Genomic DNA, 72,089 nt, shown 5'->3' with positions numbered 1-72,089 from the left:
ATAGCACAGCAGCTCACAAGCTTTGGTTTCCATTAAACAGCCATGTATTTCCCAGCTCCTGGCTTTATTGCACCGTTGCTTCGGGAGTGGGAGCCCAGAAGGCTCTTCAACATTATTAGCAGCTCACAGTACATAATCCCACAGCAGATTCTCGACTATCTTCAGACCAGACTGAGATATATGGAGAGAGATGAGGACCGAGAACAGGGGGGGGGGGGGGGGCATCGGTTGGAGAGCGGTAGAACAGGGAGGGGTGCAGGAGGATGCCAGTCTTTGTGAGTCTAAATCATTGACACAAGGAGACAGGCAAGCGAGGCGGGCATACATTGTAAAGCCTCTGTGTTTCTCATCGGGGTGTCAAGCTAATTCAGTGACAGACACCAGATGGTGGCCTGTCTCCAGAGGTCCCATGTGTTTCACTAAGCCACGAGACCAGACACGGTGCCAGTGCCCTCCTCTGCCATTCCTGTAGAAGGGGATGAAGCCCCCTTTGCTCAGCATCCCCCCCATGCCTCGGCCTGGTTCCACTCGCGCTGCAGCCGGACTCTTTCAGGTGCTGTGGGCCACTGCAGAAACTCTTATATCCAACTTTTAAAAACATCACTTCTTGTTCTTTAGAAGAACTACGACAAAACAAGAAAAAGGAGACGGCAGCTTCACCGCCCCAAGGATCCTCAATCATCATGTTCTGAGACAGAATAAGAAACATGACAGCTTTAATTCATCATGTTCGACGGTTGCACAATAAATCCAGCCTTGCCGACCAGACACTGAGTCATCATTATTTACACAATATGAGAGAAGCACACCAGCCCACCTACAAATGCACGGGGAAAAAAATCTCATACTGATACTTGTTGAGTGTGTCATCTGCAGGCATTCATATGCAAATAGCTTAGGTGTTCATTAAAGAACAAATGAATGAATATGCGAACAAGGTGCTCTGTGGATCCAGGAGGTGTAAAGATGCACCAGAGCAGCTCATCCCCCAAAAGAGACCTCGGAGATTTCATCAAAGCAGGGTTTTTTTTATCTTTCGGTGAGGTGTGATGTTGTCTTCATCACAGGAGGTGACAAACTGAAACAGCTAGGAGCCATTCAGTAAACAAACTGTCGTCCCAGCATAACGTAGTAAACATTAATCACACGCAAGTGAAGCCAGGTTTTTTGGGGCTTCTCCCTGGTACCATTTGTATTTGTACTATGATCAGACGGATCGCTGAGGAGAGTAGTTTCTGGGGTTTGTTGTTATTGAAACTTTTGAAGATTATTTGGGACCAGACCCCATATAGTGCAATATTAATTTTTGGCAAAATAGTATTAATATATTTAACAGAGAGAAGGCCTTTGATACAGAAGTAATGTTTCATCTGTGTGTAAACAAACAAGCTAAGGGGAAGAACAAACTGCTGTTTATCTGTTGATCAATCTGTCTATTTATTAATCATTTATACCATTATATACCCATATTCATTATGTATACCACACCTGTCAATATAAGGTACCTCTAGTCTGTATGCGCATGTGTATGTTAATTTCAATATCCCCTTATCTGTGATACTTGTGATGTCATTCTGTGCCACTGCAATTTACTCAAGTGTGTATCTCTACAAATCCATCAGTCAATTGTGAAAGATGTATATATTTTATATGTATACATTCTCTGTATCCTAACTTTTAATTTCTCATTTTACTTTTGTAGTTTCTCTTGGTTGACCTCATTTTGAACATGTGCCGCTGTGAGAAGTGAGTTTCCCCTGCGTGGGATCAATAGAGTTCATCTCCTCCTCTATGCTTCAGTCACATGAGCATGTGGTGTGCTTTTTAAATAGTTTAGCCATCAGGATGCCGACATCCCACAATTAGACACTGTACACAGCAGCTCATCACACGCTGCGTCGTTGACATCGGGTGTCAGAAGGTGAAGATACAATCTTAATATCCGTCAGCGAAATGTCTCATTAACATTGTTAACTTCTGTGGTATAGTCACGATGCGTGGCACCAGCCTGTTATTAGATAATCACTAGATTAGAGGCAGCGAGGGACAGGACGCGAGAGAACAAGCATGGCATTACAGCATCCCTCACAGCACAATCCTTTCTGATGCAACAAATGCTCAGACATTTGTTGCTGTGGCACGGAAAAAGAGGCCTCATCATCGTGATAGGACTTTGTGTTCACTCCAAGATAATAGAGTGAACAAATAAACAGTGTCAAACCATCAAACCCCCCCCCCCCCCACACACACACACACACTTGCCTGACTATTTGTTCTCCTCTTGTGGAACCTGTAATCTTGTCCACATGATTTTGTTCTTTTGTTCCCGTACTCAGCTGAAAATTGAGGGGTTTTGAATTGAAGATCCGACTAGACAAATGTTCTGTAAGATCAATGAAATAAATATGGTGTATGTAATTTAGTCACATTTATGATATAGTCTTTGAGTGAGATGGAGAAAGGCAAAGAAGACAACATTGATTAAGCAAAGCTCCACTCAATCAATCATAGGTATATTTTACTACAAAAGAAAACATATATCTTCACCATCACCTGTATATAAAGATGGAGGACGCGCCTCCACTTCCTCCCAGTAGCCATGTTTGCGAGAACCAACCTATACACAGGCTTATCAGCTGTCATGATCTTTAAAGCATTAAGTAACTTAAAAAAAAATCTGAACAACCTTTGACTTTTTGGTCCATGTCTCATCCACAAGCATGGAGGAGGTGGGATTTATGACCTATACTGCAACCGGCCACCGGGGGCGATCAAAACGCTTTGGCTTCACTTTTGAAGTCATGAACAAATGCAATATAAGAAAATAATTCTATATCTTACACTTTGAATTAAAAAATTTTTCAAATGACTGTAGAGCATAAAAGTGGTTAATGCAATTTGTACATATATGACAGAAGTGGTTCACCTCAGGGAGAGTGCATGGGGCCGGCTGTCTGTGCATGTCATTGCTTCACATGTATAATGCCTCCAAACTCCCCTATGGGAACCCCCCCCCCCCCCCCCTCGGATGGTCTGGCCTGGCTGCTCTGCGATTCTGTTTGGCAAGATTACTATCACCGCTCACCACTTAGCATCTGCCCAGTCGCATCTCAGAAGAGTCTCACATCTCCCCCACTTACCCGCCTCCCTCTCTCCTCCCCTCCCCGCCCTCTACTTGCTCTCCCCACGCTCACTCTACCCATCCCTCCACTCACCCTTTCTCCTGCACTCTTTAGCCGCCTCACGGCTCGCTGGTGTGACATTTGCCTTTCAGACGAGGAACGAGGAACTGACCCTCATCCAAACTCTGACCTTTCCCCCCCCACGTCTCCCTCTCTGACACATTCACAGCCAATTTCCCTGACAGTGAATTCCGCAGACTGAAATGATAATAATAATAATAATCCGAGATGACATTCGATAACACATTATATAATTGACTTGTGTTTTGAGTTAGTTTGAGCAGGGTTTCTCTATCCAGTGATTTTTACCTGATAACCTGTCTGAACGCCGACCTCACTACTTAATGCAGATAACTGCTGCGGCAGCGGTAAAGGTTAATGAATGCTCAGTGAATACCACATACCATGGGCCACTTTGGGGCATTATGTATTCAGCTTATTCAGTGGCTGGCCTACTGATGATCTAATGTAGATTTTCTGTCCACAGCAGAGGTAGAAATATCCTCCCGAGATGGTATAAATATCTCATTATGTCCGGACTGCGTGTGAAGGACAAGTGCTTAAAGTTTACATCCACCACATTATCTCGCTGCTATAGTCCAGCAACTGCTTTACACTCAGAAGTTAGACAAACCAGCAGATGCTCATTAAACAACAGTTTACTTAATTCTCACTTAAGTGGAAAGGAGGTTTAGGAGTTGCCAAGATACGGTTTACCTGACACGTCAAAGCAAGAGGCCCCCCCCCCCCCCCCCCCCCCCGACAATCACCTTGTCAAAGCTGTGATCTTCCATTCTCTCCCCTCCAGCAGAAGCAGCAGCGGCAGCAGCAGGGTACTGGTGACACATATGGCCAATTATAGGTGGAAGTGGAGAAGATGATGTGAGCTGAAAGCTTGTTCACACGTGGCGGGTGTCCAGACGGCCAGGGGGGCTGCGTGGCGGAGGGCCGTGGGAGAGGAAAAAGCTCATCAATAGCTGAGCTGAGCTGAGGTGAGCCGAGCTCCTCTCGCCTCTCCGTTCATCCGCAGGTCTGTGGCAAATCAAACACCACTTTTTAGCCAATCAATACTGCCCCTTAACTTCCCGTTATTACTCCGTAGCCAGAATAAGCGTGAGCGAGGGGGATTCAATATTTAGTTCATAAATCATGCAGTAAAAAATGTCAAGGGGGTAATTGTGGTTTTCTAACACCCTTTAAAGGAAGGCAGATTTTATTAGTGGGTTAACGTAGCCGGGCGACCCTCATTCCTTCTCATTATGGGCCCTCGGAGGCATCATCAAACCTTAAATGTTACAACACTTCACAGCGGACCCGTGCCTCATTTCTCAAGTACACACCTCAGCCGTACATGCACATGCACAAACAAAGTGAGTGGCGTGGAACATGATGTAGTCGTATGTGAAAGCCTTGTTCATTTGTAATAAATGACAAGATTGTTTTGGTCAAACTCATTGTGCGGGCTTCAATCGTTTCTTTTGTATATTACTTCCTGCACTGTTTACCGAGCAAATAAAAAGCCTCCTTCCTACACACAAATAGCAGAAAAAATACAAGAGGAATGGTTGCATCATTACGCTGCTACAGACTACAGGTTTCCAAAAGTCTCACTCTCCTCTCTCTCTCTCCTTCTGTGTGTTTCTCCTACCTCGCCCTCCAATGAATTTCAATTGGCCAATAATTTCCCACCATATCCCCAAGTTACAGCGTGCTCTCTTCTTTTTTTTTTGTCACATCTTTTAGTGATTAAATGGATCGATTTCTGCTCTCTGTGGGTGATTAATCCCACGGGGTTAGTGAGATTACAGAGACAGGGCCAAAGAGAAGCCTCCTTAATGGATTCACACGGAGAGCCTTCCATTCATAGGGCTAATGAGATTGGATTACAGGACCAGCGGCTTCAGAGAGGAGAGGGAAAAACTCACAAGAGGAGAATCACGTCCGATGGGATGAAAGAAAAGTGGGTTTCATGATGAAAAAAAAAAACTAAAACGAGGAATCAAACGCAATGAATGACGTCACGTGGCGTGCTGCTCGCCTGACCCCGCATTCTGTTCCCTGAATGAAAACTCAACCTTAACACCTGCTTGGCCGGTGGGGGTTTCGTACCTCGGTTTTTATCTCGTGTGGTACTCTCGCACGGAGGCCTCGCGTATGATTGATCGTGGTCATTATTAGTCAGGGGGACGGGCGAGCAGCGGGAGGGACCGTTGAGTTGAACCACTGAGGCCGCTACAGTCATTCAGGTGCAGCACATAGCCCAGCTGTTTTAGTCTGGAGGGAGCTGCAGGTGCCGTGACGGTGTTTGGATGGTGGCGACAGCAGGCTCTATATCTCTCCTGCACAGCTGGACATTCAACCAAGAGAGGAAGCCGTGACTCTTGGCGTTCCGGGGGGGAATTCACCATCAGTGTGGTGGTCTGTGTTGCGCTCCCATGGCTATATATCTCCACTAAAATCTTCTGTCGGATCCCAGCAGGAAACGGTGTAGTGAGGTCTTAAAACACATGCATGACCCACGGGGGGATCAGAGGCCCCAATAACAGCTGGAGGTCATCTGTGTTACCTCGAGGAAATAGGAGCCAGAGCTGGTGGAAGCCGGTTACTCCAGGTCACTGCACAGACGATAGCCCCTTCTCGTCGGGTGCGTATGGACTAAATGCCCACAGTGTGCAGCTGCATACAGAGTGGAAAGCCCCCTGTTCAATCTTCCCCTGGTCTTTGGTTGGATCTCTGGGTCCGGCATGTCTGGTGCTGGATTTGGTATTTGCACTTTGCTTTGGACCACATTTAGCTACAGCTGGAAAGAGATGTCTGAACGCCGACTATTAAATCTAAAGAAGCTGTTCAGCGCTTAGAAATGCAGTGCTAATTTTTGTTAGCAATATGCCATGAATAAATCAAATCCTAAAGTTTGTTTTCGTTTAATTTTTAATGCTGTTGGAAAAGTGAAATAAATAAACAACATGCACACACACACACACACACACACGCACACACACACACACACACACACACACAGTATTTCCACAAGGCAAGACAGTTTGTTCTTTGTGCTGTTTGTGTAAAAGGAATATTCACACAGATCATACGACAATTGTTTTTAGCTACACTGAGCATGTCAGTCATATCTCTCTGCTCTCTAATGAGTAGTGACAGTTCATGAGGGCGCGCGAAGAAGCAAAGAGCTGCCCTGAGGTGCTGCGTCCCCCATCATCACTGAGGGGCAACTCTGCCTCCACACACACATTCAACAGTCTTCAATGTCTGCTCTGAAAAACACTCCAAGGTTTGTATGTTTGTTTGTGGTGGCCTGGCTGTGTTAATGGGGTTGGCAGTATACGTCGGAACTGTACAGAGTCTGGCACTTTAAGGAGAACTCAAACACATCAAAGTCTGTTTACAGGCTTTAAGCACTAAAATAATATATACATATAAACTAGGGCTAAATCTGTATTATTAAGTCTCTGGCCACACTAGCATTTTGGCTCTGTATCAGTTTTAAAGCCTGTCACATGACCACTTCTGAGACTGGGCTGGTGTAAAAGGAAGGTATGCACAGGTACACAGGAGCAGTTGTACCATTGAAAAATGCAGAATTCAATTGCACAACAGCTGTAAGCGAAGACAACAGGGTCAGCAACTTTTAGAATTGATTATCCATGCTGCTCTCTACAGTGTTAGCCGAGATTAATGCCAGTAGTTTTTCTTGTAGAAGGGGGTCATGAGACAGGAGCCTGACGAATCAGCGAAGGCTACGTTCGGATCGTAAAGACCCAATCAGAGAGCAGTGGTGAGTCTCAGTTTCTGCCCGTCCAGAGAAAAACGCCGACCCAGAGTTTTCACACTAAAACGGAGGAGGCAGCGTTTGCAAACATCTCCATTTCATTTCAGTGTAGCCAAGAGAACAAGTGTGACAACCAAAGAACAAGAGGGAGATATTAACCAATGGCAGAATTTGAGGCGACTGCTGAGAAACTACAAGCCTCCATATGATGTTCCTACGCCTGGTCAGCTGGCTATAGTCACTTTGTCCTCTTATTCGATACGGTTATCACAACCTCCTTGATTGTTACCATTTTTAATGATGTCAGAAACGCTTGACTCTGCGCTGCCTCCTACTGGGTGTAGGATGCATTGACGTATGGGGGCAGTGACAGTTACATCGTTATACCTGTTTTTTTTTTACATAAATCACTGGCCCCCATTGTTCCTGAGTTACCGCGTTGAATAATGGACGCTATGTCACACTAAGGCTGACCTTTGACCTTTTGAATAAAAAATGCTAACGCTTCCTACCAACTCTTTATCCTATTAGAAATGTGTGTTAAATCGTGTTATAATTGGTGGAGGGAATCTTCACCCATGGAAGAAAAATGTCTTTCATGAGGTGTCTGTGACCTTGACCTTTGACCTCCGAACACCACATTCCAATCAGTTCACCTTTGAGTCCAACTGCACGTGTGCACCAGATGCAATGAAATTCTCTCCAGGCTGAGATATGGTGAGGTCACAGTGACCTTGACCTTTGACCCTCGAACTGCCAGCTGTGGTTTGGTAAAATCTGATAAATTACCTCAGGGGATGTCACTCAAACTTCTTTCTCCACAGTCCCTCTGATATTTTAGCGTTGAAAATGAATTAAATAAAAACTTGGATATTATTTATTTAGAATTTAACATTACAAAGAGAATGGAACTCTATCATTTTGTCAGTGCTGTGTTTTGAAAAGTATAGAGACAATCATTAGTCTCTCATTGTAAGAGAGACTTATTGTAAGAAAAATATTTGTATTCCCTTTTAGAAACACACCCTTTAGATAAATATTTTATCCATACTGTGTTTATAGTTGGTTTGCTATCATTAACAGGTAATGGCTGCCTTCAACGAAATGAGACATGATGGAAGTAAATGAGGGGAAATTGAGACATTAAATGCTAAATTATGTTGAAAATCAGACTGTAATGTTTTCTCCAATGAAATGCAAATAAATCAATCTGAATATTGAAAGCTATTGCCGTTCTTGAATTCCTCGCAATTTTTCTGTCATTGAAAAAAAAGAACATTTGAGTAATACTCACAAAAGGAAACATTTGCTTGGAACTTGTCAAATTCTAACTTTGCAAAGTCCCTGAGGTGCTACCACTTAGAGTATAGGAAAACAAATTCACAGAGGCTTGAATGACTCACACAACTCACAAATCTGGGTGAGCAGTGCCACTGTGCTAACCCCGGGTGAGTTTTTTGGGAATCCAGTCCAAGGTTAGTTTCGTGTCACACACTTCCTACGCCAGACACTGCAGTTATGGGGGCTAATTATGGATCGACACAGGGGGATTTCTGCCTCTTGTGAAAGCTGCTCACGTGGAGGGGTTAGTCGAGCTGCTGTCTCTTTAGTGGAGCTGCTCCCTCACACAACGGAAAAGTGGTATTATACATATATATATATAAATACACTCGCACATAGACACCAGGGCTTTAAAACCAAGTGTAGCCTATATTTTTTACAGTGTGTAATGTCTCCGGGTAGAGAGGCGAGAGTTTTCCCTGAGTGCAGAAGCCATTAGTCAGAATGGAGGTGATTTATGGGTTGTCTCCTTGCAGAATTTAAATTAACTGCCATGCTGTATGGAGAGAAGAGGGAGGGAACCACTGCTTTTTGGGTTGCTGCCCTTTGCACTCCCTCTCCAACTCTCTCTCCCTCTCTCTCTCTCTCTCCCCCCCCCCCGCCTTACTTTCACTCCTTCTCTCTCAATCTCACGGGAGAAATTTGGAACGATTTCGGATCCAGGTGTGTTGTCAGGTGGTCGGCTCACTCATGGGTTTCAGCAGGTTTCACTGGAAAGTATGCTCAGCCAAATGAAAAAACATTTTTTTTCCTCAGTGGAGAAAAACCTGAATCATTAAAAGAGACCATGCAAGGTCAAGATCAGCAGTTCCTGTACGGAAGGTGCAGCGTCTTATGGACCGGTACACAGTAAATACTTCCCAGTATCGTCCAGAGGCCGCAGCAAAAGTTCCCCAAAAATACAGCACAATGATTCACACACTTATTTTTTAATGATTAATAATAAATGTGTATCCAAATGGGGAGATACAGCATTAGTAATCACGGGTTTCTCATTATTTCAGGATGTACTCTCCCTGCTCCCAGATCCATATTAATGATTTTTATATTAATGATGTTTTGTACTGTACTCTCCCCTCCCTGATGGCTTTATGATCTACAGTATAACCAAGCTGGGGGACAGGGCTGCAGTGTGACACAGGAGCTTAAGGGACAGGAGCTTCAGCAGAGTTCAGCGGAAATTCCCTCCTCGTTGCAAATGATTCATCGGGGTGGACTTCATATACATAAATACATATTGCATAATACCTAATGCTGGGTGAACAGGGCCTTGCCGTGAGACAGAAGGATGGTGGGGATGTGCAGCTGGCTGGGGTGAGAGGTTGGAAGTCAAGGGCCCATGGGTGAGGGGAGAGGGTGAACAGTCAGGGAGGAGATCGGGGGGGTGAGGATGACTCCATATGACATTGTACAGGAAAGCCCATGAAGTGTTTTACATGACACGTAGGCAGGGTCCTATTTCTAGATGGATAGAAATGTGCTTTTTTTTCTGCATTAGTTCTTAATTGCTTTTCAGGAAGATTTATTACTTCTGCTCCCATAAAACACATATCGTACACATCCACTGATTTCCATCCCACAGGTTCAATGAACTCACAGAGAAAATCGTCATTATGCTTTGGTTTCCTGTACAGAGCCTTGACCTTTTGTGTACTTGTGCAATTATTGCCTTCTAACTCCATTTTTTGTATTATTAATGAGGCAACACAATCATCTAAAATATAATTTACAGTAATCCCGGGTTCACTGTTCACAACAAAGCCTCACAAAACCGAGGGAGAACCTGGTGTTAGTTGTTTCTTTTATCTGTGAAGGTTCAACAGCCTTAACCACATGAAGACCTAAATGAAGAACTTATTTATTCCACAATATTTTAAATTTAACCTAATTGTGAACAATCCATAACCTTGACCATGTGTTTCTTGTTGTTACAGCAACACTGCTTTTGTACCGATTAAAAAAATAACATGTCAGCAGCTGGTAGATGTTGTTTCCTTTGTTGCCTTGGGAACACACAGAGTTTACTGTTCCTGTTCGCGGGGGAAAGTTCCTGAAGTGAAAATGTGGCAACAAATGCACCAAAATGTCAAAATATTCTTTTAAGTATGAGAAATACATATTATTGAGATCATTTTTTCAAGCGCGGCAGCCGGTGCACCTCATTGATAAATCTGAGGGTATCTCAAGCACCTTTTTATCACTTGTGCTTTCCCTGCACACAGCTTTTTAAACATGAAACGATGAGCATGTTTTCACGTGATAAATGCCACGATCGCTGCAGATTAAACATTACTCTTACCACTCTTTGTCTCCTCCCTTTGTCTCACCTCTGGGGAAGCTGTCAGTTCTACAGCAGCTCGATTCTCTTCCCCAGGGGACAGAATATTCCTCTGTGGGTTCTCTCTGCTGCAGTCCTGCCATGTTGAGGGCAAAACCAGGCCACAGAGAGCCTGCGCTGGACTCCAGCTGAGGGTTTGACAGGTTCATGTCTTCAATGCCTGGATGAAGGAAACCACCCTGGGACTTCCCCTGGGTCAGACAAGAGGAAGGAGAGTAAAGACAGAAAGAAAGATAAAAAAAATCTTAAGTTATTGACACGCAGATTTAAAATAGTGGGTTTGTTCAGTTGTTGGTTCACAGCTCGCAATCTCAGGGTTAATTCACTTAAGTCCAAGCGGTTCTAACACTTGGCAGGTTTTTGCAAAGTAAAACGTGGAAACTTTGAATAGGACTAATGAGAGGTCAATAATATTTGATCATGTGTACCTACTCATTTTAGTTTAATGTTTCAAAAAGAAACAAAAGGAGGAAAAAAGAGATGACATTTACTTGTCAGAAAACATGTATTTATTTTCACACCTAGTCGCCTTCATTCGTTCAGTTAAATGCAGAATAGAATCCTGAGAAATGGCGCGTTTCATATTCGGCATATTAGGCATTTCCAGACTCGTAGCACAGACAGTAAGTGCTGCGAATGAAATGTATCCCTGGAATTTAGAATTCTGACCTTTCTTCTGAGGCAGGATTCAAATCAGATGCAAGTGGAGGGAGAGGAGGTGGAGAGGAGAGCGCTGTGAAGTGTTTAGCAAGGAGATGAGTTCTCACTTCACGCTGTGAGTGACGCTGCAGTCCTGGCCGAGGTGGAAAGGTCATCCCATCATTGGGGAGCCTGGGGGGAGAGAAGGCAAGAGCGAGTAAAGCCACGAAGAGCTCGCTGCAGGCAAGGCAGAGGGAGCACGAATCTCACACACACACACACACACACACACACACACGTACGTCCTCACATTCATTATGATACCTGGATATATTAGCCGACCCTGCAGCATGTCAGCCAAAGAGCAACTCCGCAGTTTCTCTCCTCTCGTCACTCTGCAGACGGAGGACAAGGAGTTAAACAACTATTTCCTCAGAGCTCTGCTGCTTAGTCAAGGCAAAGAAGACAAAGTGTAAACAAGGACTAAAGATCAAGCCACATTCATGGATGACAGAGTTCAATTTTCCTGAACGTCTTCACCCGACTGTCTCTACAGTAGCTGCTCTCTTGGCAGACAACTGTATGTGTGTAATTAGCCAGTAAATATTCCAAAAAGATATCCAGAGCATGCGACCGGGCTCATCCCATTGCACTGAAAAGCGATAAGGCTGATTTGACTGCATGTGACATAACATGCAAAGTGCTTGCGACATGTCATCATCACTCTGGTGTGACGTACCACTATGCAGAACCCCCCCCCCCCCCCCCCCGTAAACACGAAGGAACACCAGACAAACTGTGTACAAGCTCCGGTTTGCAAAGTCAGTTATTATGTCGCGTAAAAATGCAACGCTGTCACATGCTGTAGTGGACGGGGCAGACGTCAGGCTTGATAGACCCGCTGCTCCTGTAGTGAGGAAGAACACACGGCCTGAGGGGATTTCTGCAGGGCCCGTGTGTCTGTGTGTTTTCTGTGTGTGTTGCTCTTTTTTCTTCCAGAGTCATGTCCTTCACCGCTCCTGCATTCACCTGGATATCCTGTGCATTAAAGTGCACGTTCAGCAGGAAATCACTGAGCCAGAGAAGGCTTAAAGCAAATACATATTAATTTCCGCAGCACATACTGTATATAAAACAGTGCCTCCCCAGACTCACAAACAAATGCCCTCTTTCCCCCTTCTCCGGAGCAGAAGCAGACTTACTCCACAAACAAAGTGGACAATTCCCCCTCCGAAGTCAGCCTCTTTCCTTTTCCAATTTTCCTTTAAATGCACAAATGTGCCATCTCCCCTTCAGTTGCTGTCGTCAATTCGGACTTCCTCTGCCTCGCCGTCTTTGTTTCGAATGCCCCCCCGCCCCTCACCATCTCCGAGCCACCTCAGTGGGTGCCAAGCAGTCACAGCAGTGGCTTGATCCTGGCACTTATGAAAGGAGCCCTTTGATAAGCTTTGGCCAGGAGCAACACAAGGGAAGCAATCAGAGACACAAACTCAACCAGAGATGAGGCTTCTAGTGTGTCTGTTGGCATGTTTGTGATGTTGTTTTGTTTCTTTGACCCGTTAAACTTTCCTCATATAAAAAAAAAAAATGAAATCTATTTTTTCCTCTTTTTTTGCACTCCTCTATGTTATATGGTTTTCCCGTGTGTACTTCTGAGACCTTTGGAAACATTTGCTCTGACTCCCCATCTCTTTGTAAGCAGTGAGAACAAAGTGATTAAAAGCTTTTGAGGTGTGTTTGGATGTGGCTGATGCCTGGACACGGAGCTACTGCAGGTTGTTGTTTCCTGCTCCCTGTCCTCACCTCTACTCAGGGTTTCAGAAGCTGTCGGCCTTGTTGTAGTCTGTGTCTAATATAACTGACTGTTCGGAGATTGATCTTATTTTTGTAATCATGACCATTGTGCATCGACTAGAGACTGAACCCTACACTGTTAAACTTGTATCTGTATATTAACAGCACTTAACTGGCAGCAACTTCACACTTTATTATGGTATTTTAGAGTTACAATGTATCAAGTGAAATAATTATGCTTTTTTTGTATGTAATCTTGTAAATTTACAACACATCACAGTTTTGTAAGCAAATTACTATACAGTCTATTTACAGTGTTTACAATTAATTTGAATCTAAATTGTGTAACTTGTATTTAACTGTACTACTATTGTATTCAAATAGATTCTACTCAATTGTATTTGTATATTGCCTATCTATCTATTCATCAAAGTTTTTAATTCAAAAGTTTTTTTTTCATTTAGTATTTTCTAAAAGTCCCACTCCTCATAAAACTCGTATTTGTTCCTTAAAACGTCATATTCAAAAATTTTGCCATGAATCGTGATTTCACAACTGCATTCCTCATTTCATTTATATTTCATACTTTCATACATATATATATCAGCATATACTTATGAATATGCTAATAACCCCACCACTACTATCGTCTCCCCACCCTCACTGCAGCTGAGGATAAGTTTATTAGATTTGTAACATCACAAACGCTGAATCCGTTTTCTTCTGACTGGCATTTGTTGTTCAAAGGAAAATACTCGAAATATATATCTTTTACCATTTAAAAGGCACAAGGGGGACATGTTGACATATTTTAAAAACTTCATTTTCCGCAGAGGGGGACTTTAAAAAATGAAATCAGTTTTTTTCTACCACATTGCACTGAAAGTTACAGAATGACATTGTATGACATTGGAACAGGTTTACATCAAAGATTAACTCTTGGAGCTGGTCGGAACGTTGTCCTTCAGAAACCTGACATTTGTAAGGCGTAAAAAAAAACAGCATCTCAGCTCCTGAAAATCTGTTTCTCCCATATGCAGCTATTTTGCTTTCAAAACATGCCATCACTTCCATTAAACTATGTTTCACAACGACTGTCATTGGCACTCCTGGATCCTCTCCATATGCTCCGACAAATCACGCGAAACAAACCAGCTCCACTGATATAAAGCTCAGCTGTCACAGCAGTTAACTCCCTCTCCATGTCTTAACTTGCTCCCCTTCTGCCTCTCCGACGCTCGTCTACCCATCTCTCTTTTCTCTCTTTCATTGCTATCACTCTCTGTTTGTCCTCTCCGGTGTGCATTGATCTCAGTGGTTCAGAGATTTAGAGATTTGGGGCAAACTGATCTGACTGGCAGTTCCAGCTGGCAGGTGAGGAGAACAAACAATGCCCCCCCCCCCCCCCCCCCCCGCACACTCCCACCTAAACAAACTCAAAAACCAATTTAGGCCTTGTGTGCTTCTTCATATAGGCAAACTCCATGTCTGTAACTGCAGGAATAAAACAAAAACAGGCAAATATGCATTTGAGGAACACCTGTTGTGTCTGTTATTTGGGAATGTCTTACAGATTCAGTGATAAATTAGACATTCAACTGATGAGGCCGTGAGTTTGCTACTTAAACTGAATGATGACGAAGAGACAGAAAACTTAGTGACATGTCAAGAACGGTGGTAACAGAAATTCAGGCCTCCTGCTCACTGATCCATCTCAATCCATCACAAGAGCTCGGCCCAGCTCCGGCACAAAGCAGTCCCGGAGACATGGGGAAAGAGCCTGAAAGATCTTGCAGATTTAAAGTTTAAACTGAGGCTGATGGAATTTATCTGCAGAAACACCTGGTGGACCAATTACTTGCTGACGTATCCGAAAGAAAAGCGAAAGAAAATGAAGACAATGGTTTGATACCTGTCGTCTGTGTCCGTTATGTCTTCTCCCCTGCCAGTTGTTTGTTGGTTGGATGGTTTGTTTGTCAGCAGGATTACACACAAAAACGACAGAAAGGATTTCCACTAAACTTGTTGGAAAGATGGGACATGGTCCAACAAAGAACCCATTAAATCATGGAGAAAGGGGTAGATCTAGTCATTCCTAACCAAGACATTTCCAGCAGTTTTCCGGAGATAATTCATGGATCTGGATGAAAGAAATCCGCCATATTCCGGGGACTTATATCGACACACGTGTGCAGCTTGATTGAATCCAAGGGGACTGTAAGGCCTTGGCTCAGGTTAATGCTCAACCGAGTTCCAGTGAAGTTGATAATGAATTCACAATCTGCTAATGAATACAACACTGCACACTGTTTGGTGGTTTGTGGTTGTTGAGCTAACAGCTGTAGTGGCTTCACATTGGAATTCAGAGGGGAAAAAAAGCCTGCATTCTCCTGCTGTTTTCACCATTACCTCTCGTGAACCAGTAATGTCCGCCCCTTTCCCGACTGGCACTTCCTATTGACGTGAACGTGGCCTGTTCTCTCGCCCTGTCCTGATCGTGTTTGTCCGTTTGACTGCATTAGACCGACGTCTTCGCAAACACTCCACAGATTTCACATGATGACATATGTTTGTTTGCTCTCTGCAGACTTTATTATTTGCTTTCTTACTTCACCATTAATCACTCTAAGGGATGAAAATGTCAAACAAATGACATCATTGCTGCATATGGATTTCTTTTCTCCCAACCAGGACCCTTAATTTGATAAAAACCATGAAATCAATACCTAAAAAAAGACACCAATAAGAAATGGTGTCAGCGCATTCAGGTGGAGAAACACGGTTATTGACATAGGGGAAAGGCAAAGAGGGGGAATAAAATAACAGCGGATGTCGGTGGCCTCTAACGGAAAAATAGATTTGCTGCCTTTGCCCTTAGAAAGTGGCCCCTTGTGAGGTACCATGAAGATCATTTTAAAGTTTTAATACATCCTCTAAACATGTAGCTGCATTTTCTGTTTGTGTTGAACAGATGAAGTTGCTGGCTCCTGAGTTCGTTCTTGGCATCAACTTCTGTAATTAGCACCTTTTTTTTATTGAAGGAGCTGATTGAGCAGATTTAAGTGTGTTTTCTTGTGTCTGTGCACATGTACTCTGAATCTGTAGAGCCCACGTCCGAAAAAAAAAAAAAGACAGTCTTTCCACATCTCCGTCTTTATTTTTAGAGGCTGGATGCTGATGAGAGAGAGGAGAATGCAAGGGAGTGAGAAACAGCATCAAAAGTGGGGGAAAGGAGGGAGAGCAAGGAGAGAAAAAAGAGAGAGGGATGAAAGAAGAGGAGCAAGATGGTCAGTTTGGGGGGGGGGGGTGTTGGTTCCTCTGTGGTTCAGGAGAGTGGTAGAATGAAATGCAACGGGATGAGAGTCCTTCTTCCTCTCAGTGAGCTGGAGAGCGAGAGAGAGAGAGAGAGAGAAAGAGAGAGAGAGAGAGAGAGAGAGAGAGAGATAGAGAGAGAGAGAAGGGGACGTAACCACACCAACCTCTCACTCGATAGGGGAGCAGAGGAGAGGAGGGGGCTTCGCTGCTATTGCCGTATAAAAAGCCAAGCCTGAGAATCCGGCACCACAAACTCACCACACACACATACACACCCACATGCACAAACAGAGATCCAGTGACTGCTCTGTGTCTCTCACACTCTCATTCCTCTCCCTCCCTCTCTCTCTCTCTCTCTCTCTCTCTCTCTCTCTCTCTCTCTCTCTCTCCCTCTCTCTGTCTCTCACTCCATTCCTCTGGGCTCTGCATCCTTCTTGCTTCTTCTTCCCACTAGTCAGAATGTGTTTGTAAGTACATGCTGAATGTCTCCCTCTGTATGCCTGGGCTTCCTTAAGTCTTTTGTATGTGTGAGTGACTGGTTGCCTAGTTAAGTGTGACTGAGCAGAGCAGTGGGGTGTATCAAGTGTATGTGGGTCTCTGTCTCACCCTCACACACTCGCCGCTCCTCCTGCAACTCTTCTCGGGATCTCTGGGTCCCTCTCCTCGGTGACAGGCTCCTCACACTAAGCAGTCACCATTTCTGCTCCCGGGAGACCCACGCTGGCAGCGCAGCCCCTTCCCCGACTCAGCATCGGGAGGAAGACCCTGGTGGCGGCTGCCGTAGGGGTTATGCTGGTCCTGGTGCTGGTGGTTCTCATCCCTGTGCTCGTTAGCTCAGTGGGTACAGATGCCAGCCACTATGAGATGCTGGGCACCTGTCGCATGGTGTGCGACCCCTACCTGAACAAGGGCACTCCGGCCAGCAGTACCAGCTCCACCAGTCTCCAGGCTGAGGCTGAGGCGTTGAGCGACCAAGGCAACGTGCTTCCACCCTCCACCTTACTGCAAGGCCCACAGGGGAAGCCTGGCAGGCCAGGCAAGCCCGGACCACCTGGACCGCCGGGGGAACCGGGCCCACCAGGACCAGCTGGGCCTCCTGGTGACAGAGGGGATCAGGGAAGGACTGGGATTTTGGGTCTGGGGGGAAATGGAGCTATCAGCACAGCCACCTACAGCACGGTGCCGCGGGTGGCCTTCTACGCAGGGCTTAAGAACCCCCACGAAGGCTATGAGATCCTCAAGTTTGACGACGTGGTCACAAACCTGGGCAACAACTTCGATGGCATTTCGGGCAAGTTCATCTGCAGCATACCGGGCACATACTTCTTCATCTACCATGTGCTGATGAGAGGAGGGGATGGCACCAGCATGTGGGCAGACCTCTGCAAGAACGGCCAGGTTAGTGCTTTCAAAGTTTCCTCTCCCCAGCGTTAACATGTCAAACTCTGAGGGTCACTCTCCTCTTCCAGGTCCTCTGTGGCTCTGTCCTAAACACCCATGCATTGCAGGAAGCTTTTTTTATCTTCGTAAAGCCAGTGAATAAAAAGTGACTTTGCGAGTCAGGCGTGCGCATCTGCCGTGCGCCTCCAAAGCCCAGAGCGCACAGCTGTGACACCCGGCGCGCCCCGAGATAAAGAAGTGTTGACTGGTTGCGACCCGCGTCCCCTTCCTCGCATGATGCGTCCTGACATTGCTGCGTGCACAAATGTGATCCAGGGGACGGTCACGGTGTGGGTGTGAGCCGGTGTGAGCCGGTGTGAGCACGCCGGTCCGTGCGCCTTCACGGAGTTAAATGTGGAGACCGATCGCGCGTTCCGTGCTTTCTCTTTTTCCTCTGCTAATCCCACTTTGTGTCGGAGTGCTGGACTTGAAAGTGAGGATGAGAAGTTGCAGGAATTTAAAACAAATGTAGTGGAGTAGAGATGCGGTGGTATTTACTTTTGTTTTGTGGAGTGCATGCGGAGGGACGGTGCGCTATTGTATTTGGAGATTTGCCTTTTACGCATGATTTTCATAAATCATATTATTATTATAATTGAAAGATATTACAATATTGCATGGACGAGAGCACACGTTTCTATAACAAAACACTCAACTTTTAGATCCGATCATGTCTGCTCGGTACAGGTGTAAGGAGTCGAGGGGAGGGGTGGGTAAATGGAAATTACACGGATAATATTTGGACAACACTTTGTGTGTCTGTGCAAACCCACCGCATGTTGCCGCTGCATCCATCGGTCTCTGCAGTCGTGATAAATGCATTAGGACACCTATATGATCTATTCACGGCTTCTTTGATGCATCGCTTTAATGGGGCACTAATTTTGTTTTGCGCCCCTCGGGGTCTTCTCAGGTTGGTAATGTGTGCCAGTGTAGTCTGCAGCTCTCCGATCAGCCCGTCAGATCGTTTCTCTTCAAAGAGGCTTTGAAATAACGTTTTGCCGGTGACACAAAAAAAATAGGAAAGAAGATGAAATTATTTGCAGTCATTGTTTGATTTGTGGTTGCAACTGTGCCTTTATCAGTTTGCCTTAAAATTAAATGCATTCATGTTAAATTGGAAAATAAGCAGCCTGTCACACTTTGAACACTCCAAATATAATCCTGCAAAATGTCAGCAATCAAAATCAGTTACTTTGATAATAACAACTTTCTAAAAGCTGTGAGAGTTCAATTCAGGGTTAAAGTGCATTATATGACAAGAGACCATGAAAAGGAAGAGGTTAAAGGGCCTTTATTGCATTTCACACATTGTCATGCATCTCTAATGCAGAAGCTCCACAAGCTCGGCTGCACTTTGGGTCTTGAAGGGCGTAGCTTTGCTTTTTACCTTTCTTTCTATTTTGGACAGACGGCCCAAATCATACTGGCACTTGCTTTCTGTCTTGAGTTCTCATCCACACGCACACGTGTCCTCACACATGAGCACGTACAGAGGCTCAATCTGCAGAACGTGGACTTGAACTGAGTGCGAATACATTCATTAAATAAGTTTTTTAAATGCAATAGATTTTGAAGACGCAGTTAGAAAAAAAAGGCATAAAAACATCTGCTGCGAGGCATTTTAAAGACCAATCTGAAATCCTGTAGATCTGTCACTTTCACTTTGAGGATTTGAGCAACACAAGAGCTTCATAACATGCATGGGGCCACAGTGATGCTCAGTCAAATCTTTAAATTATATTACCAAAATGTATTCTTGTATTATTTTTCATCAGAGCTCACCTGGGAGCCTGCAGCTCGTCTGCCTGTGAGTCTGTGTTCCTCTGGCTGCTGCTGACTAGGTTTTCAGAACAAAACTATGCCTGACATCAGCAAACAAATCAGCTGGACAAGCTAATGTGGTTCACTTCCTTTCGTAATGTTCATGTTGTGATGACCCACATGTGGGAGGAACTGTGCTCTGGAAAGGAGGAGGGAGGCGTTAAATTATTTCTTCAACTCATTTCAAAGAACTGGATGTTTGGACAGATTACAGAACGCTTTTCTTACCTGCGCTCAGCTGTTACCTACACTTCAGCTCTTCTTTAAAAACATCCTTATTCGTATTGGGAGGCACTTTTCACTACACAAATTAGCACATAATTTGTATTTGATATTAACAGATGTTCAGACATTTTCAATCGACATATGAAACCTTTTAACCATAACTGTGGACCGCTTTAGATTCCCCACCGTGGATCAACCAACTCCACCACTGCTGCTGATGGACTGCAGCTCATCACACATATATGTACATATCCTTAGTCCTTCACTCTGAATCCCGATGACCACCATTTTGAGAAAAAACTGAAATATGGCCACTCATAGTTGCTGGACAGATCCTTGCTGTAACACAGAGGGGAGTTATTCAAACGGTAATTATCTTGTGCCCATAGATAAACAGTGCTCTAATGAGTAATGGTGACAGACTTCTTTTTTTTACTTTACATGTTGAATGATATCACAGCTTCACACAGAATGCTATTTATAGTCCATTTCATGAACATTTGGGATTTCTGATTCACCATCATCAGAGAGATGAATCCTTAAAACAAGATACATCACAAAGACCTCTGCCTCCTGAAATCCAAATCCACCAACTGCTGCTGCCACCTGCTTCAGATCATTTTCATGCTCTTAAGTTTTTTATTTTTGGGGAACTGAGAATTTCAAATAAACAGTTCAGCAGAAAGTGGCCGGGGCCTTACATTGCAAGTGCTGACACCGTGTGAAGGTGGAGATAAAACAATTGGCTCCGTGAATCTGTTCGTCTTGCCAAGGCAGCTAGAGGTTAACTCCTCCGCCAAGTTCACAGCCGGCAAGAAAAAGAGTTACAGCGATCACCTTCTACATGTAATGTCTCACTCAACAGGAATGTTTATGGGTAGGCGTAAAAGCATTGATATACAGTATAATAGGGGAAGAAGAACATATGTTCCAATAAAAGGCCTTCTGTTCCCGCTTCATTGTGCTCCCAGGAGGAGGGTGTGGAGGTACTTAAGTTAGACGCACACAGTGTGCATCCCCAGAGACCTGTGTAATGTTTATAAAGTGGTAACTGCTTCTCTGTCTCTCTCTGTCCTGTGCAGGCAGCTCGTGCATGCAGGCAGCAGAGCACTTGCTGCGGTGTTTATTAGGTCGTTGGTCGACAGCGAAGGCCCCAAAGCCTCAATCTGTATAAATGACGGTGAATGGTTATAAATGTTGGGGCCGGCTTGTGCTACATCATTGATGAAGTGCTGAGATCAAGCGAAGGCTCCTGCAGTCGCAGCTCATTAAGGCTGCAAAAAGCTGCCCTGTGAGGTGGAGCAGGGGGAGGCCAGGGAATTGCAGACAATACTAGTATTTTATCATCTTTTGGCTTTAGTGAAGCAGAGTCCTTCCAGGCCCTGCAGTGCTGTTTCCATCCAGCGTGTGCTCCTCCCACTCCAGGGGTCCTCCCAAGCTGTGTTCAACATCAAAATCCATTCACTTCTTTTGGCTTTTTTTTTTTCTCCACTTCCTCTTTTCACTTGCCAGACTGCAACAGAAGAAGCGCAGCGTTGTCCCCAGGACTTTGACACTTTTTCTAGCGAGACCAAAAAGTCAGCTTCCTGGTAAACAAACAAAATAAGGAATCTATTTTCAGCGCGGTACACTTTATCGGCTTTCCAAGTTCCTCTCCACGAACTCTATTGGCTCCTCCATCGCCTGCTCTTTTACTCGCTTGCCAAGTATTCCACCAACCCTAAACTCTCGCCATTAAAATCGGCGCTTTTCCTCTGACCTGCCTCGAACACCCTGAGAGACGCGGCAGTGGCACGGAAAATGTATCGGCGGCGGCGGAAGACGGAGAGAGAGACAGAGGACGTAAAAAGACATAGTTATTGTGCTATTGTGCTACCGAGTCTATTTAATTGTAATTAAAAAGCTTGAACCAGATCCAGGATGTGTTTGCGCTTCTCCTCTCCGTTCCCTTCTTAATATTGTTATTAATCTGCAAAACCGTTTCGGAGTTAATTAAAAGCAATGACTTCAGCGTCAGTCTCTCAAGAGGACCATAGTGAATAATCACTCTGTCTCCTTCTTTAATAAGCTTCAACGTCCTTCGTGCACATGGCTCTTCCCTGGCAATTACTGCTGCAGTCTCACTACGTACACATACACACATGCCCATACACACACACGCGCAGGCCTTGCACCCCCCACCCCCTACCCCCGAACCCACTGCCTTACCCCAACTGTGCTCTGCCCTCCATCTCTCCTCTACCCCCGGTCTACAGGAGCAGACAGAAAAGTTTCATCTTAAAAAAAGAAACATTATTAAAAAAAATGGAGCATCTGGATTGTTGTATCACCCAATCGATTTACACACAACACACAACGCCATCAATATTCCCCGTTGCTCTCAAGTGATGCATTGCACTGTAACAGAATGGGGTTTACAGCGCGCCCTCCGGCTCTCAGGTTTTTGGCTTTTCGGGCTCACCTCGCTTCAGTGTCTCCTCAGCGGCTCTGTTTTAAACCTTAAGTGTTGCTCGGCTCTGCTCAGTCGCGTGTCATCTCCCTGTCAGAGCGATGGCCTCCGTCCGTCTCCGCTCGTGAAGGCACCTCCAGGAGGGGTTTTCGGCTCCGGTGCACATGACGGCCGTTTATCCTGCCGCAGTGTATCCAGGTGAAACCCGCACATTGTGTTGAGCGTGCCGTGTCGATCCAAACATCAAACACGGGAGAGGAGCCATCTGGACGAGGGGCTGCTCTGTTTGACTTGATTTTGACACACGCTCTAAAGAAATGTGTGAATAACAGAAATAGAAATCATTCAACAGATTATCACTCAGGCTGGGTTGTTGTTTTTTAACAGATTTTTTACGATAACAAACAAAATATGAAGGACTATTGGGTTAGGGTTGTCTCCACTGAAACAGCAATACTTAAGATTGATTTTAACATTCTGGTAATGTTCAGTCCTGCTATTCGTCATCGTGGTGTGACTCCGGCACTGAGAGGCCTCTGTGTGTCTGCCGGGCGCAACAGAGAGACTCTGTCTGAAATAGACAGGCAGGGTTTGAGAGAGCCTCCCTCAGTCCCTCGGCCTCTTTGCCCGCAGTATTGATCCCCTTAAGTGTATATGTGCATGCACGTGTGTGTCTCTTTCCTTCTTCTGACAGACCCGTTTCTCCCTGTGTGATGTACATCGTGGCACTTCTTCTATAATCAGCCTGAGAGGTAGTGGAGGCGGACCTTTGGCCTTGATCTGCTGTGTAATTGGACATTGGATTTGACACTCCGCCGAGTGGAACATTAGAGCTGGCCTAATTAGGTGCGAGGGCTATTAAATGAAGATTGGCCCATGTTGTTAGGAAATACCACACAGATTGGAAATGTCAAGATGACACCGGGCTGTCATCGGCAAGCACGGGGAAGAAAATCTATCATTTACTGGTGAAGTTTCGAAACTTGCCCGAAAAACTGCCCACCACTTGTCTTTAATAATTCAATTTGCTTTTGAGGCATTTCGCACTGGGCTGTACAGACAGGCATGAGAGCCCAGCTGGCGTCTCACATTCGGCGGCAGCTCGTGGAACGCTGCTGTATAATCTCATGTACCGAGAGATATAACAAAAAACACACAGTTTAAAATAGGCTATGGGTTTCCTCCTGTGGCCAGCTGACTCAAGGATGCAATGGTGTTGACTCACAAGGCTTCTTTTATTATAATGAGGGCCATATGGGAGACAGACAAGTGCCCCTGGCCCTCTTATGCAAACATCTCTCTCTCTCTCTGTGTCTCCCCACGCCCCTGACATTTAGCCGTCCCCTAAATTAATTCCTGGGCGATACCCACGATCATCCCCTCCCAGAGCAGCGGGCCAATGGCTCCAAATGACTCAGGCTGCTGCACGGCGCAGTGTGTTTAACACCGACTGCCTCCCCCTTTAAAACGAATACGGGGAAAACATCCACACTCTCCCTAGTAAGAGAGGATGAATCAGATACTGTATGAATAATGCATGTCAGAGCAAAGCTGACAATTTGCCTATCATCTTAGACACTCAGATGGAAACTCACTTTGCCTCGTTTTTCAGTGGAGTCTTTTCTATTTGAGAAAAAAGGGGAAATCCGAGCGCCTCAGGGTTACTAGGAAGCTCACTGGAAAAACACGCTGGGCTTGAACAAAGTTGGACAATTTTACAGTTAAAGCCTCTGCTGCGAGTACTGATCCTATAGTTCAGGGGCTGGCGCTCACGGCAGACAGCCTACCTCGCTAATTAACGGGATGTGATGAGTCGGGCGCAGGAGAGAGAAGACCGGCCGGATCGCGGGTCAAAGTTGGAGATCTATTTTTCCTCCCACCACTGTTTCCTCTGCAGTTTTCCAGGAGTCGTCTTCCTCTCTCCGCCATTAGGTATCAGCGGGACACGTAATAAACTAATGAACTAATGTCTGACGCCGGATTCACCTCCAGCGTGGCTGTGAGCAGATTAACAAACAGCGAGAAGGTTTGAGCAGGAAAGTGGTCCCGTTTCCAAGGAGGCGGAGCAGGTACAAGGAGAACAGCTGGTGAAATGAATTCAGGAGGCCTTTTCCGACTCTCGTCTGACAGATGGCAAATCTCCTGTTACCATCTCACACCTCTCATCGTGTTTTCTCTTTAATTCTCCGACAAATAGACCTGTAGCGCGTAAGGAGACCCGACGCTACCTGATAACACAACTCTCTGGCAACCCGTCGTGGGTCTGCCGTCCACATAATTTCATCAAAACCTGCATCCCACGGGTGTGTTTGTGCACAGGAATGCATATGGATGTGTGTGTTTGCCTCTCTGTCACATTGAGTGCGTGTATTTGTGTGTGTGTGTGTGTGTGTGCGGTCAAGCGTTGGAGCGGGCTCGATGGCAGCGGCAAGCCGGCTAAGTTGCTATTAAGCATGCAGTTCACGGCTGGAATGTTCAAACACAATTAGACAGCAGTGCACTTTGATTTAAAGAGGGCCGATAGACTCGTCGATTCAAAATGGAGGCTCGACGTCGAGTCAACAAATCCCCTGTCAGTGCGGCCACGAGACATGTCCTTGTCCCGGTGACAAAGCCTCTCGTAAGATCACTGTCCCAGAGCGACTCCGCAGGCCCCCCCCCCCCCCCCCCCCCTTGTGCCAGACACAATGCGTAGCCAGAGCCTCAAATTGTCGTCGTTTTCATCGACAGTGTGCTTTAACGGCTTATAATGAAAGCAGAGCAGCCGACCGTACAATATGGCAACACCGCAGCTGCCAAATGAGATTGGTGTAAAACATCTTTTTAAATAAATTGCAATTGGAACTGTTGATTGTTGTGGAAATCCCACAAGGCCGAGGAGCAGTGTTTTGCGACGTGCCGTCTTCGGGGGCGGCATCTTTAAACAAAAAAAACATCATTATTGATAACTGCGGCGTCCATAGTCACAGTTAAACAATGCACAAGTTAGAGAGGATCCACTCTTCACTTTCCCAGGCACACCATCGTCCATTAAGCCAGAGAGCAGCCTGGAATTTTCTTGTGTCTCCACTCAGAGTGTTGTTCAATCAAAGCCATCACGTTGACGAAGTGACGGATGCAAACACGCACGAGCAGCCACGAGGAAGACAACATTGCCTGACACCTCATTTACCATCGCTGGCGCCGGCGCTCACAGCCTCATGCTTTGTTTGTCTTGTCAAAGTTGCTCTACATACTCCGTGTCAAGGTCACGCACTGCCAATTGGCTGTTAGTCCTGCTCATCTCTCGCTATACGTCTGCCATATCCTACATTTGAACCTCTGGCTCATGTCCCTAACAAGTTCTTTGTGTGAAAGAGGAAAAAAAAAAAAAAATTATACAGTAAATAAATAAACTCCCAGATCATTATTTCAAAAATAGCGAGAGGTTTTATTCATGCGTGCTTATCATTGAAGGCAAACGAAGGGGGCCTAGGCTGCGGCAGTTAGAGTCTCAGAAGGGGATAAAAACCATTAGAGCGAAGAAGCAAAACAAAACAATAATATCAATGTGAGAGAACTAGAAGGATTTGGGGGAAGTTCACTTCCACCGGGGCTTTGCTCACTAAAGGAAAATGTTATATTTTTACCTCCTCCACCCGCCAGAAAGAAAATTGGTGAAACGCACCCCTTGAAGAAGTCCTAAATTTAGCTCCTTAAAGAACAATCAAGACAAATAATTTAAGTTACATAACCCATCTCTGACATTAAGGTTCCCCGGGTTCTGTGTGAACACCTGTAAAGGCAAATATTTTCTTTAACTTTCATTAAAATCCCGACTGACAAATCCACCTGAGCCGACATCACCAGCCCCCCCGCCCCCCCACCCCCGCTTCCGCTACCGCCACCGCTAAACCCCAAAAGCGGTAAACCTCTAATAAGACGGTGTTGACTTGGCACACTCAGGGCACATCCCATCATATTAATATGCACTGGACACAGGCATCTCGGAATCAGAACAGGAGGCTTTGTTTGCACATCGATATGAGCTGCGCTAGATTTAATCAGGAGGATAAACAATAAAAAAATATTGAATATATTACTACTGCATCTTAAAACCTCACCTCGGAATTTCATTATTCAGATTAGCCTTTAATTTCACGCCGACACGACCGCTACAGTCGACGGTGTGGTTTTTAAAAACTTTGAGTAAAAACCTCAGATCTTGTCTTTTCTTTCCTGATCAGACATCTCGTCTGTTCCAGGTACTTTGATGGAAGAAGAGAAAGTGTGTCCTGTTCTCTGTGCAGCCTGAGAACGATTAATAAATGCTCCTTCCATGTGCGCATTCTTCATGCTATCCAAACGCACAAATGCTCCTTTTTATTCACTTTCACCTTCAACTACAGACTTGAGTTGTTTTTACTTAACCATCAATGATATCGCTGAAAAAGCTGAAGAAGCGTCAGCCTTGGTCCTCTCTGCTCCATGATTCAGCGCCGAGAGCTGAAGGAGACGCGAAAGAAGGTCTGAGCATCTGTTGGATAGCAAAAGGACAATAATGACATAATGGTTTATTAGGAAAAAAAAAAGAAGTTGTTAGCTGCAAGTAATTAAAATAACTTTTCATTTTGGGGGAAACTTCTGAAAATGTCTGTATTTAGCGTTGAATCGTGGAAGATAACAGAGACCATGAGAAGCAGCTGAGGCAGTAGAATATGAATATATGGATCTCACACCTATGATGGATATAATGATGTGTTGTGAAGTGATGGGGTGTAACACAAACAGTCTGGTTTATCCAGGATCAACATAAGGTGTCACAGATATGGCACCTTGCCACTTCAATAATTTTTTACAGCTATGCAGGTCTATCTCGTTGTCATTATGCGGATGTGGAGAGAAGCACTTCACTCACTCAATTCTTCCCTGGCAGAATTTTCTGATAAATCCTTCCATCATTAGCAGTTTGAAATCAGAAGATTTATACCAATAGTTCCCTTGATACAAAATCCATCCTTCCATGTTCCAGTGATTCAAACTACTTAGTATTCAGTTTATAAAAATCTTTAAATTTGCTGTTTTAATAAAAAACTTTGCACGCCTCTTCACAACCTCCACATCTGGAACTGTATGTTCCAAACAGCAGGTTGTGGTAGAAAATCGAACAGGAGCCGAGAGTTTAGAATTAATAAAGAAAAGAGTATCAATTCCCAAAATCCACAGAAGAAGAGTGTTTGAGTGAGAGTACAAGCACTTCAATTTGAAGCATAAAGTGCCCAAACATGATTTAGAGGAGGTTAGCGTGATATTAATTATGGAATAGGGGATTGTTTGAATAAAACCTTAAATATATTTATTTAAATTGTGCAAAATGAATTGTTGGGCCTGCTGGATGTTGTCTGTGTGGCCGCCCCAAAGCTCCGATTTAAAGCTGCCTGCAAACACCGAGGCCAGGGCCAGAGCGGACTTTAGAGACCCGATAATGAGCCACAGGAAAACACTTGGAACACACATGAATTATTGATTTTGATTCAACCCCAGTGACCAGACTAAGTGACTAATTGGCTTATTTAACCAGTGGCTGCTTTAAAGGATGTACAGTTGCTTTCTTTTTCATCTCCGGAGAGAATAATGATCCTCTCGTTCGGCTGTATTCTATACCAGTTATGACTGATGCGGGTCCCCTTGTTAGTAACTGTTCGATACCGCTGACAAACAAAGCCGACTATTAGCATTTGAAGAGTGGAACATTATTGTTGTTGCTTCTGCTCTGTAAACTAACACATTGGACTTGAGCTGAAACAATATCTTCGAGGTTACAGTCACTTCATTTCATATTGGGTTTACATTTGGGTTAAAAAGTTACTTTTTTGGGTGATCAAAGTTACTGTAACTCAAAATGTTAAGGTTGACTGTTCAGTTTTAGATTTTTCAGTGAATTATGTGTGAACTTTGAGGAAAACAATTATTTAGTTATCGATGCTTGTGCAGTTTCACGCAGATCCAAATAAAAATCGGGATCCGGTGGATTTAAATGCGGTTTCAAGGGGTGTAGTCTATTTTTAGCGGCTGTTCAGGGACATATAGGGCTAGAAACCTGTAACTAGCACTAATGTGTAGCGAAATGTGGCATTAGCTATGAGGCTTGTTTTAATTTAAATGCACTGTTGGGCCTCAGGGGAGGTGTGTGCTTTACAAATGCAATAACAGTCTTAAATCTGGGAAACTGAAAACGACAGCGAGTCCTCCACTGCTCACCCTGTGGGAACGTATCAGTCCGTTTACAGGTGTTGGGAAGCTCAAATACAAACATGGAAAGTTGCGTAAGGTCTCTTGAGGATCCAGAGGGGTGCGTGTAAAGTAAATTTTGTATTTAACAATGTTATAGGAGTGCAGTATTAAATCAGTGGAATACTATTAATTCTAAAAGCTCACCTGTGTGCACACCACATATGCAGACTTACACTGTATGTCTCTTTACTTCTTAAGTTTCCTTCAGCAAAAGCAACTGGTACAAAAAGTTGCATGTCCGAAAATACGCGACTTAATTTATAACATTGCAAGGTCATTCCTACAGACGATCTACCGCTGTGTTAATTTCCTTCACGCCACAACACACATGCACGAGAAGCACCTCTATTGTTTTCAGCGCCCATTTGGCACCGGAGCTCTGCTTTCCTCCCCAGAGAGCGAGCGAGCGAGCGGGGAGGGAGCTTGTTTGTGATGGAGGTCTTAATTAGTCAGGACAGGTTATTTAGAAACTGCTCCAAAGAGCCAGAACACACACACAGCCAAGCATGCAGACGCACGCACGCACAAACACACACACACACACAGTCAAACAAAGGAAAACGTAAACTTTACTTTTTTTGATCTTTTAATCATATAAATTCACACCAGAGATTCTCGTCGCACTTTTCAATGCGTCATCTCCGCTCATACTCAGCAGTCGTCCTTGATGTTTTTTCATATATTGTACTTCTCAGTAGTTTCCTCCAGAGTCCGACGCCCCCAGAGTCGGCCCTGTTGTGAAGTTTCTCGAACTTTCTCTTTCTGCAGACCTTTCGTTCCGGGGCTCGATGTCAGGTCTTCTATGAAAGACCGATGGCTAGATTGAAACCATAAATCTGCTTGACAGAACGGCCTGAGGTCTGACTGACCCTCCGGCTGCTCCTGTAGGTTTAATATCAATATGAAGAAGTACTTGAGCCATTGGTGTGTCCAGTGAAAAACTTTGGGGTTTGGTATTTCAACAGCAGATAGTTTTTATTTGGGTATTCCCAAACTGACATGTTCTCTTTTTGAACAACAAATTTCCCTTTGGGCTGCAGCAGTAAGTGCTTTTTCAGTGTAGTGACAGTTTTAGGTTTTCTTTGGTTTCCTTTTCATGGCTTTTCTATTTTCCTTTATAGCTATGTTGGTCTTGATTGTTTTTTTTGCAGATAAATTATGATGATATCTTGCTTTATTTTCAATAGATATTGAGACACTTTTGAACCTGTCGGGTGTTTTGGATCTGAAGTCCTGAGCTTTCTCGAATAGAATAAATCGATCAATAAATAAGAACTGTGGCACTTATATTCAAGCGTGTATGCAACTGCCTGCTATTCCCAAGCTGTAGCAGCTCCCCTTGCTACTTTCGCCTGATGTATATATTTTATGCAGATCTTGCTCTTGTATTAAAATATATATGTATTATAGATATCAGGTGGGATTTGCTCCAGCCCCCTGCGACCCTTGAAGGATAGGCGGTATAGATAATGGATGGATGAATACATTATTTTCTAGTATTTAAATAACAAATGCAGAGGACTGTGCAGCCTGAGAGGTTTGTTAGAGCTTCAGGTTTAGTAGCAGAAACCCACAACTGTGAAAAGAGTATTTGACAATATGTGAGAGAATGACTTTAGAATGAGTATTAAGTGCTTTTCCTGGACTTGAGCAAATGTCCCTGAAATGTTCGATATCTAACGAGACGACCTGTTCTCCTACATGTTCGTCTGCCCTCTTCTTTCTTCCAGGTTCGTGCCAGCGCCATCGCCCAAGACGCTGACCAGAACTACGACTACGCCTCCAACAGCGTCATCCTCCATCTGGACGCGGGCGACGAGATCTATATCAAACTGGACGGAGGCAAAGCCCACGGCGGCAACAACAACAAGTACAGCACCTTCTCCGGCTTCATCCTCTACGCAGACTGAAGGCACACAGACCCAGAGACAGTCGGACGGGAAGTGACAGAGAGGAAGAGTTGTACGACTGGGGGTGGGGGGGGGGGGGGGGGTGTGTGGTTGTGTGTTAAAAAGCCGGAATCCTTCCTAGTTTTCCTAAATCTCTCCATCATCACGGACACCTCTGCTTCGTATCCATCAAGCCAGGGCATCCAGGCTCTGTAGCCGAGCCTGGATGCAAAGCTCCCGAGGGACACACTGAGAGGGGGACGGGACGGCGGCGTGGGAGGAGTGGGACGTGGGGAGGAGGTGGGCTGGGTTTTTTCTGCGCTCCTCGACATAATGCCGACGTGTCAGAACCTCCTCGCTTTCATCGTCTCTCCTCTTCAGCCCTGCCCCATTGCACAGAAATACCAACAACAAAAATGAAAACCCTGCAAAAAGTGGATGATCTCACCTCTTCTTTCCACAGCGGCAACAGTCGGCTGTACTGTCAGTGGACTCCATTGACCGAAACTTGTAGTGTTGTTTCCGTGTAATATCCCTTAGATTGTGTCTTTATTTTGTAGACAAGCATAATACTCTACACAGATGAGATTTAAAAAATAGAAAATATATTTGTCCAGTGTGAAGATTTCTTGTTAGACTGAGAGAATGGGTTTGTGAGATGTTATATGTGATGCAGCTCAGAGATGTAACTGCTGGAAAAACAAATTCCTCAACTTGAGACTGTCAGTATTACATGGCAGTGGGTGTTTCTCTCCATCACTGGCTATAGCAAGGCTATTATATATATATTGTTCATGTGGAGAATAACAATATATTCTGCACCGTACCTTCTAATGTGTCTGACAACAGAAACCTCTCATCTAGACAATAGCCTCCCCATACACCACCGCACACGTTTCACCAACACACAGTGTCCTGCTGCTGTTTGGATTCAAAAGTAGAGTTCAAATCGTCTCTTTGATGTTCTAGCTGTCGTCACGTAGATGCTCTACACGGCACAACCAGCGCAAATCAGAGTTCAGATTCTGAGGTAACCAAGTTAAAGAGCGCCCGTGCTCTCCTCCTCCCTGCTGCGCCGTTGCGGTTCAAAAGAAGAGGAATAAAACAAATCTGGCTTCCGAAGCATGGAGGGGGCGAGAGAGAGAAAGTCACAAAGACTGAGAGATTAAGAGCCAGAAGTGAGCAAGGCGGTGGGGAGGTGGACGGGGCGTTCAGGCACAGCAACTGTGAGTGGGCAATTTCTTCTGTTTCAGTGTCTCTGAGCTTCAGTGGATGTCATCCCTTCATTAGCTGCATATTCACTGACACACAGGAATTATGGTAATATTTACTCAACATGGCGGCCTGACAGCTTGCTAGAGAATGAAACTGATTGGGTGAGTGACTTGGCCTATTATGACTGCACGTTTGTGTGTGTTGAGCGTGAAGGGGCGTGTGTGCGCACGCGCGTGTGCGTGTTTGCCCGTGTGAGTTTGTATGTATCTGTGTGCATACCAGTGGGTGTCTGCATTTTAGCATGTGCCGTGCCATAGCTACATTGTTCTTTTTCAGAGTTATTCTGTGCTACAGCCAATGACAGATATTTTACTCAGCAGCCAATGAGATTGTGCTCTGTAGGGTGGGGAGGCTCTATAGATAATGACGAGAAGAACAAACAGCTTGTAAATGAAATCTATGAAATGTTTGTCTATCTTATCTTTTGGAATTGTTGAATACATTTAAATAATAAATGGGATTTTTTTGAGTGACTTGTCTCTCGAGAGTTCTTGTATCCCACACACGCTAATTAGGCAAAATTATCTGTTCAGGGTTTCATTTGCTCCGTGAGACTAACTAACCACAGTCAAACAACAAGACTGGAAATGTGTATTTCTTGCACTGCTTAAACCTTCAGTGGAGACAAAACAAAAAAAAGATCCTTTCAGCCGGTCCCTCAATTCTCTTTTCCCTCCAAAAAGGTTAAATATATTTAGGGTGGATGGGTTTCGAGGGAAAGATGTCTGTGTCTGCGCTCTCTCTTTCCCACCTTTAACTGATCCTGAGGAGCTTCTCTCCATCTGTAAAGGTGCGCTCAGAGATAAAGACGCTCCAACTTAGGCAACATCCCCCAGTTGAGTAAAAATGCAGTTTCTGAATGCCGAGATGAGCCCGTAAGGAAACGCAGGCTATTCCTCAACCTCGACCGTGGCGTCTTTTCACAGATTCTCATCAACAGAGGCGTGATATACCCAGCGAGGAAGTGAGGGTGGAGGAGAAAAGACAGGGGGAGGAAAGATTGAGCGAAATAGAAGAGGAGCAGAATATGGCCTGACAAAGACAGATGGAGACACAAGAGAAAGAGTAGGCCACAGAGAGAAGTAATAGGGAAGGGATAGATGGTGAGGGGAGGGTAAAGAGAAATAGAAGGAAGACGGACAGACACAAGGAGGGGGGGGGGGGGGTTCTGGTGCCGATTTAGGGGGGGGGGGGGGAGGAGGGCTGGATTGTTTTCAGGGTAGAGTGATTCTCTGTCGGGGCTGTGTGAGGTGTCAGGAGGGATTAGCCGGCGTGAGGCTGGAGGAGAGAGCTTGAGATAGCTTGGATTGGACAAGTGTCAAGGACTGGACATTCCTCAGACCTGGCAGGAATGGGATGTGACACTGGCTGCTGTGCTGGGCCGCACTACTTTGCTGCTAAGGGAGGCAGTCCTCCATCTCTGTATCGTTTTATTCATTTCCCTCCAGCGTGTAACAAGCTAACCACATGCAGACTTGGGGCGAATGTGAATGCCGGAGCCTCGTTTAATGGCACCAGCATCTGTAAATCGTTCCAAACGTAATTTTGAAAACATTAACGGCAAAAAATATACCAACATACAAACGGGAGCATCACTGAAGCGTCTGCCAGTTGTGTTTTAGTGTTTGACACAAGGCCAGATTTGGTTTGAAATATTCAGTTAAGTTAAAAGTGGTTGCTCTTCAACACTAAAGGACTTAAAACTGTCAGGAAATTGGAGCCAGGTTTATTTAAAAATGTTGTCTAGATTAATCTGCTGTGCAAAAGAAAGCAGCACAGTGTGTGAATATTTGTTCAAATATTCGTGACGCGGAGGGGGGGGAATGTGCAGGGAACGTTAAAGTGACAGCCCACTTTGAGAAATACTGTGGTTTAGAAAGGAAAGTTCCCATTCATTTTCTCCATTGAAGTTTCAGAAAAAGAACCAAGAACCAGTTCAACCAACTAAGAGATGAATTGTAACCATTAAACATTTGATTTGGAGCAATAAACAAAAGAAGAATTGGAAAGTTGGAAAAAAAGGCAAAAGTACAAGACTGTGTACAGAATTATTTTAAGTATGAAGAAACTGCGCATCCCATAAACCATTGTGAATTATCCCTTCCCAACAACGTCCAGCATGCTTTATCTTAAATTGAACCTTGTTATTAATATAGTGTTGCAATGTATAGACACGGTTTGTGTCTACAGTATGTAAATAGAGTTTCATATGGCGTATAGTAACCTTGTGTAGTAGTGTAACATGTGTGTTATCATCGATCCAATCCTAGCTGACATGTTTTTTGAAGTTGTGGAAAACATTTCCATGGTCACATTGAGCTCCACAAATCACAGATGGGATTGTGGGTAGTGTAGAAGCAAACCTCTCCTTGATAAAACATCTCTCTTATAACACAGTTGATATCAAAAGGACTTCTAATCCCTGTTTCGTGACAAGTCTTCCATATATAGTTAAAATATTACATTTTTCCTTGCAGCACATTATAACCTCACTGTGTAGCAAAGCATTAACATGCGATGAAGGGAAAAAACTACTATACCAAAAACATTTCTGGGCAAGAGTTTCTAAGTTTGAAGTTTATTTATCTAGAAAAATCCCCGGCGGAAGACAAAGTGTGCAATCGAGAAAAATAAAAAAGGTGAGAAGCATTCGAGATGGATTTCACAGTGGTCCGTACAGGATGTGAGATTTGATTTCATTCACAACAACTCTGACAAGTTCCCGGAGTGGAAGGACAGAATAGTGTCACCGTGTTGTGTTGATCCATTTGTTGTTTCAGTCTGCCACCTAACCTGAATTCTCTTTCCAGTCTGTTTCAGCACCTCATTGTACTACAGCTCTTTTTTTAGCAATGTTTTCAGTGTATTTCCTGTACATGCAGCCGGCAGATGATGAACGTTAGACACTCGGGGAGGAGTGACAGCTTCCACGTTGCCCCCCGCATTTCCTCGAGTCAGAAACCTGAGCCCATGTGTGTCTCCAGCTGCTAATGGGATAATGAATTGTAGCCATTATTAACAGCTCGTCCCTCAGAACCAGTCGTAGAACATGAAAAGTACTTTCTGCTTCCAGAGCAGAATGTCACATTTTATAGATGTGAAAATTACCTTTGTGTGATTTAACAGCTGTCTGTGTTGGCGCTTCATAATGAGGATTCAAATGTGTCAAAATCTCAATGTACTGCTCCTCGTGGAGTTAACCACTGAGTGTGTATTAGTGTATTTCACACACAGCCATAGAGCAAAAAAGCAGCAGCCAGGTGTCCATGCATCAGTATAATAATAATTCACTGTCTTTTGTGTTTTTAAAGGATAATGAAAGTGAAAATGAAGTGAGGTGCCTTTGTATCAGTGGTGTGAGAAAAGAGGCGACTGTTTCCTGGTTGCTTTTTTAAAGTGTTAATTAATCAGATGGTTATATTTAATTTTATGTGGCATCCTTAACAGCACAGCAGAAGCTGTCTGCAGGGCAGTGAGTAAGTTGGCAGCTTGCTCAGGTTTATAAAAGCTTGCCATCTACAGCGGACACTTTAACAATTCTGACTTACACACACTGTCACACCATGATTTTCTCTCCATGTTCAAAACTGACCTTTTTCCTCTCACTTTCCTTTTTTCTCCCTTCACCTATTTTCTTCTCTCCTCACCGTGCCCTGCTTTTAACCCGGTATGACAAACACAAAGGTTAGGAAAGCAGGACAGCTGTTAGTCGATCGGCCCCAGAGCCTCCTCAAAACGCACACACACACACACACACGCGTGCATACACATGCACACGGGAAGCTTCGCATGATAGTGCAGTCACACATTAACACTGTCAACCTCGCTGTGTTTGCTCCCCCCCGCTGCACATGATTCCCTTTGTCAGTTTGGGTCGCGGCCGAGGAGGAAGCTTTCCCCCAGTTGTCCCTGGATGGTCTGAAGCTGCCAGGCCAGGCGTACTCTGCAGTCACTCCTTGCTCCGGGGGAGCGCACCGAGCTGAGGGGCCCGGACCCTTATCTGCAGGCCCCAACTCGGACTGGGTGACGCCGCGATCCCACCTTGCCGCTCCACTGCCTTGCATATACGCTCGTTTGAAACCGCTGCACCGTATTCCTGGCTACATCAGTTGACTCACAGAACTCCAGACACCTCTGACCCTCATTCATGTCTCGGACTTCAGCTCGCCACGTCCTGCTATCTCCTTTTAATTTTGAAATGTCTGAGCACGGCCCGTGTCGGCACTTGAATGCAGGAGCGGTGCAGGATGCGATGCAATAAATGTTTTCTCACTTTCTCCAACCCCCCTCCTCCTCCTCCACAGTGAAAAAAACATGGTTTCCTCACATGTTGTTGAGCCACATCTCCAGAGAACTCACTATGAAGAGAGATAAAAAAGAACAAACAAACATCCAACATGCCTTTTTCCCCTTCAGCAGGCAGGCTCAGTGCATTAGTGACCTTTTAAAGTGCCGTCTCCCTTGTGCTTTACACAAACCCCAAAGAAGAACAAACTACTAATAGGGCTAAAAAGCTGACACACTTTAAACAAAGATCAAACTGTTTCTTTGCCACGAGGCAGAACTTGCTACATTAGTGGAACTCAATTATGTACCAGAGACAAAAAAAAGAACATCCTTGTAGGCAAACAGCGACCAAATGTGTAAACGTTTGTGCAGAATGAGGGCAACAAATATGTAAATATATGGTTTACTTTTTATACAGTGCATTAAGTTCTGTTGCTACTTGCTCTTTAATAAAACAACACAGATATAAGCCCTCATCTAAAACAACATCCATGACATTTACATGTCTTATAAAGATGGGAAAACAAAAGGCAAAGATTCTGCAGAAACAGCTGCTATGGAAAGAGACCAGCACGCTGAATACAACGCTATAAAACGCATGAAGTTGTCAAGGATTGTGGAGCAGATTTGAAACTTGCAGAAATGGAAGTGTTTGTTTTCTTCATCTGCAAAAAATGACCTTATTGGTTCGAATCGTGGGAGGCAGTGGGCTCACACCACATGACTCTAATTGCAGCGAATCTTGGATCTGTGCGAGTGTGCTTGCCCGTGTGTTCGGAGAACAGTGGTGCGTTGCGTGAGCGGACATCAGACGGAGCTGCAACGCCCTGCAGCGAGGAACAGCGGCGAGGTGGATAAGCTCAGAATCGCGGAGGGCAGATGTCAAAGAGGAGACATTACCCTCCACATTACTCCCACTCGAGCTGGATAGGCCATCACGCGGTTTGTTTCAGACATTAGCATGCAGATAAGAAAGATATTGAACAGTGAGAGAGGTGGCCACCTTAGCTGGCAAATCAAGACGTTGTGAACAACACAGAGAAAAACCTCCACAAGATGTCTGAGGGAGACAGTGCAACCAAGAAAACACGTAATCACGCCAAACTTCTAAAAGCCACCAGATTCTTGCATAACTTTGAGCAGCCTGCTCGCACTGAGTAATACTTTCTCTCTCCTGCTACCTCTCGCAGTCTGATGGATGTCTGGTATCCCAGTCGTGTTGCCTTGTGTCACCTGTGCTGCACTCGCTTGAGGCGGGGGAGACACAGCGAGAGAGAGCGAGAGAGAGAGAAAGAGCCATGGGAGGTCTGGAGGAGGCTAGAGCGGGAGAGAAATAGGCATCCATGATTAACACATACAGACACATGTCTGTGTGGAGCACTTGCTGCGAGGTGCTCACACACAACCCGCCTCTCAACGCAGACGACTGTCTAAATAAAGACGCACATGAGAGGATGAGACAATCTGTGGGAGCCATGATGAGCACATTCACACCGGAAAAGTGAGCTGTTGCACAACATTTAGGGAAATTAGAGTAATTAATAAATTTGCTGGGAAAAAACAGAATTCAGGCTGGAGTAAAAACGTAGCAGCTTTCTGCACAGGTGCACAAGCGTAAAACACACGTCAGTTAGTCTTTCTCTTCGGGTGAAAACAGGCATTATTATGTGTTTAAAGCTCCTTAGCCCAGCTTTTACTATCCAAACTAAATGTCTAATCACAACCCAAACCTAATTCCATCTATAACCATAAAAACAAAGCGGTTTTCGGACATGCATCGAGCTGCAGGTAATCTCCTGACATTATCCAGACGAATGCAAATGACTGAGTGAGAGGCTCAGGACTTTTTTCCCAAGTTTCCCCTGCCAGCCCCCTTGAAAAAGTTCGGCAAAAAGAAGAAAAACTTCTCACCTCAAGATGAAAAAGTGGTGCCAAAAGATGTCAAGAGAGCCAAAGGGCCAATGCTGGTGTTGATTTGCTGTAAAGAAACAACTGTGATCTCCACAGCAGAATGTATACGTTACGTTGCAGCACCACCCCTCACCTGAACGCTACGGAGATTCCCCTTGTTGCCGTTAACGCGTCTGACCAGAGAATCCCCTGCTGCGTTCTTCTAATACCAAAGGTCTGGAAAAAGTCCAGAACCGATTGTGTGACCATTCTCTAAAGTTCCTGTCTGACCTTCAAAATTTGTTTTTTTTAGGACCCTCGCAATTCCGATCCTTATATTATGGTTTTGACCCAAGTCCACACAACCCAAACACACAGACAGATCTTTGCTGGAGGGCAAAGTTGCACCAAGTGGGATCAAACTGTCGTTCTCCTGTCCAGCATGTTTAATCATTAATACACTTGAAATGAGAGTGATCAGGTGCATTGATGGATCTAAAATCAGTGCACTTTATTTATGGTGAATCATCATTAGAGTAATATGCAGCTAAAGTACTTAGGCAGGTGGATATTGTGCGTACCTTCCAGTTGTGACACACACAAATTATCTGCTTGTGTGTCTTTCCTCTGCAGTTAAGCATTCTTGCTTCCATTAAAATAGAAATCTACCAAGGTGCAAGTGCAGCTGGAGGGAAATGGAAGATGGCACTTTTATTGGTTTATTGCATGCTACACTCAAAGAGCACCAAGGATAAATAATTTGAACCAAACATCTGGTGCAGCAACTTCCTTTCCCACCATTAAACTCGCTAGACAAGTTTGGACACTCGTTCTGAATGCAAGTGCTTTAGACCATGTGCTTGGATTGTTAACATGGAGACATACATGTATCTCACACCTCCCTTTGGCATGTGCCATAGCAATGAATGGTTGTGTAATGATATTTAGAAACATGAAGAAGACCTCTGGAAACATGCCAGTTTATGGGGGTTTGGGGGTTTAGAGCGACGATTCCATTATTCTTTTCTTCTGCCATATGTTCAGACGACGCAGAATTCCCTCACTGCCTCTCTCTCCTTTTTCTCTTTTTTTACTTCAACAGCATTCCTGTGAGGACATTGAGAGGTCACTGGTCCAGAGCATTTTACTGGCAAATAACCATCGAAAATTTGAAAATAATGTTTGGAATATACGTATTGAGGAAAGCTTTTATTTTCTTCCATAAAGCACCAAAACTATTTTTTTTAGCTTTTTGTTAAATGAGGAATGTGGATTGAATGCTTTTTCAGAAATAAAATAAATCAAAATAAAAAGATTAATTATCGTCGTTATTTTCATCATGCCTAACAGACAAACAACATACTGCTTCTTAAAATGCTGATCTGCAGTACGAGAGTTTCAGAGAGACATTTCCACTATTTCAGGTTTATCGCCAAATAAAGTGGTACAAGCACTGGCTTGTTGAGTAGAAGTTAATTCCACCAGATCTCAGGAATATGTCCTCATCTTAACCCTCAAACAACCTTTTCAAGGAGTGAGAAATGGGATGAAAATGTTCTTGTCGGGATTGAAATAAACGAGCACAAGTGAACAAATGAGGAAGATCAAATTGTTGCTAACTGCGATTAATCCGACAACAAGGCTTTTGCTGATCCACCGACACTGAACACACATTCAACTGCAAATGTTCAGGATGACACTTTCTAAACTGAACACATTAACCTGGTGATTGTCTGGGAATAAGATGAGGTTTCACGTAAACAGAGGAGGTAATGAGGTCCAGCAAGGTGAAGGAGACCACGGGGGCTCGAGAGAAGCCGGGGAATAAACTAAAACCCAAACCGCAAACTACGATCAGGCTTCCACCTTCCAGTGCTGCTCCTGATGTAAACTTGAATCGTGAGGAGGACGCTTTGAGGAGGCTTTGTCTCTCCGGAGTTGCACGAGCAGAAGTCGACACACACACAAACACACATGCACGCGCACACACTTAAGGGAATGGTTCCACGGAGAGATTCAGTGAGCCATCTGCCAAATTAGGCCATGAGCCACGAGCCCACAACTTCACTGTTCTATTCACTTTTCAATTATCGAGCGGGGAAACTTAAGCGCAAGGTCTGTGTACATGCATCTGAATACAAACACATATTATTACGGCAGATTCTTTTTTATTTTTTCACTCATGCATTCAATATGAGAAAAGATTAATCATACACGGCTGAGTTATTCATAATGGTTTTATAATGGATAACTTACAGGGTACCACAGCATGTTTTTTTTTTTGGGGGGGGGGGGGGTAGGAATCAACACTTGGCATAAAGATGCACAGTGATGAGATGCAACAGCTTTAACGGGAGAGCGACTCCTGAGGGGGACAAACACATGCCAACATTGATCTACCTATAAATGCATACACATGAGCATACAAGAGTATAGGAAACTGTTTGTGAACACACACACACACACACACACACACACACACAAACACACCAACATGCAAACAGACGCTTCTGTACACAGCCCCAGCTCCGCCCCTTCCAAAATGTCAGAGGTGTACATTGCAGGGAGGGCGTGAGGTGATAAACACGCCCGACTGAAAATGTCAGCGTGTCACCCGTTGCCATGACAGCTGGCAAAGTTTGGCAAGGACTGGAGCGTTTCCGCCAAAGGCCAGATCATTTGCTAGAGCTAATTGAGCCTGTGGTTTCTAGACTGACTCTACGCGGGCGTGTGCTATAGAGAGATGGGAACTCTGCATATCAACATATTAAAAGCAGAAATAGCACAGACAATAACACTCCTACGTGTCTCAATTAGACTGCCAGTGACACTGAGCGTTCATGGGGAGAAAAACCAGTTAGAGACACTGAGGTAAGTTTATAAAAACATAGTTTATTTCCCAGGAACACAGGGTTGGTGAGGGGTGTAGGAAGCTACCTAAGGGGAGTGGGCAGATGGAAGGAGGTGAAAGCTATTTCAGGGAACGTTTGGGGGTCTCTGTGGTTGTTCCTGTTGATCAGTCACCAGTACGCCCACCAGTACGCCCACCCTAAGGCCACAGCTACATGCAGAACCTTTTCAATACGACTTGTTTCGTCCAACCAAGGTGATTCAAAGGCGCAGTGTTGGAAGTGGTGTCAATTGGTACAATCTGGTTTGATGGGAAGATCTGTATCTCATACGCTTAATGACCAGAAATAAAGGCTCAACTGTATAATACAATGCATTAATACACTAACTATAAATATTTGTTTCTTTTTATATATCGGGACTCTATAGTAGGGCTTGAGATTGCTTTACCATAATGGGTGTGTGTTAGATTCCCTTATATTGAAAGATGTGTCTTATATGTTATATCTATCAAATCAAATCAAATCAAAGTTTATTGTCACATGCACCAATGACAGCGTCATCGGAGCAGTGAAATTCTTGTGACATGGCAGGCAACATCTACGCAGTAGACGACTTTACAAAATAGAAAAATAACATACAATGTAACATAACATATAACATAACATCGTAACATATAACATAGTCGGGGCGAAGGATGGGGGAATATTAAATTAAATAATATGAATATATGTAAAGCATATAACATAGTCAAATCAAAGTCAAATTAAGCAGCAGTATACAGCGTGAAGAAGTGGGGAATATTAAATAAATGAATGAATCTAATCTAATTTACATGTATAACAATATGTACACTACAGTCCAAGTCGAACAGTTCTCGATGCAGAACACAGACATTATTAGTTTTGGGGTTTGGGTTAGGGCTATTCTATGTGCAGATGAATGCAGATGAATCTAAAAGCCTGTAATCAAAGTTAATCTGCCTCTGTTTACCTGTCTCAACTTGAAATGGAAACCAGAAGGCATCTTGCCCCAAAATCGAAATCCTCGCCAACAGACTCAAAATAATCACCTGAGAATGATAAACCTTGAGATTATAAAAGAGACAAAATCTCAAAGCAAAACAAGCTGATGCTTAATGGTAAATTGGAGATTTTAGTGCCATTTGGTGGAGGTTAAGGGCTGAGAAAGAATCGTCTGTAGCTGCCAAAATATTAGAAAAGTCAAGGGGGTAACACATCTCTTGTCTTGGAGCTTTTGACCATATTGCACAGTCTTAATTACCAGATGTCCATCAGTCAGAAGCCTGCAACGATTTATTTTTGGTATAAAGGAATCCCTAAACTCTGCCATGGACACGTTATTTTCATGTGAACAAATGTCTCACTCGTTTTAGACTAATAACAATTCTGCCAACATAAGCAGCTTTTAAAAAGCACTGAAGTCCGGGTAGTCTCCTGAAATTATCCAGAGGCGCTGCATGTGTTTAATTAACGAATTAATTTAATACAACTTGTTGAAAAAAACATATTTAGACAATTTATGAACATATCACCTTCAAGTGATCATGCAGAGGTGGAATGAAGGTTTCTTCATTCAGCTTTAAATAAAGAGAATCTATAGTAAATAACAATGCAACACGATGACATTTCAAAAGTGTGACCATAACAACCTTTGTTGTTTCTCCATGACAAACGCCAGAACTTTAAAGTCAGTGTTTTTCTGGTGCTCTCTGGCTTTTGTGATGCAGCTGCTGCCTTTGTTCCTGTGGGCGGGCATAAGGCTCGCACTTGGCTAATTATTATGGAAATGTGATAAATTACTATTGTTGGCTATAACCTTGCAATTTTCAAATGTTCTAACGTTATGGAAGCCTCAGTTTAGGGAATCCATTTGCAGCCGAGTTTTAAGTTGTAGGGAGGATGCTTATTTGAAATACACAGTATTTATCTTATCATGTTACCAAAATGTATGCATTGGATGCATGTTAATATCATTTATATCAACTTAAAATGTAATTGTCGGCATGGTATTCAAGAAAATCTGGGGCCATGTAGTGATTATCAAATATCAAAGAGGGTTAACTAGTGAAATTACAGGGATTTCGTGGCAAAAGCAGTGATGACAAAGAACAGTTTGTGTAAATAGCCGGGTGAACAGCAGAGTTGCTTGTGTAACTGCAGATGGCCGGTGCCAGCCATCTGCTTCTACAGTGGCTGCGCTGGGTCTTACAAGTTACCTCGGGCTGGAGACAGCTGCCGTCGAGGGAGACGAGGTGTCAGGTGTTGAGAGCGGGTCCGACTCAGGGGCAACAAGCGCGAGACTCAAAATGACTGAATTTGTTGCAGCTTTAATTAAAACTGGGGGGGGGGGGGGGGGGGGGGGGGGACGACGACAGTGAGATACATTAACAAAGAGCGTCTTAAGCATTTTCATTTTTATTTAACGTGAGCATCAAATTAGCTCAGTAGTTAGCTGCGTCTAAGCAAGGGATTTTATGTGTTTGTCCAGTGATAGACTGGTTCTGAAACCGCTCAACTGCTGCATGCATATACTGTATATGTCGGGATAAGCTTTTACCTCCACTGCTGCAATAGTAGATGCAGTTTTCTCAGAGGAGGGGCCCTAAAGTTTCAAACAGAGTAATCCCTATTAATTAGCTGGGAAGCTTTTACAATACTGTACTGTATATCCACTGATCACTACATAATATCACCGGTGATTATCTATTTATTGATATTTAAATATTCTCTGCCAGAATTGCGACAACATTCACAGCCAGTTTTAATGTTGTGGCTGATTGGTGTATCGTGCAGTCACGTCAGGTAAATGTCCTCTCTGTTTCCACAAAGATAAAGTGATTATCCAACTGATTCCGGATCTGTGAGTCTCTCTATAACTGCTCAGACACCTGTAAGTCCTGAGAGAATTTGGAATTTTGGAGACAAGCTGTGCTCTGCAGAGTAAATAAAGTAACAAAGTAAATAGCCACAAAATTCAAAAGCCGTAAAAGCAGTAAATTTCACAGTAGAAATGAAAACATTCTTCTTTTAAGGGATGCAGTCAATGTTTCAATGACAACGAGCAAAGAAAACCAATCCTCAGACAAAAAACTAAGGTCACATGTTGTAAAGTGTTCCTCTGCGGGGACGAGCTTGACATTGTCAATGAATTGAAGTATTTTAATGTCACATTAGACTCCTCATTAACTTTTAAATGTTTGTTGTAAATGTTATTTCTCACCTGCCCGGGGACACAAGATGGAAAAATAGCATTCTAACTCTGGCATATTTCTACACTGTATTGTATACTAATGTTATTTAATGTGCTGTGTCACCATCATCTAAACAAATCAATAAATAAAAACGGGGCACTTATGGCATCCTGAACGGTTTCTAATGCAAATTGCGTTACTTCAATGATACATGTCCAACATCTTTATTTCTTCGTTGACATATTAAAAACTGATCAAAAGGTTTTCGGTAAACTTTCCAATAGAAAAGGATCAAAAGTGAAGCTGCATCAGGAGGTAATGAAATTGCACAGACAGCACATTTACACTTTATCACAGCTATAGCATGTAGCAGGGAAGCTCTCCTCACTCACCACCACAGGGAAATACATGAGAAATTAAGCAGTGTTAATTTGCTTATATAGATAGCAATTGAAAACTAACACTAGTGAGTGTTTGAAAAAAAGAAAAAACATTTTCTCACTTGGATGAACAGGCTGGGAGGACTATAAATAAATAGATAGATATCTCTCTATCTATATGTCTTCTATATCTATATATATTGCTCATGGGAGAGCAAACTGAATTCGGACAGCACACAGCATTTATTTCAGCTGCACCTTGCAAACTTGTGAGCAGTGTACCAGCAACATTCACTCTTGGACCTTTTCATATATCACCGCATGTATTTCTTCCCTCAGGTCCTTGGGTCTTAAGTCGTAAGGCACCGATCACTTCATTTGGCCTTTATATATTTTCGGAAATTTATCACAAACACATTTCTGCTTGTTTTGATGCACATGTCGGTCCTTGCTCTCATCACAGAGACTGAGAGTCAGGTTGACAACATGTACAAAATATGGAGCCAGAACAGTCTCAAAAGGATTAAATGCACACAGAAATGAATACATGCGCAAAAAAGATCCACAAATACATTTTCAATGCACACACAAATATGTTTCATTCCATATATAAGTTAAAAAAATTCACATGTGATTGGCTGTACAGGAGTGAGACATCTGATTGGCTACAGACGATCCCCTCTTAGAAAAAACGCATTCGTGAAACAGAGACACGTCAGGGGAGTCTCAAAAGTCTCAAAAGTCTCAAAAGTCTCACACACAAATGCAGCGAGGTTTACAAATTAAAAGCACTTTGTAAATGCAGGTCCAACAGTTTATATATGAATGTAACAAGCTCCAAATATGTATTTGATGAAGATTGCAAATACTTTTACATGCATATATTTGTGAATTTTTTTTCTATTTGTGTGTGCATCGGAAATATGTTTATGAATCTTATATTTTACATGTGAATTTTTTTTACTTATATATGGAATGAAACATATTTGTGTGTGCATTGAAAATGTATTTGTGGATCTTTTTTGCGCACGTATTCATTTCTGTGTGCATTTAATCCTTTTGAGACTGTTCTGGCTCCATAACAAAAAGCACGACTCTCATTCAGCAGACGTCTCCACTTGTTTACTCATTATATGATATGAGTTGACTCATAATGGAATCAATTAAGAGGATTTGTTTGCTTTGTTTACTTTGTTCTTGGAGAACAGACAAACGTTCGGGTCAGTGTTGGCGTGAAGACTGAGGCGGAATAAATCCAGAGGTTCTGAAAACCCTCACACACGGAGACAAGCGAACAGATGAGTGACACCCTGACGTCCGGCGGTAACTCCAACACGCCGTGCATCTCGTACACTCTGACATCGCACTAGCTTGTGCAACACGGCCAGCGCGATCCCATTCTGATCCTCAAAAGGTCAAGTGTTGACTTTGACAAAGGCCAAACCGCTTTTCACTCTCTTCCCCCCCGTTGCTGTCTTCACCCTGAGCTATCTGTCTCTTACCCTGTGATCTGTTTCACCTACTGGTTTGTTTCTTTCTTTAATTTGTACGTGTGTGTGTGTCAGTGTGCTCACCTTACTTGGCTCCAAATAATGATCTTTCAGGTCATGTTTTCTTTCATTATCCAATATCCAAATAATATTAAAATTGAAGGAAATCTGAAAGGTAATAAGCAGGAAATCTTCGTATTTTAGAGGCTAAAATCTCCATATGAAACCACACTAAAACTCACTAGATTCAGATTTTTATTTGGATTTGCACCACAGCTAAATCTGCCCTCGAAAAACGCCTGATCATTTTCATCAAGATCCATGAATTATTATTACTAATAAAGAAAAGACTGAATGAAAAAATTCCACTAAGTTTCATGGTAATTTGTACAGTAGGTTTGGCACAATCCTGCCATAACAAAAACAAGAAACAAGAAAAGAAACAAATCAACAAACAAACAGACGGGGATGGAAACATAACATCCTTGGCGGAGGTAATCGTGAAAATAATCAAAATATTTGATTAGTCAACTTTAGTGTATTTGCCAATTTGTCAAAATAAAGATAAATAAAACAAGTAAAACCTGCCTGGATTAAATGTTAAAATATAATATCATATATAAAATTTTATTTTACGCTTTTGTAAGTGCAAGTGAAAGTGAATTTGGTGGCGAGAAGAGATGAAAACATGTGTTGGCATCAAAGCCCCCGGGGGATAAATGTCCAGTGTACCTGAAGCTCTCACTCTGCCCAGCTTTTACCAGCCAGTGTTTCTGCCCACTGAATTCTTACAGGATAAAATCTCTTCTCTCTCTCTCTCTCTCCCTCTCTCTCAGTGTCTGTCTCTCCTGGGCTGCTTCTCTGTGGCGCCACAGGGGAACAGTGAGACCGAGAGTGAGCCTTCGAGAGCAAATTATGTACATTTAAATGAACCGTTTCCTTGAGTCTGCTCAGCTCAGCGCCGCGAAAGAGTTCAGACGGAACGAAGCTGGAACGGGAGGTTGAGAGGATGAGTGTGCGTGTGTGTGTGTGTGTGTGTAAGAGAGAGAGAGCGAGCGAGAGAGTATCACGATATACAGTGCCGCCCTGAGTAGGAGTGTAAAACTTGAGTGGACCCCAGGCCCTCGCTTAGCCTTAATAGCTTTCCTGTCCACCTCCTCCTGCTGCATTAGAGTTACATTTCCACTCGGTAGGGACGTTCCCTCTTTTATATATTTATTTATTCTATTTTCTGTCCCGGCCCTGCATCTGCACCGAATTCATCCACACGGCCGCTTCACATTGATCCTGCTGCAAGGCTCACACTTCAAAAGCCGCCTAAACGCTCCTGCATGGGTTTGGCTGGCGATGGAGAAACAAGGAAAGTTTCAGCAACGATCAGTCCTGCTCAGTCACACACACACACACACACACACCCACACACACACACACACACACACAAACACACACACACCTGTGGCTTTGTTTCGCATTCAGACAATGCATCATGGAGCCTCCTTTGTTTGTCAGGCTGTTCCATTATTTACCTCCTCCCCTTCCCCTGTCCACCTGGGCCTTCAGATGCCATTTATCATCCCTGTGAAACTCTGCGTCCGCAAGAACTTGAAAACCTGATGAATAAGTAAACTAGTTCCTCCACACTTCCACTCACTTCCTGTCCTTATTCGCAGGGAACAAAGACAACGAGTGGGGAATGCGGCGCTGCAGTCACTGCACTAAGTGGACTCCACAGGCTTTCACTTCTCTCCGAAGGAAGAAACAAAACAAATCTCTGACCTCCAAAAGGCCGCCTTTGATTCTCAAAGCCTTTAAGTTGCTTTCAGAATTTCCATATAAGTCATTAAAGTCATTAAGATACGCGATAAGAAGAAGCTGGAATTGGTGTTAAATCACTCCCTCGCGAGATGGCACCGCCTCTTGCATGTCCTCTCTTCTTACACTTCTGTACTGTAGCTATAAAAGTACAACCCACCATCATCCTCTCCCATCAGCTCCCGCTTTTTTTTCCAGTGAGCTTCCATACAGGCTGCGGTTTGCCAGCCAGCGCTGCCTAAGCATTCCTGTCCATCCGATGAGCTTGAGTCAGCCAAATTGTGATCTGCTGTTAGTTATTCAATTACCGCACCCGACTGGCCCCTGCCCCCTGGGGCTCCCGATGGGGGGGCGGGGGGGGAGAACCGGAGTAGACGGGTGTGCCGTTCTGCGTGGAGCTGCCTGCTCCCTGCGGGGTGAGGGGGAGACCTCCCTGCAGCATCACTTATTTTCCACCATAATAGAACAGAATTAGTACAGATTTGGCCAATTAGAGATGCAAGAGTTAGTTGCCATGTCATTCTCCTAAATGCCGCTAACCTGTTTTTTCTTGTGTGTCTCATCGCCTGTGGTGAACGTGTGTGTAAAATCCCCGCGAGTGACTGTGTGTGTTTGGAGTAATTGATATCGTGAAAGTATTCCCGTGTGGACCGTAAGCTCCCAACAACTTTAAGGCACACTAATACCAACAAGGCTCTGAGCTACAGGCAAACCCTGGATGAAATATCTGCTGTGTCTGCCAGGAGACAAATCTATTCTCTGCTTTCAGTAAAATACTGTCTATGCGGCAATATCTTATTTGTAGGCTGAGAGCGGAGTCTCACAGGGACCAATTGAAGCGAGCTCTCTCCATCCCTGTGCTTTGTGTGCTAATTACAAGGGTCAGAAAGACTGATGGCTTAACAGAGGAGGTTACGGGATGAGGTCATCGGCGTCTGACTCCATCGCTTCCTCCCTTATTCCCAAACTTTTTCTTTCTCTCTCTCTTTTTTTGTGTGGCTCGTCCACGGGGTGCTCACGTCAGCTGACTAGAAATATCAAACCCATGAGCTGCCATGAATGATAGCGGACTGACGCGGGTCGGATTGCCATATCCTCTGGATGCCATGTCAATGTTTGTGCTCCAGGTAGCACCAGTGGGTGTACAAGGTCATGTAAAGGATCGGCCTTCTCTTCCACTACCCCTTCAAGGGTTTCTTTCTCTCCCTCTCTTTTTCATGCTCTCGTTTTCATTTTGTTCCCTATATGTTGACACAGGAGTCAAGCCCCCTCTTGTGCTGCTCCTCCAGAAACGAGAGTCAGTGTGTGAAGATAACATTTATGGCATGAAGTGTCGCCTCCCGTCATGTGGCAGCTCAATTAACGTCCCACGCGCTAACCAGAGAAAACACCCAGCGCATCGCGAATTCAAATCAGCCGTCACGTTATTATCAAACTTGTAACCTTCCTTTAACCTTGGGCCGTCTGCGTGAGAGCAGGTTAGAAAGGGGAGGCAGACATAAAGACAGGCTCCGATTTTTTCCCGCCCTCACATCTCATCTTCACACTCCAGTCGTCATTTTTTTTTGTGTCTTTCCCGTCTCTGAGAATTCCACCGTGTGTCAGCAAACATGCTGCAGCGTGATACACAGTCTATTCGTACAGTTAGACTTTAAAAGCTGAGCTGTGCACATTCCTCCCTCCAGATTCTCAATGGAACATTTGCCGTACACACACACACACTTGCTGTGTTCTCACTCGCCCATACAGCACAGATGTGACTCGATATTCATCAGCTCAAATAGCACGTATTAAACCATTAATGCAACGCACACCCGCACCCACTCTCCGAATGCCCCAATTAGTCTTCAAATGAGATGTCGGACGGCCTATCATATTGTCTCATTTCACAGAAATCAGGGGGGAGGGGGTCCACGAAGAAAGGAAAGCGTAAGAACTGCTTAACTAGACCTCAGCACCATGAGGACACACACACACACACACACACACACACACACACACACACACACACAGACACACACACACACACACACACACACACACACACACACACACACACACACACACACACACACACACACACACACACACACACACACACACACACACACACACACACAAATTCATCAGGGTGACGAACACGCTTACTTACATATGTAATACAGTCAAACACATACATGTGACCGCGGCCGCACACAAACACAAAGTCAGTAGCTCCAGGTCCTAAATGCACAGGCTGAGTGGGTGGGTGAGGGGTTCCCAGTCCCCGGAGAAGAGAGAGCGCCCTCCGGTGATAATTAGCGCTGCACTTCAGTGACCTTGCTGAGGCTCGACCAGGAGAAGAAAGAGCCTTGAAAGTGAAGAAAGAGTGAGTTGCAGAACATGCAGGCAGTCTGTGGTTTGTTGTGGAATGGCGGTCGACAACAGAGACATGAAGCAAACAAAAGACTGCATGGCTGTGAAGAATCGATTTCTACAGGACTTCCTGTTATAGTATAGTATTGTTGTGTGATTACCGTAAAAATTGTTATTTTGTTGAGTGTAAAATGTCATAAGTTGTAATAAACAATAGTATCGTTTTTTTTCGGGAAATCAGAGTGATATCTTCAGTTTTCTTAATTTGCTCAATCAATGGTGAAAAACTATTGTGCGACTGAGGCTCAGGAGATAACGTGGGTCATCCACTGAGCAGAAGGTTGGTAGTTCAATCCCCCTCTCTTCTTTCTGCATGCCGGAGTATCCTTGACATGGGTGTCTGATAGAGAAAGTGCTGCATATAGATGCATTGTTGGAGTGTGAACAAACTATAGTAAACTATTTTTAATGAAATAAATGAGTTTATAAAGTTCCAAATCAATTTTCCGCCCACCACAGGGAAAATCCCTCCATCCCTCCTGAAAAACCTGGAGCGACGCTAGAACTGGGAACCTGGACAACATTTCAACATGTAGACTGAAGTGTATTCACGTGAATAATTCCATCAGCCTGTAGGTAAATGTTTTTTTCTTTTCTTCTCCAGGCTGCATGGATGTTCAGTCCCCCATAAAACCAGTCGTGTTGTTTAAAAGTATTAAAAAAAAACAGTGTTACAGTGAACCAGTGGCGCTCATGTCCACGGAGCTGCTGGATGATGAAGCATCTGAAACCATTTCTATTACTCCCGATCGCCAGGAGCCGCCGCTGCCAGTGAGACTGCCCCCCCCCCCGAGTCCCTCAGGGTCACCTCCACCCACCCCCCCTCCCCAACCACGCAGCTTTGGCTAGCTGTTGTGACAGCGCTGGTGCTAAGGGAGCATCTATTTTCCACGCAGACCTTGATCTTGGGCGACTTCGCATTCAACCTCGAGTGTCGAAGATCAGATGTGCCACACATGAACCCGGCCCGATCAGCTGCTCCATCTTGAGTAAGTGGGAGAAGGCCTCTAATGGGTCAGGGCGAGCTGGAGAGGAACCACATGGGTCCTCCGAGCAGCCCTCTCGATGAGACGTTAAGAACAGTCCAGCTGCGGCCGGTTGCAGAGCGGACACTGACAATAACTTAATTGTTAATGAAAATAACTCGCTAGCTTACAATGCTAGCTTACACAGAGCAGCATCGCCGATTGAGCCCTTAAATACCCTCTCCAGCACCGTTCTCCTTTTCTCAGAGAGTTACCCTCTCCTTCAACGCACACACAGACAAATGATAAAACTCCAGTGTTATTGCAGATGTCCCACCCTCCACAGGCGGATAATTACAGTGTTAGTGATGGGGTGAGGTGGAGGGCGGGGTGTGGTGCAGACGCGGGGAGGAGGGGCGGAGGAGAGAGTCGAGCAGCACAGTGATTCATCACCACGGTGCTCCACACACAAACCCCTTCTCGGCAGCACGCCCGCTCCAGCCCCCCACCGGCACTTTGGCGGCGAGCCCGCGAGTGACAAGGTGACACCGGCTCTCTTTTTTTCCCGGTGCGTTTCGGCTCCACGCCACTCCAATCAAACCGCGCGCGGCACCTCTGCTTCACAACAACACACCCAGCCGCTGACTGGCAGGTGGAGAGGCAAATCAGAGCCGTGATCGGACATAAATCATTCGCCGGTTGACAACATGCTCCCCAATGCTGATTGCTTTCTGGTTATCTTCGGCGCCCCGGCATCATTGTCCGTGTTAGGGGCAACATATGTTTGGTGTTAAACAGGAGAGTGTGAATAAAAGTCAGAATGTTTATGCGTTCGCAGGCCTGGCAGCTCACAATAAATCGATATCTATGCAGCATTGTGAAACATCCACTGTAACTGAAGTTTGGTGCATGTGGTGGTGCTTAATTTTCACAGCACTGTCACTAGAATGACTGCTACGCACACGGGAAGTAAACACAATCACTATTCAGCAAAAAAAAAAATGGGTGCTACTTTGAGATTAACTGTGTCATCAATAGAGAGCGGAGTGCGTTAACAAATTAAACATTCATTAGCTCAACGCTTGAAATTCAGCAGTGACCATTATAGACGGTTTCAATTCATGTTTTCCTCGACAATCAGACTAAATCTGCTGAGAGAGAGAGCTGGCCCCATTTCCTACAATTCAAGCACAAACACAAGGGACGGCTGGGTATTCATTAACACTCCACAATATGTGGACGCGTTCGTTTCTGGGCTCTACAGTCTGTGATCAAAAAACAACAACACAGTGATGTAAAATCATTCAGCAGAGAGGGAACAGTACAGTCTGCCTTGGTCTTATTCATCAATTTTACATCATTTAACTCGCCAGTCGAAGTCAATGCATTTCATTGTGGTCCAAAAATAGAAAGCCAAGGTGACACTGTGGATCCACGAGAGCAACAATAAAAACAACAACAACAACACTGCGATTCATTTTGAACACAAGGATCTCTAATATGACATTTGCCGAGTCTCCCTTTAATGATTCCCCGTAATGCGTCTCTGGAACGCAGCTATTGACAACTCGGCTGTCACTTTACAGTGAATTGTTTCAGGGTTGACCTGGTACTGAACTTGGCTTCTGCAGTTGGCCTGTTGACAGCTGCATCTCTCAGCGTGAGCATCACTATAATGGTCAAACAGCTGAGGCCACATCTCATTTGAAGAATGAATGCTGATGATGCGAGGTACAGTTTCACAGGCAGACGTGGCAGAATGATTCACTTGAATTAGCAGCGCTGCTGTTGAGGCGCGCATGTTCAAGCCCCATGTACTGTGCTGCAAAATCAGCACAAAATACATAAACAACTTCTTGGAAGGCACGGGTTAAACTTAAAAAATTGTAAAACACTTTGTTGTCTCTACCAAGGAGGTTGTGGTATAGGACTGATATGAGTTTGTGGAATGTGGTGTTGATCCAACACAAGAAATCTGGATCCAGTGGGTTAAAGTGTGGTTTCATAGGCTGGTACACTTTTTGTTTTAGCCGCTATTTGGAATTAAATTGGTGCAGATCTGGACAAAGAGGTAGATCCAGGAATTTTTAAGACTTTCTTCAATATTATGAGATTAGCCCTTGGTTCAGGTATGTGCTCTACTGTTTGTACCTCGAGGGTAAAGATGGTGGTGGGAGATGTTTGGGTAAAAGGTGAAAATGAATAAAGGGGTTAAGGCGTAGGGCTCTACATACCCTCCAAACATCATACCCACACTTTAAACCTAGGGGTACCCAGAATGCCTTGCAAATCATCGGCAAGCTGGGAGAGAGACCAACAAATGTTGTATTCTTTCCATGAATAAGGATTTAAAAATTACGATAATGATTATAATATCTTGGTTTAATATAATTTCAATGAATAATGGTCACTTCACAATAACCTTGATTTTTATCACGTGATTTCATTTCGCCTCCCATGGGATTGGGCCTTTTAATGCACCTTTTTGCAAGGACAGCTCAGATTTGATGACACATTACAACTTGTTAACATTTGTAGGACTATACTATACTCAACTATTAATCATTATCCATCTTCCAAAACACTCCCTCACAGAATTCACCTCCAGGTTCCTAACACATTGGACACATCTGCAATACACTTTGACTTGAGCCCGACTGTCTGAGACGAGATTCAGCCGCAGCCCGTGAACTTCGGCAAAGGCTCACATGAGAGGAGATGCATCTCGTTTGTTTGTCAGTGAGCAGTTTATACAGCATGAGTTGAATAATTGCAGAGAACTTACTGAGCCATAGAAAAATGCGAGCACACAGGCTTCTAGTAAACACCGCTCAGTGTATTGAATCAGCACAGTATAGCGGAAATACACATTCAGAGTACCTCAAATCTAAATATTGCGTGGTTAAGGGAAACTAACTGGGACACATATTTACTATGAATGAATGAGTAAGAATAAAACAAGTCCCTCATTGTAAAGGAGATTTAACATTCGAGTTGAATTCCTCGTTGTGTATTTAAAGTATAGATATTATTCTCTTACAGATCATTTCTTCATGCATCACCGGGTCCCTCAAGAATAATTTGTCAGAACCGATGAGGTGTTCTCCGCAGCTCGTCTCCTACACTACAAACCCCTACAGAGGTGTAGTTATTTTGCCATCAGCTGTATATTTCAGAAGATGAGAAACAGCTTAACAGATTTGAGGGAAGAAAGGTGTTTTTTTTTAAATATATACAAGAGGTAAAAAACCTCTGTTTAGAACTTCTAACAAATACAGAAGAGAAAGACATTTCCTCATCCGTACTGTTGTTTACTCAAATGGCTCAAGGACAGTGTGCTGCTTCATCTCCACCAGAGATACACTCTAACAAAGGGGTCAAAGCTTGCCGAGGCGATCAGATATTGCAGCCCCTTCTACATAAGTGGACAATGCAGTAATGCGGTGCAGATTGATTTCTATGTTTCGAAGACAAACAGCGTTACCTTGTGGGAGACATTGTTCCTATTTCTCCGATGTTGATGAAAAAGTGGAGAAGTGGGGAGGACCAATTTGCATCTGACAACCCGGAGGTAAGCAGAAAATGATAATGAAGGATTTAACCGAACGCCTGTGCGGGGGGGGGGGAGGAAATGGATAAAGAGTATGGGAAACAGCTGAAATCGAAGCGCGGAGCTTTTATTTTTCTCAATTAATACATATTGTCCATGTGCAGTGTTGTTGTCTATAAACGCAAGATGAACACTTCTGAGTGGGCAAGGTCTGCCTAAATAAGGAAGGTTGATCCACACACACACACACACACACACACACACACACACACACACACACACACACACACACACACACACACACACACACACACACACACACACACACACACACACACACACACACACACACACACACACACACACTAAAAGCCAAATCTGCACAATCAGTGGGAGGTGTTGTAACAGTTTGCCAACAGGAGACACTCACGCTTTGGTGCATCTGGAAGGGTGCTAGTTAACGCCCATGACTTCCTATCCCATATGGGAATCGTGGATGACTTTGTTCGTCATTAGCTATTCACACAAACCCCCAGCCCTGCATGAGGGCCACTGCCTCTCCGTGTCCCACTGAGCTCTCCTCTCTCGCACGTCTCGTCTCACACCTTTGTTCCCTCGCCCGTCAAACCCACACATCATAACACAGTGTGTGACCACATGACATGTCATCTGCCGATATATACCTCTGTTGTCGCAGGCAGCAGGTGCTGATTACTAAGGATGTCACCCATTGTGCCCCGTGGTATCACACTAAGGTCTGTGATCACGATGAGCACCGAACCTCACAGTGTGCGCCCGATTCGACTGGGTGAGGGAGGAAAGCTTCTGCCTCGGCGACAGCTAATTTGCAGCCTCTCTCACGATCCCACACTGCGAGCTAATTGTTTGCCTTTACGTCTGTCTGAGCAGTATGTGATGTGCTGTATGATGCTGAGAAAGTTTCTTTAAACTCCTGATATATTAAACACAGACGAGAGCCGAGAGCAGACAACTCTCCAGAAAGGGGCCACAGCTCGTGCTATTTGTGCTTCCTCTCAAAATAGGTGGTGTCGGAGGCTTGGTTGTGCGGCGATGACTTGCAGGTCTTGCTGCAGTTGTTTTGTTTGTGAGAAAATACAAAGTTCTATTGGCATTGTTTCTCTCTCTCTACAGAAAATGGATATCCTGTATAAAATTGGATGGTGCAATAGTTATAATGATAGCTTACTCCATCATGGAGTGTCCCGTCTTCACTGTTTCCTGACTGTGGTATGATCAGGTAACAGCACAAACTCAAACACCAAAGTTTACTTTTCCCTCCTCAAACAAATCCTCCGATCACTATGATTTATTCCAATATTTTGCCGGTAAGATGTTTGTGTGACCAAGCTCTTATTCCCAATGAGAGGGCTAATCTAAATTCACCAGAGGGATGTTGTTTGCTTTGTCCCCGATCACAACTCGGGAGCTGTTTGTCTTTGTCTGTTTTGTGAACAAGGGATAATTTTGTCCATCGCATTTCTAATTCTCGTTGCTGTGAGTCACAGCCCGGATCAGCAGTCCACCCAGCTATCAGGCAATTAAGGGGGTTCAGCTTTTGTTCAAACAAGAATAATTTTTTTTTGCTTAAGGAAAAGGTGAAAATATTGGATAGGTGTATGTCTCGATAACTATGGTCAATGGCAGATCCAAGCAAATAAATACTAAACTAGAACAGTCCCCTTAACTTCAGTCAAGCTTAACAAAATTACACACACTCATAGATATTGGCTCCTTAAATATAACAGATTTTTATTAGGGAACCTCGGAAAACATTGAAAAAATAGAAAAAAGTGTCCCATTACACAATTGCCTGACCCTTATCACATCGCCTCACCAAGTTTCGTGAAAATCTGTCCTGCTTTTTTTATGTAATATTGCTTATAAACAAACAACATCTTGACAGAGGTAATAGAACATTTTAAGTTAGTAACTGATGAAATAAAATAAAAACGAAGGGGTTATGATGGCAAGCAAAACGGTCGAGAGATAAATACTCTGCCAGGACATTGGCATATTTTTGTGGAGACAAAAGTTTGCACCGGAGCCAGCGAGTGAGAAAGTTGCATGACACCAGCAGGGGTGTGCTCGGCTCCATTGCACATACAGCAGCCGGCAGCCAGTGCAGTCGACTGTGGCAGGAAGCACACAACTTTGTCTGATGAAGCTGTCCATGCTATCGTCTGCTGTCACTGTGGAGGAGTGGGAGGCTGCTGTCCTATCATAAGGGCAGCACCCGCAAGGATTGAAGAGGCTCTTCCAGATTGTCTGAGCAGGTACCTGAGTGCCTATAAGCCAATAGAGCCCGGATCAGAAGGACGTTTGAGTAAAAAAAGAAAATATAGATTAAATGTTTGTTTTTTTCATCCTTCCCTCCTTTGACTCTCCTGTTCTGTGCTCCCGCAGAGCCGGCGAGGTGGAGCCAGATTAAATCACTGACGTACACACGTCTACTCAGCAATGACGTGTAAACGTTGCCCTTTTGTTTCACAGCCAAACGGTGTGGTCTTAAGCCTGAAACATGCTTCTGCGTTTTCACGGGCCCGTAAGCGCAAGAGCCCTTCCGGGTCCCTTACGTGCTTATGTATCCCTTCTTACGTGCTGACGGGTGTCGACCCTCTTTTCTAAAATTTACGGCAAAGCTCCGCAAGCTCACTCAGCCCGCAAGGCTGTGATTGGTCTGCTCTACATCCCTTCTGGAGCTGCATTTCCGGTTTCATGCCCCATAATACAGGCAGAAACAACGGGAGATTTAGAAGAACGAATATGGACCAAATAGAAGAGCGTTTGGCAGAAGAGATCCGAAAGTATGTCCACTTGTATAACCCGTCACTGACTGGCGTATTTGTCCGCCTGAAAAAGGCTACAAGGTGCCGCAGTAGCTATGTAAAGAAACAATCGATGAAGAAGAAAGAAGGCGTCTCTCAGGCTTCGACAAAAAGCATTACTCCGCCTAGTGTTCTGGCGCGGAATTGCTTTGTAAGATGCGCAACGGTTGGGGAAGCATGAATGACAACGAGTCTGGCGCCACAGCGGCGTGAAAAGACACAGACGCAGTCGCAGAAGCATGTTTCAGGCTTTAGGTGTGTGTGGAGTCCGACACCACCGATCAAGTGCTCTGCATTGTGATGCAGGCTCAGCCAATTGCAATCCTTTTACCGACTGAGCCAAATGTCGTTGAAAAAGTCAAAGCATCTGACGCCATATTCTTTTGTTTATTCAGGCGTCAAACTGAAGTTTAGATCCACAAAAGTCATGTGTAATATAATCTACAAGAATTACCGCCCTTTGGTTGTGAGCCTCCACCGCCCAGTGCGATTTCAGTCTCCAGACATTACTTTACCAAAATCATATGACCTGTGACTAGAGCTTGGCAATATGACATCAAATTATTATCATGATTTTTACAAAGTCTTACCTCGATCAGGATAAATGAACGGAAATGTTACCCGCCCCTGCAGGCGGCGCATCACCTGGTGCCAGTTAACAAGCATCGCTGCTCCTCTGCTCTTTTCTAATCACGCACACATAGAAGTGATCTATAAAAAAAACTGCTAAATTCATATTTATGTTCGGGAATAAACGGGGGCTCCCTTCTTCTGTAAAATGAAGTTTAAACACTGTCATAATCTGCGGGAAGAGCTTCTCTCTCTGTGTGTGTGTGTGTGTGTGTGTGTGTGTGTGTGTGTGTGTGTCTGGCGCACTTCACACAAACTGACCATCACATTTATTTAGCATTTGGGAAAGTATCAACTGAATTAACAGACATCAGCAAGATGAAGTCGGTTAAATACCCAGCACTACCTTCGACCTTAGACTACTGAAATCGAATCAGTTTATCAACATTTTGAGAAATTCCCTAAAGGTAGACTTGCGATATTATGTTCAAGAGGCCAAAATGTATTTTGTGAGGCCACCACAACCTTAGCCTTTGACCTAGGCCGCCCAAATCTAATTGGCCAAATTTCAACGGATTCTCTTGAGGTCATCTATAGTTAATGCGTTCACAAGCCAAAAGAGGGGCTTGTGAGGTCACATTGACCTTGACCATTGACCACAAATGAGTGACAGTGCCAGATGTAACAAGAGGTCAATATGGCCTTGACCTCAGATCATCAAAATCTAAACAGATTAATCTTAGATTCGAAGTAAGCGTTGTTCTAAATTTGAAGAAATTCTCTAAGGGTATTTCTGAGATGTTGAGTTTACCAGATAGCTTTTGACCTTTTATATTTAGCCTTTGACCACAAAAAAACAATCTGTTCATCAATGAGTCCGACTGAACATTTTTTCTAACGCTGTAGAAACTCCCTGGTGGGGTTCTTGAGATATCATGTTCGCGAATGAGAAGGAAAACCAGAAAATAAAATGTCTCCAGCAACTTGCCGTCACCGGCGTGGAGAGATAGAGAGAAAAACACATGGATTACTCATTCTTCTATGGACACTCTCAGTACATGAGTCACTGTAATGAGTCAGCCTCCCAAAGTTACTTGAATGCGACTGAAATGGCCACTCTGCCAATTGTCGGCCTACATCTTGTGGTTCTAGCATGGTGAGGACATGTGGAAACACGGCATGTAAAGTCCCGAGTTCTGTCTGCCATCACTGCCTCTCTGCTGTCCAAAAAGAAAAGTTGATCCACTTACAACCGATTTCAATGTAGCCATCGCTACATATATAAAAATGATGACAGTGAGAGACAAACTGGGGATAGTTTAATCCATAAATTATTCTCTCCATAAATCATTCTTTTCCATTAATTACTCTCTCCTGACTCCGTTATATGTGGGACCACTCGCCAGCTGCTTCTTCTGACAATTTTTTATTTCTTTAATGACTCATATTATATAATTAACCTGTAGGAAACCTCCGATCAGTTGCATAATTAAGTGCACAGGTGATGAGGATGGGACTTCTGCATGCTTGGGTTTGCAAGGTCTGCCCATTTTTCTGCAATCAAATCTTGGCTGCGGTGCAGAGCTCAAATCCCCAAACCCGTGGCGCTTCTCTACACAGGGACATTCGCACAACTCTTATATTTTATTAAGTTTCTATTTCATGTGGCAGTGCTGCAGATATTGAGGTTTATCAATCGTGGAGAATGTATGTAGAGGCCGACGCATGTAGCTAGGCCCCCCTTCAGCCGAGCAGTGGGGCAACAGGAGACAGAAATAGAGGGGCCAAGAGTGTGGGGCCCATTTTCATTTTAATCAGTCAGCTTGTTGGTTCAGTTGGCTTTGAGCACTCTACAAACAAAACCAAATGGCAAATCCTGGCACTGGCTGAGGCACACTTTCACACACACAAACATACACACACACACACACACACACTCACACACACACTCACACAAACACACTCACTCCCACACACTCACACACACACACACACTTTGGGCAGTGAGATGAGAGAAGAAACATATCGAGAGGCAGTTTGGGAAATCAAGATTTCATTAAGCTGGCCAAACACGGTAAGACTCAGCAGTGATCAGCCACTCAGACGGAGGACTGGTGAAGACGGAGGACGGCTCAAAACTGGACATTTCTGTTCCGTGAGACTTACAGTGTTTGAACACACTGCAGGACTTAGAGGAGTGGACGAAAGGATTTTATTACCCTGAATGAGTCAGATAAGGCAGATTCCTCACTGTCTATTAGAATTGGCCAATATGGTCAATATCAGGGACGCAACTGATATATGAATGACGGGTTTAGAGCCATAATGAAGATAAATTGAATCCTTCAAAACTACTCATGTCTGATAACCTCCCGTATTGATAACAGCTTCATTATCCTCCTCCTCCTGCTCCTCCTCCTCCTCCTCCTTCCTCCGCAGCTCCTCATTTCTATCACATCCACAGGTCCTTCTTTTTTCATGTACGGGTGCTGAACAGGAGTCTGATCAAGTTTGTGGCGTGGTCCAGCCCGCGGGGGTTAGTCCGTGTCAATCACCACGCTGTGATCTTCAGAACACGTGTGCAGGTCATGCTGCTCAGACGTTCAGACTACACGTTCAACAATTAGGGGGGAAAACCGCCTTTGCACCCAGGCTTAATTGGGAAACCGTCAAGCTCCCGCGGGTGAGAGCAGCCTGACATATTACCCAGATTACTGTCTCACTTGAAGGCTTTCCCCACTAGCTAAGGCAGGCCTCCCCATTTCTCTTCCCCCCCCCCCAAGTCTCTCCCGCCCGCTCTTCTCCATCCTTCAATGTTTCTCACACGGTTATTCCTCTCACTGCATGAGATGCCGTGTCTTCGCTTTGGAAATATATTCTGCGGGATGGCAGCCTGACACACATTAAAGGACAAGCTCAACGTTTCTTCGAAATGAAGCAGCCAGACTCCCAGAACATCTGAAGTTCACGAATATATTCCAAAATGTTACATGATTTGTATACTCAGTGTAATGGCGATGACTAGTTTAGTCTTTTTCAAGTTGTTGTACAGATTAAAGCTTAATGATGAGTGAACACGGGGATAGTGTTATTCTCTCGCGTTTGGCAAAATATCTTGGCAAATATTGTATTTACTAAAATGTTAAACTTTTTTTTCAACCTCTCCTCCTCTGCTCCTGACAAATGGAGGAGCCACCTGAGAAAGTGCTGTCGAGTGTGATACAGTGTCTGTAATGGGTCCGTGTCTGCTTCCAGACTAATGGGTTAACACCTGAAAGTCTGAGCCCAGGTTCATGTCTTTGTTGCATTACATTTGATCCAGTTAGTTTTGGATTCACATTGCAATTTAGGAAGCCCACTAAAGACTTGTGTACGACATAGTAACGTCCTGTCGTCATCACCTCAGCAGGCTGTGTCTAACTATACTTGACATTGATTGATATATCGTATCGTATATTTGCTGACGTTTTTGAAAAGGTGCATAGAATACTATTTCCGTTTGAATGCAGAAAATGAATCAACCATTTCACTTAATCAATTCCATCGCCACTGTCACATCATCATGGTATCGCTAGCAGTAAAAGGAACGTCCTCATTGTTCAAACTGTATATTGTCAGGGAAAGACTACAACCAATCCTGCAAGCAACTTCCTTTTACTTCTTCTTCTATTACTTAATGCTGTCTCAACTTCCCGCAAGTCTGAACTATCCAACAGATTTTTTACACTGCAGACGATCAGTACCATGGTTTAATTTGATTTGTACCTAGACCTCTTCTCTTGGTCAGACTGATTTTGGTCCAGGCTAAGATTCTTTGATATTTTATTTCGGGCTAAATTGAAAAAGTCCGGAGGCCAAACAAGGTAGGTGTAAAGGTGCCTTACATACAATCTCATTACTGTTTACTGATAAGCTTCAGGTCTTTTTTGTATTCATTCTTTTAACAACAAGAGCAAACAATTAAGTTGCTAAAAAAATGTATCTTTTGATATCCGATTAGGAAAAGAATAACCCGAAGTCAATAAAGGAGCAATTCAAACTGCTCGCAGTATTAAACTGCTCCATGCAGGAAGTGGACAGAGGAGCTATGCCCATGTACTTTAGTGAGCAGCTCCCACATCCCCGTTATTCTGCCGTCTGTCAGTGTAAAACATCAAACAGACTAATGTCTATCAGGCCATAACGGAATGAGTATTCACAGACGTGTAATTATGGGATTTCTTTCAATCCAACAATTATCCTAGACTGATGCTGGCGTCTCCAAACGGCATCATGATAATTTCTCACACATTTGAGCATTTCTGTAAAACAACAAACAAGCAAATTAAAACCATCAGAGCATCAGCAGCAGCCGTGGGTTTATTTATATCATCTGCCGTCGTATCAAAAGCCCCATCTCACCCCGAACCACACAGTGCCGCCGTCAGAATTGATGTCCCACCACGATAAACATTTTTAGACTTTGAACCCCTTGATAAGCAACACAGCGCAGTTTCTGAAGTCTGATAGCCGTTTATGTAACAGGATGTAACATAAAAAACAGACAAATTGCCGGGACATCTGCATAAAATCTCTGCTGATCAAGATGAATTTGTGCCTAGATTACTGATTAGACAGAACTGCCTCCGTGAGAAATAACACATCCCCCCAGCTGTTACAGCCAATCCATACAATTGTATCCACCTTCCCCAATACCTAATCAACCAGAATCACCTGCATTTGTCTGTTAGTTTGTAAAAAAGTACTAATTTCCACAAAACTTGGTAGAAGGATGTGGTATGGATCAGGGTAGAGCCATTCCATTTCAGTATGGCTCTGGGACAGGGGGTGTGGGACCATATTATTTCTTTGGCATTGGGATATTGGGTGTTATTAAAAAAAATTGGTGAATTCTCTGATTATTCATTAATTCTTGATGAAAAAATTCAGACATGTTTAGGGGACATATATTTGAGTCAGATCCAAATAAATATCCAGATCTAGTGAATTTAAACTTGGTTTCATAAGTGGACTGTTGGACCTGAGCGGAGGAATGAGCTCTACTGAGAGACATGCTAGTTGTACAATAAAACATAAATGCAAACAAAGCATAAAAGCTCTCAGTTCTTGCTAACGTAGATGAACCCCTTGCTGTTCTCAAGGCTGAAGGTTCTGAACACTCGACGATCTACAAATAAGGCCGAGGATACGCTCCACTAAAAATAGATGGGAATAATACACACACTTGCTCAGTGCTTACATCTATTGAGGTTTCAGATGAGGCCAAACACAGCGATTGAAAGGACCTCGAGTCTCTATGTTCAGCTGTTTTTGTTGAATAGAGTGATCCTTTTATTATCTTGGTAACTTTCAAATTCAGTGAATATGATGTTTGGACTGTTACAAAAATGTTAACCAAATAAGTTTAGGAGGTGTGACGGTGAATTATGTTGTGTTCCTATGCATCAAGAAAAAATTATGATAAGTGCCATTTGTTGCTTGGAAAATCTTGTGAGTGCTGAAACACTGACAGCAGAAGATACAGATAGTTGGTGTACATTGTCAATGCACATAAAATCAGGATATAATACAGCCATGAAATAAAATATTTAAAAGCGTCTTTAATAGGTTTATAGCAGAGCCAGAAATTGCAATGCTTGAATAAATGATTTATAAATCAGCTCCTTGACATTCATTTTGCTAAAAGTTTCTTCAGCTGATGTCAAATATCTACAGTCAATAATAACATTGATTCGATCCTTGAGCTCTTTTTAATTTCTCCTTTTTATGCTACAACAAATCTTTGGAAGAGCAAAGAATAAAAAAAAACAAAAAAACAATTTAGTAAACTTCCTGAGGCTCCAGCTGCACTCACTCAGTAAACTCTCCACTGTCTCCACCAACTTTTTACTGACTTGACACTTTGAAGGGAGTCGAGCTGATGGAGGACAGGACCGGCTCGGGGATGAAACACACATCGACAGTTGACGGACACTTCCTAACCCCTCAGGGACTTGCTGCATTTGTCTTCTTCAGCTTGTTGTAACAAGTCATTGCTTTGTAATCTCGAAGTTGGACCTAATGTGGTTTTCTTCAATCGTGTCTCGGCCGCAACGACGGAAGCCATGATGAGTGTGCGGCCAAAGAACATCTGGAACATCATCAAAAAGAAATTTAAGATGAATGATGATCAGTCGTAAACATGTGAAATAACTGGTATCCTTTAATCTTTTCTACTGATCCACTACTGAACACTTGGTCTTAAGGACGGCGGCCGGAGACTGGCTTGTCTTGTCAGATAGGAGCGGTGCAGGAAGTCTTTGTGTTACTTTCTTTTATGTCAGCCGCTGGAGAGAGTCAGAGGAATTTGGTGGGATTAGGAAGTAGATTTTGCTTTGCTTGTTTTATGGTTTTGGCGCCACCCGCAACCCTTTCCCTGTGATTCCCCGCTCCCTCGCCTCAACTGACTCATTTACTGTTGTGTTCAGCTGCCGAGCCGAGAGCTCGTAACTTCTGCTTCTTGCCGACCTGACGATACAGTCTGGTGAGAAGTAGAAGTTACGAGCTCATTGTTTCTCTTCCACCTACAGGGTTGTAAAAGACACAAATCTGAGCGTTGAGCAGAGGCTATTTCACTTTATTATTGATAGCCACCAAAGTTCCTTTTATGAAACATTTTCCTCTTCATTATTAAGCAGTTATTTTTAGAAGTATAATTGTTCTGTGGAAGTATTTTGCATAAACTGCTTAGATATATACTCTGTATGTAATTGTTCTTTACAAATTTACATATATGAGATTACAGTAGGACACATAGGTGTGATATGTGAGTATAATATAATGTCATGGAATTAAGATCAGTCAGTCGAGCGCAAGGCCAAATTAAAGTCCCCTTACACACAAATTTACACACACACATACAGTGCCTTGCATAAGTATTCACCCCCTTTGGACTTTTCTACATTTTGTCATGGTATAACCACAGATTAAAATTTATTTCATCGTGAGTTTATGTAATGGACCAACACAAAATAGTGCATCATTTGGAAGTGGGGGGAAATATTACATGGATTTCACAATTATTTACAAATAAAAATCTGAAAAGTGTTGAGTGCATATGTATTCACCCCCTTTACTGTGAAACCCCTAACAAAGATCTGGTGCGACCAATTGCATTCACAAGTCACATTTGCAAGTCACATAATTAGTAAATAGGGTCCACCTGTCTGCAATTTAATCTCAGTATAAATACACCTGTTCTGTGACGGACTCAGAGTTTGTTGGAGATCATTACTGAACAAACAGCATCATGAAGACCAAGGAGCACACCAAACAGGTCAGGGATAAAGTTGTGGAGAAATATGAAGCAGGGTTAGGTTATAAAAAAATATCCAGAGCTTTGAACATCTCTCTGAGCACCATAAAATCCATCATAAGAAAATGGAAAGAATATGGCACAACCGCAAACCTACCAAGAGGAGGCCGTCCACCCAAACTGAAGAGTCGGACAAGGAGAAAATTAATCAGAGAAGCAACCAGGAGGCCCATGGTTACTCTGGAGGAGTTGCAGAGATCCACAGCTGAGGTGGGAGAATCTGTCCACAAGACAAATATTAGTCGTCTACTCCACCAATCTGGCCTTTATGGAAGAGTGGCAAGAAGAAAGCCATTGTTGAAAGGGATCCATAAAAAATCCCGTTTGGAGTTTGCCAGAAGCCATGTGGGAGACACAGCAAACATGTGGAAGAAGGTGCTCTGGTCAGATGAGACCAAAATTGAACTTGTTGGCCTCAATGCAAAACGCTATGTGTGGCGAAAACCCAACACTGCCCATCACCCTGAGCACACCATCCCAACAGTGAAACATGGTGGTGGTAGCATCATGCTGTGGGGATGCTTCTCTTCAGCAGGTACAGGGAAACTGGTCAGAATAGAGGGAAAGATGGATGGAGCCAAATACAGGGAAATCCTTGAAGAAAATCTGATGCAGTCTGCAAAAGACTTGAGACTGGGGCGGAGGTTCATCTTCCAGCAGGACAATGACCCTAAACATACAGCCAGAGCTACAAAGGAATGGTTTGGATTAAAGAATGTTAATGTCTTAAAATGGCCCAGTCAAAGCCCAGACCTCAATCCAATAGAGAATCTATGGCAAGACTAGAAGATTGCGGTTCACAGACGGTCTCCATCCAATCTGACTGAGCTTCATCTTTTTTGCCAAGAAGAATGGACAAACCTTTCCATCTCTAGATGTGCAAAGCTGGTAGAGACATACCCCAAAAGACTTGCAGCTGTAATTGCAGCGAAAGGGGGTTCTACCAAGTATTGACACAGGGGGGTGAATACTTATGCACCCAACAGATGTCAACTTTTTTGTTCTCATTATTGTTTGTGTCACAATAAAATTTATTTTGCACCTCCAAAGTACTATGCATGTTTTGTTGATCAAACGGGAAAAAGTTTATTTAAGTTTATTTGAATTCCAGTTAGTAACAGTACATAATGGGAAAAAGTCCAAGGGGGGTGAATACTTATGCAAGGCACTGTAGATATAACTTCCCAAAATGTGCCTGGCTTCTTTTCGTGCATTACAGTAACAGATCTGGATCCACTCCAAAGATCCTTCATATCCAAAACAGTGAAAGATGTGTCAAAAAACATGTTTACCTTCCTGCACTGGCATTATTTCAGCTAAACTCATCGGCGCCTGTTGCCGGATTCTTTTCCTATTTTTTCACCACGAAACAACTGGAAGAAATCAAGCCCCCAGCAAAAATATTTTTAATCAACTGGGTCCAGGTTTTCATTTAGATCTGCAACAGAGACACACTTACCTCTTTTCCATCCAAATTACAAGGTATACCAAAAAAGGGTGTGATTGACGCGGTTCCCATTGCCAGCAGGAGTTTGCCTCTGCTTGTTTCCCCGGTGCGTCACGCTCGACGTCACAAATTGAGGCACAGTCTCACCCACGTTCCCCCGAGGTTTCACATTTCGATCACCGCCGATCAAAACCCACGTCTGCAGCAGAGCCATTTGACCAGGGAGTGAATGTCGATCGTATCCAGACATGTTAGTGGCTAGGTGTTTTTGACCAGTGATAAAGTGCTCATGTCTGTGATTTTAGAAAAAACACCTTCTTGCAATGTGAAAGTGAAAAAACAATAATCCTAGATTCACTTTAAAACGCCTCCCCCCTCCACACAACATCAAGGAAAATGGTGGATTGTTTTTTTGCAAATCCAGCAAAAAAAAAGTGACCTTCTGAGGTAATTGCCATATTTTATCCATGATAGGAATTTCTTCAATAGAATATGAAGGAATCGAATTTCAAGTTTATAAGGTTTGTAAGGTGTTTGCATTGGTTTCATATCACTATTATATTCCTGTTCCAGTTTTTTCCGTGCTCATGCAATTTCCACAGCAGCTCAAACAGGGATTTTCCCGTTTAATATGACCCAGTGTCCACAGACCTCTAACTGCAGTGATGCTTAAAGAAAAAACACAGTGCTGATTCCCTCATTTAGCTAAAACATGGAATTATGGCAGAGAGCTAATACGTCCCAAGGTGTTCGAGCATCTCCGAGCTGAGAACAGCGTGGCCTTTACACTGTCAATTATCAAACCTTTCATAAGTCAGCCTGAAAAATCCAACTGGGTTTGACCACTTAATGTGGGCCACGGTCGGCTCATTGCACACGTTCGCACAGAATTAGCCTCTGTGTGAATTCATCAAGTTTTAAAGGAGCATGCGCCTGCAGCAGTTCATTATTCTGCATTGTCATGAAAATGAATTGTTGCAGATAGTTACGTTTCTTAAATACTGACAGTAGTAGCCTCTTAACTTCCTTTGCATATAGAGAGTACTTAGAAACAATGGAAAACAAGTCCGGAATAAAAGTCAAACTCTGAATGTTTTTCCTGGCATTACCCACTGACCCGTGGACAAGCCCCTCTCCCAGACACTCCCCTGCAATGTAGCGTTCAGCCTTTCACAGCAGCTGCCTTCAGAGGTTGGGACTGTTAACATGCTGGAGTGAACATCAAATTCCTTTTAGGCAACTAAAAACCTCCGATGGTTTCATAGAGGCCTGTCTTCTTTCTAACGACTCTCCGAATCTATTTCGAAGTATTCGTTTCACAGGGCAGGAAGCAGTTCAACGCCGAGCTCCAATCATTCTCTTGCAGCGTCTCCTCGTTGCCAAAGTGTGAAGGGCTTTGGCTAATGAGTTTAGTGCGGGTGTGAAACGTGTATCCTCCTCCGACAGGGAAAGGGCAGGACTGAGCCGCCGGCATCTGCAGGATCCGCCTGGAGATCCGAGCGGCACCTTATGTGATTATTTATGTAAGTTCACGGCGAAAAGCCCGCACACGTCTCCTCCGCCTTATCTTCCGCCTGTAGTTTCAGAGTGTCACATTGGCACAATAACTACAAGCAGCCGGTTTGCAAATTGGCTTAATTAACACGTGGAAGCGGCTGTGGCAGGTAAGGAGGGATTTACACGCACCCCTCTCTCATCCAATAACCCCTCTTTGCTCCCACTGCCAGCCAAGAAGAAACACCGCGCTGGATGTGAAATTATTTCTTGCTGTGCAAATATCACATCACATACAGTCAAAGTAACTGACCTGGCTTTTTACGGCTTTTATACAGTGCCAGACATCCCTCGCAGTGAATATATATTACAAAATAAAGTTTTATGATGTGAGAGATACTTCAGAGTGATAAAGGTTTCTTCAGGGTAAACCAAGTATCATACTCCTACTGTAATTTTGTGCCGTGAGACTCTGGAGAGGCAAATAAGCTAATTTTTAGCTCCATCTCCAAGGCAACGAAAGACAGAAGTAACAGCAGTGTTCTTTTTTTTATTGTCGACTGCCACACAGACAAAACAGTAATGGAAAATAACTGAGCTGGTGTGCACGATGCTCACCAATCTATCATCAAGCTGCCGCGTCTAAAACTCCGTCACCATAGGTTGCTCCTGAGCAGCACGGATGTATTTCATGACCGCGACCGGAGCAGGATAACGTGGGTGCGAGTACAGCGAGTACAGCAACCAATAATCAAAGTGAAGTCAACACCGCAGACTACAGACTGACACTGTTGTAAATATAGCCGATGTGTAGGTGGTCAAAAGTGCTTGCAAATGAATAACAAGCTCAGACGTGACCCAAGAGACACGATGAGGCTAGTGCAGCATGAAAGGCTGGTACTGTGTAACGGCGCCCGGGTCGGATCTGTCACTGTTTCCACTCTGAGGGCAAAATCCCAACAACACAACAAGTGTCTCTGGAAAAGAAAGGGAACACGGGGAAACAAAAAAGGAAACAAACAAATAACTTTATTGGGGGGAGGGGGGGGGGGGGGGGATTCCCTCGTGGGCACTGGCATCACTCGACCATTTAATTGGACGCGACTGACATTTGCAGAGCAGGGTGTCGCAACGTTCGTGTCGGTGCAGAGGCACAACGAGCTTCCGTGCACATGCGTCACGCTCCACTGACTCAGGAGGCGCCGGATTCTTCCCCGCAGAAAAAAAATAAGAAGGGAAAACTCACAGTCACACTCGGCGGAGTCAAACACATATGCTCTCACATTTCAGCTATAATGGGCAACTTGTGGAGACATCCGGGGGGGGGGGGGGGGGGGGGGGGGGTGACGCGGACGGGAATCGATGGCCGTGATCATTCGGCCCACACATTTTCACCCACCAGCGTTGGAAGACGTTGTTGACAAGCAGCCGCGCACAAATGTCACAAGGCCCATTAATCAACCTTAATAGCGATTTAAGTGCCTTTGACTTATCTGCTGTATCATTCTGTATGTGCTCAAGAGGAGGGGGAGAAAAGGCCAAACGTTTATGATTGAGACTGAATCATTCTAATCAAGCAGACCAGCTCGTACCATGAAACACTGAAACGTTTAAGATAACACTCTGCTCCATTATTTTAAAAGCACACAACCTCCTTAAGGCACTTATGTGTAGCTAGGATAAACACATGGATGGTATTTCTCTCTAAGGCTTGACATCGAAGGCGAGACCTGTTTTCATATACTGGAACAATAACAGACACGGCTGGTTGGGCCTAAAAATAAAAAGTACGTTTCTAAATGTAAAGCAGGCTTCAAATGAATTGTTAATTGAGGAATAGTCATGACTCAGTTATTTCTCTCTTTAAAAATGACACAAAATGTATTATCAATATATGACTCTCTGTCGAAAAGCTTAAACAGATCATTAAAAGAAATAATTAATAATATACATTTTCACTGTTAAAATATCTTTTATATAAGATTCTGGCACCGAAATAATATATTTTACAACACACGCGTTTGTGTAAAGACTTTTAAAAATAAAAAGGAGAATAAAAATAAAAAGCTTAAAAACAATGTTATTTTTTAATTTGTGTATTCCAATAAAATACAGTGAAGGTAAAGAACACGGCCCACTGGTGTTTCTAATCCTACGTTAACATCTTAAGAGAATCAGCTGTTACCGGTGGATTAGTGTTTTAAGGAGCCATCATCAAAAATCAATATCGCAGCCAGTCGAGTTAAACCCAGGTAACAAGTCTCCCATGACTACTGGTATTCTAATCTCCTCTGGAGGAAAGAGTAAAAATAGAGGGAGACTGGAGGAGAGAGAGAGAGAGAAAGAGGAAGGGAAGCAGCACAACAGAGACACACAAAGAAACCGTGTTAAATATGCACTGACAGTTGTGTGTTGTCCACAAGTATAAGATAGCCCCACTTTTTCATGTGTAACTGACTGAGCTCACATGTGAGACGCAGCACATATGCTCTTTTTCATTATCATAGTTATTATTAGGTTTAATACGCCACCTGTTCACATAGGCTTCTGTCCTTAGTTAATTTGTGTTTATTTCTATCCTGTTTCGTGCAAATGACTTTTTTTCTTTTCTATCATTGTCCCGACTGACACATGTAAAGCATTCATGGGTCTCTTAAAAGGCGATATATAAATTCATTCTATTACAATTATAATAATTTCTAGACATATGAATTTTATAGATTTTCTATAACTAGTCCTATTATTGTCTCATTCATTACAATTAGCCTGATTATTATGATTTTACATCTTTGGGACCTGCATTTTTGCCATGATCCTTCTTCCTGCTCAGCACCCCATCCTCACCCCAATCTTCCTCTCTCTCTCTCTCTCTCTGTCTCTATCTCCGTCTCGACCGCCCTCACCCCCGCACCTTAACCCAGGCTTCGCTCAAGTTTTCTATCCATTAAAATAAAGTTTTTTCCCGTGGCGCTGTCGCCGAGCTCTTCCTCATGGGAGAATACTGGTTCCCTGTAAATAATATTACACTGTATGGTCTGAGACCCCCGAGTAGACTTCTGTTATGATTTGGGGCAATACAAATAAAGCCGACTTGACTTGTTCCCCTCTGTTCCATAAAAACCTTTAAAAAAAAACAGGTGCCGCTCAATACAACGACCGTTAAAGTAAACACAGAGTTTATGGTCTTACTGCAGGCATGACTCTGCAGCTGCTTCTGGATCAGTGTCGCTTCCCCTCGCTACCTGAGGCCAATCAGTGGCCGGTTTGATGACCTGCCAGCTTGGGTCGGTGCAGGGACCTGTCTCTGGGCTGTTTCTGTCAGTTGTTTTTTTCTGGAGTTCAAATATTTCAACTTGAGCAAGTGAATCGAATGACGTCGTCCGGCGCGAGTGACTTTGTATGTGATCACATCGTGTGAAAATTTTCATTTCCATTTCGGTTTGGTGTCTCAGCTTTTACGTCTGGTCTTTTTTTTTTATTGAGAAGAGGTAAATCACCATCAGTGGGTGACTGTGACATTTTTTGCTGGGTGATCATGTAGATGTCAACTTTTCAGGCGGTAAGAAGAGTAGCTGTGTTTAGCTGGATAATAACAGAGCTTGTGACAATTGAGAGGATTTTATCAGACAGGAATGATCTCTGCCATAAATGATTGTAGTGTTTCACAAAGATCGCATACCTGTTACTGAAAAATAGTAGTTTGAAGGTACATTTCTGTTTGTGTGTGCGTGTGTGTGTGTGTGTGTGTGTGTGT

At 43.9% G+C, this 72,089-nt stretch overlaps 1 protein-coding gene across 1 annotated transcript; it reads left to right on the top strand.

Moving 5' to 3' along the window:
* Window positions 1-17,167: 17,167 nt before the first annotated feature.
* Window positions 17,168-30,550, top strand: LOC128458787 (C1q-related factor). Its single transcript, XM_053443760.1, has 2 exons — window positions 17,168-17,794; window positions 30,338-30,550. Exons 1-2 carry the CDS (start codon window positions 17,186-17,188, stop codon window positions 30,515-30,517), a joined length of 789 nt encoding a protein of 262 aa, XP_053299735.1. The 5' UTR covers window positions 17,168-17,185; the 3' UTR covers window positions 30,518-30,550.
* Window positions 30,551-72,089: the final 41,539 nt, after the last annotated feature.

This window comes from Pleuronectes platessa, chromosome 16, assembly GCF_947347685.1.
Source record: "Pleuronectes platessa chromosome 16, fPlePla1.1, whole genome shotgun sequence".
Lineage (NCBI taxonomy): Eukaryota > Metazoa > Chordata > Actinopteri > Pleuronectiformes > Pleuronectidae > Pleuronectes > Pleuronectes platessa.
This window is presented reverse-complemented; position numbering and strand designations above follow the sequence as displayed.

Bases quoted from the DNA above. Each gene is read 5' to 3' on its own strand.
- LOC128458787 (XM_053443760.1), top strand. From the start codon at position 17,186: ATGCTGGTCCTGGTGCTGGTGGTTCTCATCCCTGTGCTCGTTAGCTCA. The intron at 17,795-30,337 runs GTTAGTGCTTTC...TCTTTCTTCCAG, and splicing joins ACCTCTGCAAGAACGGCCAG to GTTCGTGCCAGCGCCATCGC.